General features: G+C 43.0%; 6 pseudogenes; 4 read left to right on the forward strand and 2 right to left on the reverse strand.

The window, feature by feature from the left end:
• Positions 1-3,016: 3,016 nt before the first annotated feature.
• On the forward strand, positions 3,017-3,145 carry LOC140582573 (U2 spliceosomal RNA; annotated as a pseudogene).
• A 421-nt stretch (positions 3,146-3,566) lies between these two features.
• Positions 3,567-3,697, forward strand: LOC140582593 (U5 spliceosomal RNA; annotated as a pseudogene).
• Positions 3,698-19,958: 16,261 nt separating this feature from the next.
• LOC140582620 (U2 spliceosomal RNA) lies at positions 19,959-20,138 on the forward strand (annotated as a pseudogene).
• A 15,667-nt stretch (positions 20,139-35,805) lies between these two features.
• Positions 35,806-36,038, reverse strand: LOC140582537 (U2 spliceosomal RNA; annotated as a pseudogene).
• A 13,758-nt stretch (positions 36,039-49,796) lies between these two features.
• On the forward strand, positions 49,797-50,029 carry LOC140582538 (U2 spliceosomal RNA; annotated as a pseudogene).
• Positions 50,030-65,073: 15,044 nt separating this feature from the next.
• On the reverse strand, positions 65,074-65,250 carry LOC140582631 (U2 spliceosomal RNA; annotated as a pseudogene).
• Positions 65,251-72,089: the final 6,839 nt, after the last annotated feature.

The following is a 72,089-nucleotide window of genomic DNA, read 5'->3' on the forward strand; positions in this document are numbered from 1 at the left end:
GGTCAACGACGTTGTGTGGCGCGAGCGGCACGTGGTTGTCAACGGCCAGAGTCCACACCCTTTTACTAAGGGAGATGTCCGACGTTTGAGCTCCGGCAAACAAAACCAAAACCGTATTTATTTTGATAATTTCTGCTTAGACTTTATTAAACTAATACATGTATGTTTCGTGGTAACTTATGTACTTATTGATGTAACTGAGTTTCGATAATTTAGAAGTTAATTGCGAATTTTTACCTGGTTAGCCAGTTCTTGCTAGTTGGCCCTAGCATTGCGTTGTGTTTTCGTTGGTGTGACTCTGGGTTTTTTGTCTGTTAATCTATTAATTACTACAGGGAAATTTACATCGTGTTTTATAGTGAGTGAGAAATACCTCTGTGTTAATATTTCGGGAAACTATTTTTCGGATTGTGTGATTTCCATACATGTATATTATATAGGCGTCACTTGGTTTACCATAACTTGGTGTTAACTGCAGATCTGATTAGTGATTCTGAAATTGCCCTGGTGTGCAGCACGTGTCACACTGTCTTCTGATTACTGGTTGCATTAACAACATGTCACATTATATGTAAGTCACAATATTTTGTCTGTCAGGTATAGAAATAATAATAATTTTTGGATAAATTCAGTTAAACTAATCGATAGTTAGCTGTGATAAGCTGCCCTACACACAAACGCTCTGACCCCAGAGGTAAGCTGACATGTACCCAAACACAATGATCACAGAGTTAAGCTGTCATCTACTCAAATGCCCTAATTCCAGAGGTAAAGCTCCAATCCAACCAACTGCATCCAACCAAGCGCCTTGACCCCAGAGTTAAGATGACATAAACCCAAACACCCTGATAATAGAGGTAAGCTTTCATCCACTCAGACGCCTTGATCCCAGAGGTAAGCTGCCGTCCACCAAGCGCCCTGGCCCTAGAGGTAAGCTCCCAAACACGCAACCGGCCCAACCACAGAGGTAAGATGCTGTTCATCCAAGCACCCTGATCAGACAGGCAAGCCGCTGTCCGCCCAAATACCCTGATCCCAGATGTAGGCTGCCATCCACTTAAACACATTGTTCCCAGTAATCAGCCATTCACCCAACCATGCTGATCCCAGAGGCAAGCTGCAGTCTACCCAAACACGCAGGCCCCTGAGGTAAGCTCACATCCACCAAAATGCCCTAACCCCAGTGGCAAGCTGCTGTCCATCCAAAAATGCAGGCCCCTCATGTAAGCTCACATCCACCCAAATGTTCCAACCCCAGAGGCAAGCTGCTTTCAACTCAATCCCCTGACCCCAGAGGTAAGCTCGCTTCCACCCAAACACCCTGATCACAGAAGTAAGCTGACATTCACCCAAACCCCCAGGCCCCAGAAGGAAGCTGCCATCTACTTAAACGACCTACCCCCAGAGGTAAGTTGACATCCATCCAACTGCCTTGATCCTAGGCGAAAGCTGCCCCGGTACGTCTAGGTGGTGACACTCCATCCTACAGGGTTGACATGATGCATTTTCCTGAAGCACACAGAGGACACGTCGGGTTTTAGGTAAGTGTGTTTTGTTTTTCTGTGCGTGTGTTTTATTTGGTATGGATTTTATTTATTGACATGTAAAGATTTTACTGAGCACTGTTTTGGTTGATCACTGTTAGCACTTATTCATCAATGTTAACTTTATTAATATTTATTAACATTTTGATCTGTTGTGCTGTTTATTGTGCGATTAACCTATTTTATTCCCAAGGTTACTGATTTTATGTGTTTTGGGAAGGTGTATGATGCCGTTTTAGCCCAACTCTTGTGCAGAGCTTGGAAGTCTGCGGATGTGTTCCTTTTTAACCCTCTGGAGTCTAGGGGTAGGAAACACACTTTCACTAACTGGGGCATGCTCACACATTTCATTCAATATCAAAAACTTAATTCCTGGCAAATAAATTATTTCTTATATATTTGGTTTGGCAACAAACTCATCTTAATCTTAGTGTACTTTGTAAATATGTTAGATTTATGTGAAGTTTGTAATTTGATATTCAAAGTATAGACATTGCAAAATGCAGTTTGGAACACTTGCAGAAACATTATAAAACTACATTGTAAGCAATGCTGGCAGTTTGTTTTGATCCCAGATATCTGATCACCAAAGTCTTGGCTACATGAAGATGACTAACTGGTGTAGTTGCAATATTTATTTGGATAAATAAACAAGAAAAACCTAACTCATGTAACTATTTCTGGCTCCTTTCATTGAATATGTAGCAACTTTCATGTGAATGAATGAGCCATTGTCACCTGGCCACTTCCCTCCCCCTTTTATGGCGCTGATGGGGACGTATCTGGATCGCGTTTCACCGTTGCGTTGTTCATCAAATTACCATGCGAATGCAATCAGAATACGCGCTAATGCAGCTATTTAGAATGTGAATAGCGATCTTCGGGTGAGAGCGGTACTACACACCCCCAATGCAGATAAAACAAAGTAAGGTGACATGGTTTACTTTTTTGCCAATTTAACCTAATTTTAAAAAGTTTAATACTTCCAACAATGGACATTTTGAAAAGAATGCAGATTACAGATTTATTCAGCATTTTTTTCATGTTTCTATAATAAGATTTCAGCGAGTTATGAACTGAAATACACAAGAAAGATCGTGGCATTGCCAACGATGCTGTCGACTCCAGAGGGTTAGAGGTCTTAACTTTTTAATAGCATGCATATAAGGTGACATTTTAATTGTTTTATTGACCATATAATTGTAATTAGGTTTAAATGGTGTATAATTGTATTTGCTGGTCTTATTGCCCTTTTCCTGTTTTATTGGTAATAGTTCTGCAGGTAGTTCTGTTTGTTTAATATTATCTTTGAAAGTCTTATTGTACTGTGTTGGCATGATTTGCATAGTGTGGGAATGTTTCAGCTTTATAGATTGTGATTATGTGTTAATGTAAGTAGTACAAGCATAATATTTATTATTCATGTATTTGAGCTGATTTACATTGTGTTTTGGTATGAAAAGGTTATTTTGATACGTCCCCCATGGAGGGGACCACATATTAAACAGATTTTTGGAACAGGGAGCCGGAAGTGGGGCTTGCCCCGTCTGCTCCAGGCATTGACCCGGTATTGCAGTGCTTCCAGGAACGCTGCACCTCTACTGCCCCCTGTTGTTGAAAGGCAGAACTGACTGACTGACTGACTGAGTGGGTGACTAATAGACTGAGTGCCTCTGGATGGCCAGCTAATTAGCCGCATGTGCTGTGAGGGAAGGGCCCTATCCGTGCGTGGCCCTCGTTTCCTGCCGGTTTTCTTTTTTTTTTATTTTTATTTTTTAAAGTAAGGTGACACGCTGTTTGTGCGGTGGGCAGCTGTGCTGAGGTAAGGCATGACATCATCTTTGCCTTTTGGAATTTTCCCTCATGTTTATTTAAATGATTGCTGTTTCTTGAGAGGACAGGAGGACAGGGAGGAGTCGGGGCCCCGACACTGGCGGCTGCGACACCCCTGGGCATTCTACTCTGAGCGGGGGGGGCACGGAGACCCAGCTAACGGCGACCCGGTAAGCGGCAGCCCCATATCGACTCGGGTCTCTCTTCATCCCGTATAAATCTTTCGCTTTTTACTAAAGATTTCCGTGGGGTATAGTCATAGTTGTTTGGGTTAATTCTGACTAGCACAAAAGTTTACAAGCCCTATTTTGGCAAGAGCTAATCATAAGAGCTAATCATAAGAGCTAATCCTAATCATTTTCATCCTTGCCATTTAAATCACTCATGAATAGATGTGTTTGTGAGAAATTGGTTTGTTTTAAGCATTTTAAATTTAAATAAATACTGCAATACTCATTGCAGAAATACATCTTTTCCAATATTGTGCAGCCTAATAATGAAGTACTTACTACTACGAGATATCTAACAACATACGATGCAACATTCAACAGGGGGTAGTGAAGTGATATGTGGCAGAGCAAAGTGCCAATTCGATGTGGGGCCGTGATTAGTATGTGGAGAATGCTGCAGCAGTATTACAAAATCAGCAAATCTTTTAAAAATAATAGTGATATAAATATATTATTTATTCATAAGTATATAGAATCAGTACACAAAGTATAAGTATATAAATATAAGCATATAAAGCATGTAAGTACATAAAGTATAAGTATATAAAGTTTAAGTATATAAAGTATATAAGTATAAAAATCAAGTATAAAAATGATATGAGTATAAAAAGTTTAAGGGCTCAGAGGACCGCTTCTCCTACTCATCAGAGTGGTTCTGGTGCCTGAACTTCTTTTTCAGAGCCTCTGATAAGATGGAGGTAATGTCGTCTGAGGCCATGGGCGTCCCCTGCGTCAGTCCCCTCCTTGGCACTGGCGTCCCACCTGGCGACCTCAGCACCAGGCGCAGTTTAACACGGGGCAGCTCCGCCAGGACATCCACCATGTTGGGGCCTTTGGTGGTTCCTGCGCCACTTCCCTGACGATGACTCTGCTTGGGGCCCTGGATACTAGCAGGTGGAGGAGGAGGAGGGGGCGGGAAACAGCTTGGAGCTGAAGTGGGGACTACAAAAGGAGTCCCAGTGGTCTGCGAACTGCTCCGTGATATATGTGGGTCAGTGAAGGCACCAGCAAGCATGGAGATCTCAGACCTTAAACGGCCCACCTCGTCTTCGAGGGCAGCAATCTTTTTCCAAACTGCCGCCCACTCGGACCCTGCCTCTGCTGCAACAGCAGCATGCTGGAGATCCCCGTGTCCACTGGGGAGGTGGATGCCACTCCCGACCTTTGCAGGGGCGTTGCCATTTATAGCAACCCCCGTTGCAACAGTCGAGGATGGTGCAGTGGGCTTGCGCACACGAAAGCTGGAACGCTTAAAGCATCCCAGACAGGTGTGTAGAAAACCACGCAAGTGACTGAAAGGAGCCATTGCAGACATTATTTAAAGCAATGGAACACAAACAGTAAATGAAGATCACCCAAATCAAGACCGAGAGAAATAAAAATTACAGCTTCTGCTTCCAGATGTACGTAGCAACAACCAATGAGCACGCAGAACCATTCGAGGTCAACTTAGCCGACCGTTTCACGTTCTAAAATTTACAGGATACAGTGGTACCTCAGAACTCGAATTTAAATTTTTTATTTTTTTTTCTCTCCCAAAATGGCGGCGCGTGCACACGCTGCGGCTTAAATTTAAATAAATACTGCAATACTCATTGCAGAAATAGATCTTTTCCAATATTGTGCAGCCTAATAATGAAGTACTTACTACTACGAGATATCTAACAACATACGATGCAACATTCAACAGGGGGTAGTGAAGTGATTCGTGGCTGATCAAAGTGACAATTCGATGTGGGGCAGTGATTAGCATGTGGAGAATGCTGCAGCAGTATTACAAAATCAGCAACTCTTTTAAAAATAATAGTGATATAAATATATTATTTATTAATAATTATATAGAATCAGTAAACAAAGTATAAGTATATAAAGTTTAAGTATATAAAGTTTATAAGTATAAAAATCTTAAGTATAAAAATGATATAAGTATAAAAATGTTATAAGTATAAAAATGTTATAAGTATAAAAATGTTATAAGTATAAAAAATTTAAGTAAAAAAAGTTTAAGTAAAAAAGGTTTAAAGGCCTCAGAGGACTGCTGCTCCTACTCATCAGAGTGGTTCTGATGCTTGAACTTTTTCTTCAGAGCCTCTGCTAAAATGGCAGCAAAGTCCTCTGAGGGCATGGGCGTCCCCTGCGTCAGTCCCCTCCTGGTCACTGGCGTCCCACCTGGCAACCTCAGCACTGGGCGCAGTTTAATGTGCGGCAGCTCCGCCAGAACATCCACCATGTTGGGGCCATTGGTGGGTCGTGTGCCACTTCCCTGAGGATGACTCCTCTTCTGCTTCGGGCCCTGGATATTAGCAGGCGGAGGAGGAGGAGGAGGGGGCGGGAAACAGCTTGGAGCTGAAGTGGGGACTACAAAAGGAGTCCCAGTGGTCTCCGAACTGCTCCGGGATATATGTGGATCAGTCAGGGCACCAGCAAGCACGGAGATCTCAGACCTTAAACGGCCCACCTCGTCTTCGAGGGCAGCAATCTTTTTCCAAACTGCCGCCCACTCGGACCCTGCCTCTGCTGCAACAGCAGCATGCTGGAGATCCCCGTGTCCACTGGGGAGGTGGATGCCACTCCCGACCTTTGCAGGGGCGTTGCCATTTATAGCAACCCCCGTTGCAACAGTCGAGGATGGTGCAGTGGGCTTGCGCACACGAAAGCTGGAACGCTTAAAGCATCCCAGACAGGTGTGTAGAAAACCACGCAAGTGACTGAAAGGAGCCATTGCAGACATTATTTAAAGCAATGGAACACAAACAGTAAATGAAGATCACCCAAATCAAGACCGAGAGAAATAAAAATTACAGCTTCTGCTTCCAGATATACGTAGCAACAACCAATGAGCACGCAGAACCATTCGAGGTCAACTTAGCCGACCGTTTCACGTTCTAAAGTTTACAGGATACAGTGGTACCTCAGAACTCGAATTAAAATTTTTAATTTTTTTTTCTCTCCCAAAATGGCGGCGCGTGCACACGCTGCGGCTTAAATTTAAATAAATACTGCAATACTCATTGCAGAAATAGATCTTTTCCAATATTGTGCAGCCTAATAATGAAGTACTTACTACTACGAGATATCTAACAACATACGATGCAACATTCAACAGGGGGTAGTGAAGTGATTCGTGGCTGATCAAAGTGCCAATTCGATGTGGGGCAGTGATTAGCATGTGGAGAATGCTGCAGCAGTATTACAAAATCAGCAACTCTTTTAAAAATAATAGTGATATAAATATATTATTTATTAATAAGTATATAGAATCAGTACACAAAGTATAAGTATATAAAGTTTAAGTATATAAAGTATATAAGTATAAAAATCTTAAGTATAAAAATGATATAAGTATAAAAATGTTATAAGTATAAAAATGTTATAAGTATAAAAAATTTAAGTAAAAAAAGTTTAAGTTAAAAAGGGTTAAAGGCCTCAGAGGACTGCTGCTCCTACTCATCAGAGTGGTTCTGATGCTTGAACTTTTTCTTCAGAGCCTCTGCTAAAATGGCAGCAAAGTCCTCTGAGGGCATGGGCGTCCCCTGCGTCAGTCCCCTCCTGGTCACTGGCGTCCCACCTGGCGACCTCAGCACTGGGCGCAGTTTAATGTGCGGCAGCTCCGCCAGAACATCCACCATGTTGGGGCCATTGGTGGGTCCTGTGCCACTTCCCTGAGGATGACTCCTCTTCTGCTTCGGGCCCTGGATATTAGCAGGCGGAGGAGGAGGAGGAGGGGGCGGGAAACAGCTTGGAGCTGAAGTGGGGACTACAAAAGGAGTCCCAGTGGTCTGCGAACTGCTCCGGGATATATGTGGATCAGTCAGGGCACCAGCAAGCACGGAGATCTCAGACCTTAAACGGCCCACCTCGTCTTCGAGGGCAGCAATCTTTTTCCAAACTGCCGCCCACTCGGACCCTGCCTCTGCTGCAACAGCAGCATGCTGGAGATCCCCGTGTCCACTGGGGAGGTGGATGCCACTCCCGACCTTTGCAGGGGCGTTGCCATTTATAGCAACCCCCGTTGCAACAGTCGAGGATGGTGCAGTGGGCTTGCGCACACGAAAGCTGGAACGCTTAAAGCATCCCAGACAGGTGTGTAGAAAACCACGCAAGTGACTGAAAGGAGCCATTGCAGACATTATTTAAAGCAATGGAACACAAACAGTAAATGAAGATCACCCAAATCAAGACCGAGAGAAATAAAAATTACAGCTTCTGCTTCCAGATATACGTAGCAACAACCAATGAGCACGCAGAACCATTCGAGGTCAACTTAGCCGACCGTTTCACGTTCTAAAGTTTACAGGATACAGTGGTACCTCAGAACTCGAATTTAAATTTTTAATTTTTTTTTCTCTCCCAAAATGGCGGCGCGTGCACACGCTGCGGCTTAAATTTAAATAAATACTGCAATACTCATTGCAGAAATAGATCTTTTCCAATATTGTGCAGCCTAATAATGAAGTACTTACTACTACGAGATATCTAACAACATACGATGCAACATTCAACAGGGGGTAGTGAAGTGATTCGTGGCTGATCAAAGTGCCAATTCGATGTGGGGCAGTGATTAGCATGTGGAGAATGCTGCAGCAGTATTACAAAATCAGCAACTCTTTTAAAAATAATAGTGATATAAATATATTATTTATTAATAAGTATATAGAATCAGTACACAAAGTATAAGTATATAAAGTTTAAGTATATAAAGTATATAAGTATAAAAATCTTAAGTATAAAAATGTTATAAGTATAAAAATGTTATAAGTATAAAAAGTTTAAGTAAAAAAGGTTTAAAGGCCTCAGAGGACTGCTGCTCCTACTCATCAGAGTGGTTCTGATGCTTGAACTTTTTCTTCAGAGCCTCTGCTAAAATGGCAGCAAAGTCCTCTGAGGGCATGGGCGTCCCCTGCGTCAGTCCCCTCCTGGTCACTGGCGTCCCACCTGGCGACCTCAGCACTGGGCGCAGTTTAATGTGCGGCAGCTCCGCCAGAACATCCACCATGTTGGGGCCATTGGTGGGTCCTGTGCCACTTCCCTGAGGATGACTCCTCTTCTGCTTCGGGCCCTGGATATTAGCAGGCGGAGGAGGAGGAGGAGGGGGCGGGAAACAGCTTGGAGCTGAAGTGGGGACTACAAAAGGAGTCCCAGTGGTCTGCGAACTGCTCCGGGATATATGTGGATCAGTCAGGGCACCAGCAAGCACGGAGATCTCAGACCTTAAACGGCCCACCTCGTCTTCGAGGGCAGCAATCTTTTTCCAAACTGCCGCCCACTCGGACCCTGCCTCTGCTGCAACAGCAGCATGCTGGAGATCCCCGTGTCCACTGGGGAGGTGGATGCCACTCCCGACCTTTGCAGGGGCGTTGCCATTTATAGCAACCCCCGTTGCAACAGTCGAGGATGGTGCAGTGGGCTTGCGCACACGAAAGCTGGAACGCTTAAAGCATCCCAGACAGGTGTGTAGAAAACCACGCAAGTGACTGAAAGGAGCCATTGCAGACATTATTTAAAGCAATGGAACACAAACAGTAAATGAAGATCACCCAAATCAAGACCGAGAGAAATAAAAATTACAGCTTCTGCTTCCAGATATACGTAGCAACAACCAATGAGCACGCAGAACCATTCGAGGTCAACTTAGCCGACCGTTTCACGTTCTAAAGTTTACAGGATACAGTGGTACCTCAGAACTCGAATTTAAATTTTTAATTTTTTTTTCTCTCCCAAAATGGCGGCGCGTGCACACGCTGCGGCTTAAATTTAAATAAATACTGCAATACTCATTGCAGAAATAGATCTTTTCCAATATTGTGCAGCCTAATAATGAAGTACTTACTACTACGAGATATCTAACAACATACGATGCAACATTCAACAGGGGGTAGTGAAGTGATTCGTGGCTGATCAAAGTGCCAATTCGATGTGGGGCAGTGATTAGCATGTGGAGAATGCTGCAGCAGTATTACAAAATCAGCAACTCTTTTAAAAATAATAGTGATATAAATATATTATTTATTAATAAGTATATAGAATCAGTACACAAAGTATAAGTATATAAAGTTTAAGTATATAAAGTATATAAGTATAAAAATCTTAAGTATAAAAATGATATAAGTATAAAAATGTTATAAGTATAAAAATGTTATAAGTATAAAAATGTTATAAGTATAAAAAATTTAAGTAAAAAAAGTTTAAGTAAAAAAGGTTTAAAGGCCTCAGAGGACTGCTGCTCCTACTCATCAGAGTGGTTCTGATGCTTGAACTTTTTCTTCAGAGCCTCTGCTAAAATGGCAGCAAAGTCCTCTGAGGGCATGGGCGTCCCCTGCGTCAGTCCCCTCCTGGTCACTGGCGTCCCACCTGGCGACCTCAGCACTGGGCGCAGTTTAATGTGCGGCAGCTCCGCCAGAACATCCACCATGTTGGGGCCATTGGTGGGTCCTGTGCCACTTCCCTGAGGATGACTCCTCTTCTGCTTCGGGCCCTGGATATTAGCAGGCGGAGGAGGAGGAGGAGGGGGCGGGAAACAGCTTGGAGCTGAAGTGGGGACTACAAAAGGAGTCCCAGTGGTCTGCGAACTGCTCCGGGATATATGTGGATCAGTCAGGGCACCAGCAAGCACGGAGATCTCAGACCTTAAACGGCCCACCTCGTCTTCGAGGGCAGCAATCTTTTTCCAAACTGCCGCCCACTCGGACCCTGCCTCTGCTGCAACAGCAGCATGCTGGAGATCCCCGTGTCCACTGGGGAGGTGGATGCCACTCCCGACCTTTGCAGGGGCGTTGCCATTTATAGCAACCCCCGTTGCAACAGTCGAGGATGGTGCAGTGGGCTTGCGCACACGAAAGCTGGAACGCTTAAAGCATCCCAGACAGGTGTGTAGAAAACCACGCAAGTGACTGAAAGGAGCCATTGCAGACATTATTTAAAGCAATGGAACACAAACAGTAAATGAAGATCACCCAAATCAAGACCGAGAGAAATAAAAATTACAGCTTCTGCTTCCAGATATACGTAGCAACAATCAATGAGCACGCAGAACCATTCGAGGTCAACTTAGCCGACCGTTTCACGTTCTAAAGTTTACAGGATACAGTGGTACCTCAGAACTCGAATTTAAATTTTTTATTTTTTTTTCTCTCCCAAAATGGCGGCACGTGCACACGCTGCGGCTTAAATTTAAATAAATACTGCAATACTCATTGCAGAAATAGATCTTTTCCAATATTGTGCAGCCTAATAATGAAGTACTTACTACTACGAGATATCTAACAACATACGATGCAACATTCAACAGGGGGTAGTGAAGTGATTCGTGGCTGATCAAAGTGCCAATTCGATGTGGGGCAGTGATTAGTATGTGGAGAATGCTGCAGCAGTATTACAAAATCAGCAACTCTTTTAAAAATAATAGTGATATAAATATATTATTTATTAATAAGTATATAGAATCAGTAAACAAAGTATAAGTATATAAAGTTTAAGTATATAAAGTATATAAGTATAAAAATCTTAAGTATAAAAATGATATAAGTATAAAAATGTTATAAGTATAAAAATGTTATAAGTATAAAAATGTTATAAGTATAAAAAATTTAAGTAAAAAAAGTTTAAGTAAAAAAGGTTTAAAGGCCTCAGAGGACTGCTGCTCCTACTCATCAGAGTGGTTCTGATGCTTGAACTTTTTCTTCAGAGCCTCTGCTAAAATGGCAGCAAAGTCCTCTGAGGGCATGGGCGTCCCCTGCGTCAGTCCCCTCCTGGTCACTGGCGTCCCACCTGGCAACCTCAGCACTGGGCGCAGTTTAATGTGCGGCAGCTCCGCCAGAACATCCACCATGTTGGGGCCATTGGTGGGTCCTGTGCCACTTCCCTGAGGATGACTCCTCTTCTGCTTCGGGCCCTGGATATTAGCAGGCGGAGGAGGAGGAGGAGGGGGCGGGAAACAGGTTGGAGCTGAAGTGGGGACTACAAAAGGAGTCCCAGTGGTCTCCGAACTGCTCCGGGATATATGTGGATCAGTCAGGGCACCAGCAAGCACGGAGATCTCAGACCTTAAACGGCCCACCTCGTCTTCGAGGGCAGCAATCTTTTTCCAAACTGCCGCCCACTCGGACCCTGCCTCTGCTGCAACAGCAGCATGCTGGAGATCCCCGTGTCCACTGGGGAGGTGGATGCCACTCCCGACCTTTGCAGGGGCGTTGCCATTTATAGCAACCCCCGTTGCAACAGTCGAGGATGGTGCAGTGGGCTTGCGCACACGAAAGCTGGAACGCTTAAAGCATCCCAGACAGGTGTGTAGAAAACCACGCAAGTGACTGAAAGGAGCCATTGCAGACATTATTTAAAGCAATGGAACACAAACAGTAAATGAAGATCACCCAAATCAAGACCGAGAGAAATAAAAATTACAGCTTCTGCTTCCAGATATACGTAGCAACAACCAATGAGCACGCAGAACCATTCGAGGTCAACTTAGCCGACCGTTTCACGTTCTAAAGTTTACAGGATACAGTGGTACCTCAGAACTCGAATTTAAATTTTTAATTTTTTTTTCTCTCCCAAAATGGCGGCGCGTGCACACGCTGCGGCTTAAATTTAAATAAATACTGCAATACTCATTGCAGAAATAGATCTTTTCCAATATTGTGCAGCCTAATAATGAAGTACTTACTACTACGAGATATCTATCAACATACAGTACGATGCAACATTCAACAGGGGGTAGTGAAGTGATTCGTGGCTGATCAAAGTGCCAATTCGATGTGGGGCAGTGATTAGCATGTGGAGAATGCTGCAGCAGTATTACAAAATCAGCAACTCTTTTAAAAATAATAGTGATATAAATATATTATTTATTAATAAGTATATAGAATCAGTACACAAAGTATAAGTATATAAAGTTTAAGTATATAAAGTATATAAGTATAAAAATCTTAAGTATAAAAATGATATAAGTATAAAAATGTTATAAGTATAAAATTGTTATAAGTATAAAAAGTTTAAGTAAAAAAGGTTTAAAGGCCTCAGAGGACTGCTGCTCCTACTCATCAGAGTGGTTCTGATGCTTGAACTTTTTCTTCAGAGCCTCTGCTAAAATGGCAGCAAAGTCCTCTGAGGGCATGGGCGTCCCCTGCGTCAGTCCCCTCCTGGTCACTGGCGTCCCACCTGGCGACCTCAGCACTGGGCGCAGTTTAATGTGCGGCAGCTCCGCCAGAACATCCACCATGTTGGGGCCATTGGTGGGTCCTGTGCCACTTCCCTGAGGATGACTCCTCTTCTGCTTCGGGCCCTGGATATTAGCAGGCGGAGGAGGAGGAGGAGGGGGCGGGAAACAGCTTGGAGCTGAAGTGGGGACTACAAAAGGAGTCCCAGTGGTCTCCGAACTGCTCCGGGATATATGTGGATCAGTCAGGGCACCAGCAAGCACGGAGATCTCAGACCTTAAACGGCCCACCTCGTCTTCGAGGGCAGCAATCTTTTTCCAAACTGCCGCCCACTCGGACCCTGCCTCTGCTGCAACAGCGGCTTCTCTCTCTCCCGACTAAACAGTGTTTTCGTGTTTTTCGTCCTGGAAGTTGCAGTGTTTTTGTACGTCTTTGTCGCGTTTATCTGTTCTTAAGCCCGTATATAGGCGAACATTTTTGCTCAACATCGGCAGAAACAAACTTTTTAAGTTAGACTCTGTGGATGCCGAAGAGCTGAATGATCTGGGTCTGCTCCGCAGGCCTACTCAATCACCGACCCCCACTCCTGCACCTCGCCCAAAATGGAGGTGCCTCAAGCGGCGTGAGAGGAAGCAGAAGAGGGGTAAGAGCGGAGGTATCCGAGCTAGGCTGGTGGCTTGCCCACACAAACCCGCTATCCCCTCCATCGGTCTGGCCAACGTACGCTCATTGGATAAGAAACTGGCCGACATCCGACTACTATGTTCATCTCAGAGGAATGTAAAGGACTGTTGTGTTTTTGTGTTCTTGGAAACATGGCTCAACGCCTGGTGCTGCGATGCTGTTGCGGTCTGCAACTACTGTTCACCAGTGTTGGAGTTTATGGTTATTAAGTGCCGGCCGTTCTATCTACCGAGGGAATATACAGCTATACTGTTGTTTGCTGGGTATATCCCTCCCACCTCCAATGGCAGCAACAGGAGGGAGGCACTGAATGAACTGTACCAGCATGTATCAGTGAGCAGCAGACAGCCCACCCAGATGCTTTTATCATCTTGGCTGGGGATTTCAATCATGCAGACTTAAAGAGTGTGTTTCCCAAAATACAGCAACACATAGACTTTCCTACACGGGGAAATAACACACTGGACCTTGTTTACACCACCCAAAGAGGAGCTTACAAGGCTTTCCCCCTCCCCCAGCTCGGTGCCTCAAACCACATTACTGTCATGCTAATGCCTGCTTACAGACCGCTCATTAAAGTCACCAAACCGGTTCGGAAGCAGATACAAGTGTGGCCGGAAGGGTCTTCAGTGGCTTTACAGGACTGCTTTAACACCACAGACTGGAGTATGTTTAAGCAGGCTGCCACATACGACAACACCACTGACCTCCAGGAGTACTCACAGACTGTTACAGCCTACATTAACAAATGCACTGAGGATGTAACAGTTACCAAAACCATCACTGTCCGTGCCAACCAAAAGCCATGGATGACAGGGGAGGTCTACAGGCTGCTGAAAGCTCGGAACGTTGCCTTCAGAGCTGGAGATGAGGCAAACCTGAAGACAGCTAGGGCCAACCTGTCCCGTGGCATCAGAGAGGCTAAGAGACAGTACTCCAGAGGAATATCCCATCGCTTCAAAGACAGCAGAGACACATGGAGCCTATGGCCATCACAGATTACAAGCCCCCACCACAGACCTGTGATAGCACCATCTCCCTGCTGAATAGCACCAGTGCACAGAAGACCCCTCCCTCTCCTGGTGACCAGGTGATGACTGTCCCCAGACAGTGTGAGGAGATCCCTCAGCAGGGTCAACGTACGCAAAGCTCCGGGTCCTGACAACATTCCTGGTCGCGTACTGAGAGACTGTGCAGTGGAACTCACTGATGTCTTTACAGACATCTTTAACATCTCACTCAACCAGGCTATCGTCCCCATTTGTTTCAAAACCACCACCATTATTCCAGTCCCAAAAAAGTCATCTCCCTCCTGCTTTAACGACTACCGCCCTGTTGCACTTACTCCCATCTTAATGAAGTGCTTTGAACGACTAGTCGTGCAGCACATTAAGTCTGTCCTGCCCCCCTCCTTGGACCCCTTCCAGTTTGCGTATCGGCCCAACCACTCGACGATGACGCCATCCTCACTGCACTCCATTCAGCACTCACATATCTGGATAAAAAAGACTCATATGTCCGAATGCTGTTCATAGACTTCAGTTCAGCATTTAACACTATAATCCCCCAACAGCTCACTCAAAAACTGGTCCAGCTGGGGCTCAACACCTCACTGTGAAACCGGTTGCTGGATTTCCTTACCGGAAGACCACAAGCAGTACGGGTCGGCAGTAACATCCAGCACCATCATTCTTAACATGGGGGCCCCTCAGGGATGTGTGTTGAGCCCCCTCCTCTTTACTCTGCTGACCTACGACTGCACACCGTCACACAGCTCCACGGAAGAGCCAAGGCCCCACGTTCCCACGACAGCCGCGTCCCCACCCCAGCAGGAGGAGGAGGGAGGTCCCAGGCGCAGCCCCCGCAGCCAAAAGGGCACGAGAACCAGAGGCAACCCCGCGAGGGTGACGGCCGCTCCTGCACGGGCCAGGACCCCAAGCGGCCGGGAGACGGCCGGCCCCCGGCAGAGAGCCCCACCCGCGCCAGAGAGGCCCGAGCCCCCCCCAGGCCACCACCCGGGGAGGAGGGCCAGCAACCATGCCAAGGAGGCAGCCACGCCCAGGAAGGAGCAGCTAGCCCCGGACCCAGGCCCACACAGACACACCTCTCAGCCATACACATAGACCATACACCCACTCACACAACATACACAGACACATACACAGAGACAAAAAGACATAAGCCCATCCACTCCGGACCAACCTCCACCATGCGGGGGAACGGACGCCACCCCCAGCGCCAACCGCAACCCCAGGGCGCCGCCAGCCGGACGACTACCCGAGTGCCCCCCCACCATCGCGGGCAGGGAGCAGGGGTGTAGGAAGACCCGCCCACTCTCCTCCCCCACGCACCTGTGTGAGAGGTGGAGTGTTGGATGCATGTGTTGGTGCATGTGAGTGTATGTGATGTAAGGGATGAGTATGACTGTTGAGAAACTTAAGATGGATTTAAAATTGACGGGGGAAGCGAGGAGGAGCGCTGCTTACAAACAGCTCTCCTCCCCATCACCCCCCCAAGACCCTCAATGTATATGGTGTGAGTAAAATTGAGGGGCGGGCAGCAGTGAAGAGGTGAGTGAGGCCACCTCAGCGGCCCCACCTACCAACCTCTGAGTAGTGCCCCCACCCCCCAAGGCCCTGTGTGTATACTGATATGTGATGACTAAAGTGCAATTAAAACAAGGGGAGGCAGAGGGCCGCGCCGCACAGCGAGTAAGGCCATGTGAATGGCCCCATCAGTGCGTGCGCGGCACATTCCCACCCCGAGATCCTACATGTGTGCGTGGCATGTTGTGTGAGTGAAGGAGGAGAGGGGCTGGGATTCATAATAGCAGGGGGGAGATTACTACCCCCCGGCAGAAGAGAGCCAGCTGGCTCAGTAGGCACCCCAGCCCCCCACCGCTACATGGGAAGGAGCGGACCCGAGGCCCCCGGCGACAACATCCCGGAGCAGTGCCGACGCCAAGAGCTAGCCCCCCCCACCCCGAAGGGCAGCCCGTACTCAGTCACCCACTCATTCGACGACAAATAGTGGCAGACCAGCCCGGGCTCGAGACATGCCACCCCCCACACAGCACAGGCTGGACCTCCTGACACGGACTGACCCACCCCCCCCGGCAGTGCCCCGGAGGGAGCACAGGCCACCCCCGCGCAGGAAGGCACCCACCGAGGAAACGGCCAGGCCCCGGGCACCAGACCCCCCACCCAAGCCCGCACCGAAGAGGCCAACCACCCATCCCAGGGCCAGCCCCCGTCACCACCGGTACCCCAGACCCCACGCCCCATGACTGCCAGGCAGCACCCGCCCAAGCCCCCCCCCACACCACCAGCCAGGGCAGACACCCAGACATCACAGGATGGCAGCCACAGCCCCCCCAGCTCCAAGAAGCCACTAGCCGCCCATATCTAATACACTTGCATCACCTAAAATGCACAATGTAGGTGAGGTTGGGATATAGCAATTAAACCAAATTCACAGATCTTCACATATCCTTTGCCAGAACTTCTGCACCGGTGTGCAGGACCATATGGCATGCATGTAGTTCTCCACAAAGTTACCTGAGCAGTGGGTGCATAGGTTTGAGTGTATAAGGCCCATTTGGAACATCCTTTGTCCTGTATAATGAGCTCTATGCAGAGTTTTGTATGGTATAAGCTGTAAGTTGGGGTTTTTAGTCATTTTGAAGGTGTTTAAACATATTTCTTTCCAAATGTTTTGATCTGGATCGATGGATAGATCTTGCTCCCATTTTGAGGTTGGGAGGGAAATTGAGTCATCCATTTTTGACAATAACTTATACATTTTTTGCAATAATTTGGGGCTAGAAAGATTTAAAAATTCTAGCACCCATGGAGGTATTTCTAAGTTAAACTGATTAAGATTGAACCTTGCCTGAATTGCTGGTACTCAAGAAATTTACTGTTGCTAATTCCGTATTTTGAGACTAGTTCGTCGAATGAAATCAATTTCCCGTTTTGCATAACATGTTCAAGATTTCTAATCCCTTTATCATGCCATAAGGGAAAGCTCAATTTTATCTTTTTTCGGCAAATATCTGGATTGTTCCAAATGGGTGTTAATTTGCAGGGGATAAGTGGAGACCTAGTTATTTAAAAAAAATTCCCACCAGGCTGTTAATGAGGTGTTAATACTAAGGCTCTTAAAACACTTATAAAAGGCAGATCAGACAATTTTACTTCTCCGCAGATTGCTTGTTCTAAGTCCAGCCATGGACTATCTACCGGGCTTGATTTGATCCAATTTGTTATATACTGCAGTCTGTTGGCTAAGAAGTAGTGATAGAAACTTGGTACAGTAGTTCTAGACCACCATTACCTTTGGCTTTTTGCAGAGTATTCTAGCTAATTCGTGATGGTTTGTTCTTCAATAAAAATGACAAGATGCTTGAGTCTAGTGATTTAAACCAAGCCATAGAGGGTTTATTATTGATCATTGAGAACAAGTAATTGATTTTAGGTAGGACCGTCATTTTAATGGTGGCAACTCTTCCAATGAGTGATAAAGGTAGAGATTTCCACTGCACAAGATCCTCTTCCACTTTTTTTTAACAAAGGAATATGATTCATCTGTACTAGATCTGAGAGTCTGGTGGAAAAATTTATGCCTAAGTATCTAAGGTTACCTGACTGTAAAGGAGTAGTAGTTGTGTTTTGGAAACTACAATTCAAAGGCAAAACTGTTGATTTGCTCCAGTTGACGGAGTAGTCTGATATAGATGAGAACTTATCTATAAGTGATATTGTCTTCAGAAGAGAGGTTGGAGAATTCCTAAGAAAATGTAATACGTCATCTGCATAAAGGCTTATCTTATGGTCTGTTTTTTCTGTTTGAATTCCTTTAATATCTACATTTTGTCTAATTAGTTTGTTGTTTTTAATTGTATTTGATCATTTTAATATTTCATGGCCAATTTTAATATTGTCACTTTGAATGTCAGGGGTTTGAGGAACGTTTTAAAACGCACGTTGGTTTTTAATCAGCTGGCATCTTTCCCTTCAGCATTTGTTTTCTGCAGGAAGTCCACCTCCGGGACCAGCGGGACGAGGCTCTCTTTTCACGACAATGGAAGAGGGGTAGATCCTACTGGAGTGTAGGTGGTGTCCACTCCTCAGGCGTCGGGATTCTTTTTGGCGACCGCGCCTTTGAGGAAGTAAGTTAATTTACCGTCCTTCAAGGCAGGGTTTTGGGAGTGGACGCCACATGGAGGGGACAGCGCCTCCGGGCCATATGCATCTACGCTCCAGTGGAGGCCTCGTCCCGTATAACTCTCTCTGAAGAGTTGTCCCCGTTCTGTGTCACAGATCGACACTTGATTTTAGGAGGGGACTTTAACATCGCGTTGGAGGGTAGAGAGGATGTCAGCTCAGGGCATTTTCGCCATTTTATTCATTCCTTTAAACTTGTGGATGGTTTTAAAACATGCAACCCCAGCATGCCGGGCTTCACCTGGCATAATAGTCGCGGAGCCAGCAGTCGCATCGACTACATTTTAGCTTCACCCCCCGTTGTTTTTGAAAAGGTGTCCCTCTCCCCACAGTGGCCCACTGACCACTTGGCAGTGGAGGCCACTGCCTCCATAGACACTCCTGTATATGGGGGCGGCTATTGGAAAATGAACCTGCAGATCCTGGAGGAGAGCGATTTTAGACACCTTTTCTTAGATCACTTCTCCGAGTGGCAGAAGGACAAGCCTACCTTCCCCTCTGTGGCCGAATGGTGGGAGAGTGTGAAGGACAGGATCCGAACCTTCTCCATGCAGTATAGCAAGCAGCGCAGGATGGAGAAGAAATTCTCCATTCTGCAGCTGGAGAGAAGGTTGCGGGATGAATATGCCACTTACAACAATGGGGGCATGTATTAGGATGAATTCACGGACGATTACGTCACCCACGTGGCATGGAATTAATCCTTTTACTATAATATTCTGGGAAGTTGTAATTGTGGATTAATTCTGATCGTATGTGGACTGATCGTCCTGAAATTCAGATCAATCGTCCATGATTCACCCCGAATGTTACTAGACTGCACGAACATGTTATTTACCGATCCCCTGTAAAACCTAATTTTGCCATAAATAACTTGGGCTCATAAAAAGAAACCAGGATGCTCATCTTGCATCAAAAGCATGCATTTGAGATGACATTTTAATTGTATAAATGGCCATATGTGTTTACTTAGATTTTAATGGTGTGTAAATATATTGGTTGCTTTTATTGCTTTTTTTTTGCTTATTTTATGGTGAATGGTTCTGCAGATAGTTTGTTTAATACTATTTTAAAATATTTTCAGTAATGTCTTATTGTATTGTCATTCACTTGTATGATGTGGGAAAATTTCAGCCTGTTATATTATGACTATTTCTGAATATCATTGTTTTAGTAGGAAAATGTTTTTAATTCCCTTGTTGACAGTGCCAATTTTTTAAGTGCAGTTTCTATTATATGTTTTAATGTGTTTGTGTCGATGTACATAATTGTGCAGAACTGTTTAATAAAGTATTTGGATCTGAAAAAAAAAAATCTGTTTTATCAGTTTAATATCTGATACGTCCCCTATGGAGGGGACCACATATTACACGGATTTTTGGAACAGGGAGCCGGAAGTGGGGCTTGCCCCATCCGCTCCACTATTCGACCCGGTATTGCAGTGCTTCCGGGAACGGTGCACCTCTACTGCCCCCTATTGTTGAAAGGCAGAACTGACTGACTGACTGACTGACTGACTGACTGACTATATAAAGTACATGATCTTACCACACTGACATTTCTGATTTTGCTAACAATCATGTACAGTAAATTTAAAAGCTTTTTGTTTTGTCATAAATTATTTATGCTATTTTACAATGCAGATAAAGTATTCCTGTCGATACAAGGAGGATATATTTTTTTTCTCGATGGATATCGTTTTGAACCTAAAGGTTGTTTTTTTGGAAGAGCAGTATATAGTTACTGGCTACATTTTTTGCTGTGCATGTGATTTTGATGAGAATATTACATTTTTATATCTCTGCGTAGATTTTTTCAGCAATAATTGAGTCTATCCTTGTGTATTTAAGGTTTTGGTAATTCATGATTACCAAATAAGATTTGGTGTCATTGTACAAATATAAGAAGATTCAGTGTGCAGTTACCAGGTTACAAATAAACAAACAAATAAATAAAATGGCATCAGAAGAGAAGTACGATGACAGTAAAATGTGTGAAAGTAGTGGAATGTGAAAAATGTGTGTGCATATAAGTCTCCACATGTATAAAGCAGCTGTATAGCATAACGAAAAGGAGCAATGGATAACTGACATAAAGTGCTTACTGTCCATAACGACAATGAGTCATGTACGGCGTAAGATAAACACAACATGCGTTAACTTTGGATATGCATAATGCGCACACAAGAATCATATGTCTTTGGCATCGAGAGAACTATCAGATAACTTCAACAAGTTACCAAATGGATGCAAAATCAAAGATAGGCTATTAATTTCTGCCTGGCACTAACCTTGTATTCCTCTGTCACATGACCGGTGGGAAGTAGGACCCAAATGCAAGCTGTAGGGCAGAACCCCCTTTGCGGGGAGTTTTTCTGGCAGGCAGGCTTGGGCACAGAGACGCAAACAGACAAGGACAGAACTGGAGAACATTGGCCTGGGCACTTTACCAAACTAAGGAATGGGAAAACACAAGGCAGCTGGTAGTTACTGACAGAAGGACAGGAACATGAGGTGAGACTAATAAAGACCAAGCGTGGCTCATTAGGGCCACGTCAGGGAGGAGAACTGGAGAGTAAGGTTGACAGGACGGGCAGGCCATGACAGTAACACCCCCCCATCCCCCAATCCTGTGCCCTCCTGGTGCAAAGGCATCATTAAGGGGACACACAGACCAGGGTAAAACCAAGGACAGCAGGGGAGACAAACCGCCAGGACACAACTCATGACAGGCCAGGTAACCCGGCAGGGATGCAGACTAGGGACCAAAAGACAAACAGCGGGTGTCAGTGGGCAAGTGGCAACAAAGGAAACAGAAGAAGGAGACAAAGGGAGGGATTGGACTCCAAAAGGACCAAAGGTGACACAGGACAGACAGGGCAGGACACAACCAGACAAGCAATGTGCAACAAGAATAGGGCCAGGAGAGGGAGCCAGGGGGAACCTAAAGTGGGAAGCAAGAGTGACTGGAGTGGGGGCTGGAAGAGTGAAATCGGGCTAAGAGGTGAAACCAGGGAGAGCCACGGGGAAGCAAGACTACAGATCAAGCTCCGAGGTGCCGCAGAAGGGTCGCGGCCAGGGGGACCTTCGGAGTCCTGTCTGGGCCTGTAGAAGGACGAGCTCCTCTTGTCTGCGGCAGCCGAGGGAAGAACAGCATCGGTAGACGGCGAGGGGTCGGCAGAGCCGGAGGGCATCGAGGAGCAGGCAGGACAGGAACCGGACCACACCTTGGACCCTGCAGAACAAAAGCACAGGCCAGTACCAGTGCCGGAGGAAACCGCAGGTGGTTCCTTTCGGGAACCAATGGATGGGGTCCCCCGAAAGACCCCCTTGGACCGAGCCGGGATCAGGCGGTAAGTCTGGGAAGCATACCCCAGATTTTTCCTCCTGGAGCCGAGCCCCCGACCAGTTTTCCTTTGACCCTGCCGTTGTCGCGGCGATAACCTCCTCGGCTGGGGAAACTCTGGTCACGGGGCTGACACCACGGACTGGGACATAGGGCAAGAACTGGAGGGTCCCACTCCATGTCCTCCGGGGGAATGTCCTCCGGGCCTGTGCCTTAATCCATACTAAATGTAATTAAACAGAATGAAGCTTAAAAGAATAAAATGGTAAAGAGAGGAAAATTTAATGTGTACGTTTCAAAAAACGGGCTCTTGCTTTTATCCAGATGTTTGCAGGCATTGTGACTCTGTGATGAATGCTGACGTATGAGATCCTGAGAATGGGCTACGCCTCCAAGGGTGAGTGGCAGGTGGCATTTCCCAGGAATTACAGGCTGGAGATGTCTGAGGAGCTCTCCTGGAGTGAAGACAAAAGAGAAGAAGGGAACAAGCAGAGGGTGTGGGGAGAAAAAGACTGCAGATCCAGTTACAGGTGAATTGTACAAATGCCCTTGAAGTCTTGGTCCATGAGGGATCCTATTTTTAATTTAAAAAAAAAAAAAAAAAAGACAATAAATTATTTAAAAATAGAGCTTATCATTTACATCTGTCTAGGAGTTAAAACACATAAAATCAATTAACTTACCTGGTGATTTTGGAACTTCTGACCCCAAATCAAAATAATATAGATTATAACTAAATGCATCATTTTATTTGGGAAAAAGGGATAAATTAAATAAAAGGTTAACTTTGGAATCTAAAACAAAAACAGCAATTTCACATCAGGAATAAATATCATTTCAAGGGTCTTCAGTACATTTTTCCTGTGTCTGCTCCATTTACACGTAGATAGTGATATAAACATGTACCTTTAAAATATATTATGTTCAGTTTATAAGCTTAATTATTTCATTTGTAACAAACAAGCACAATACACAAGTGCCCTAAAGCCCAACACATGGTTCAGAAGCTTCCTACCCCACCTTACACCAGCCACATGGACGCCATCTGTCCAACTGGGCATCCTCAGTGTCTTGTGCCTCCTGAAACATCACGTCAGTTTCTTCTTCTTCCTCACATCCTTCTTCCTGAATGGTTTCCAGCAATGATCTGCCTCCTTGTGACAAAGTATATCCCAAAACATTCCCTCTCTTTTCTCTCCTTCTCCCTTAACCTCCTCCACATTCACTCCCACCTCACATCCATTCTCCTCACCTCCATTTACCATATGCATTACATCCATAGCAGCCTCTGCCCCCTCCATCTCACCATCAGAGGCATTCCCCTCAAATTTACCCCTTTCTGATATCTCCTTATTTTCCCAAGTAGCCCTTTCTAGGGCTACTGACAGTTTGGCTGCCATTAAAAAGGCCCATTAGTGATATGAAACTGTGTGACGCTACCTTTACGTCAAGATATCTCAGCAACGACTTAAAAACCAAAGACCAAATTTTCTGGATATGTTCATGATATTATTAGCTAGCTTTATTAAAAAATTGATCAATTTTGAAATATAGGTTTTTTTCTTATTGAATTTTAAGGCACATGATCGAGCTGGACAATAGCTTCAAAACAATATGAGGACCATTTCTGTGCAGCTTATATTAAGGTAAATATAGCCAGTCAAAGTCATAGTTCCCCCAGAAAAAGTTAAAACTTTGTTCGCTTAAATCTCCCACAATATTGATCCAAGACTCGCCCAATTTCAGTTTCATGAGTTACTCATGTGACCAAATCAGCATGCCAAGTTTCATTAAAATCCATGACAATGAGGTTCGAAAGTGTGACGATTTGACATGGAATGACCCAATACACCATATGCACAATAAACAGCAAATGACACCAAATTATAACTAACATCAAATAGGAAACAACAGCGCTCCACAACAAGCGAAAACCCAGATGAATGCTACCAAGAACTGTGTTAACACTGATGAAACTAAGAGTATTTTATTTTTATTCTATGCAACATTGTTTTTTAAAAATGTAATAGTCAGCTTGAAACATTTACCTGATTCCGAAAGCAATGCCCCAAATTACTTAAACATTTTACCATACATTACCGTAAGGGTTCCCAGCCCCCGTCCACACTCAGTATTCTGGGGGAGGGGGGGGGGGGCTGCCTACCGTCCCGTTTATTACGGGTTCACGCCGTATTAAAAAGAAAACTGTCCGTATTGATTAGTCCCGGATTTCCGTTCGCATCGCCAGTCTCCCACCACTCAACATATTTTATCGTGGAAACCCCGGCAAATTACACCGCCGTTTTAGCGGTCAGGGACATTTTTGGAAATATAAATATAAGATTTGAAACCCTAACTAAACTAACCTGTTTGAGAAGGATTTACTAACCAAATAACTGTCTGTCAACACTTCAGTATAAGAACATCCCCAATAAAAATAAAAACCACAAGTTTTAATGACATTAAAACGTGCAATAATTTTAATGTATTATTGACATGTACTACACTGTAAAAAAGATATTTTTTTTTACAGTTTTTGCCAATGAATTTGACAGTGTTTTCCCTGTTTTTTTAAATTACAGAAATGTTTTATTACAATTACAAAAAAAAACTGTTTATTGACTCATGTGACGTAATTTAACAGAGAAACTTTGTATAAATGGAATACAGTATATATCTGTTTTTTAACAGAAAGTGTTTGAAAAATCTCAACACTGCAATTTTTTATTTTTTTTTTGGGAACAGATTCATATTCTGTTTCCTTTGCTTCCAGTAAAAAAAACTGCAGACCTGGTCAAATTCATTAATAATTTGATTTGGAGTAATTTTTCCATTACATCTGATATATGGAAATAAAAGCTATTAAAAGTATTTATACTTTATTCACTTTTTTAAAACACACTGCTATTTATTTGAACTGTATGCAACTTGTCTTTAATTCTGTTTTCTTGTTGGGTTTTTTTACACATGTGAAAATGTCAAATAAAAATATTTTTTTTTTAACGTTTGCAGGCATACTTTCAACATTTCAGGGATTTTTGAAAAAAATGCAACATGAAAAACCAATGGCGCACTTGCTGCACGTGGAGATGGTGGCCCTAGTTCGAGAGCTCCTCAGCAAATTTATGAAGCCGGAAGCCATCCCACTGAGCGCAAAGGATATCATCAAGGTTGATGTCCGGAGTAAAGATTTGCAACTATAAGACAAAAGGTTGTCTGTTGGAAGATACTGCTACTCGGCACTAAACAAGGCCCGTGTGGAGAGGCTGATATGGGTGAGAAACATTTACAACTCTCTCAGAGAAGGGTTCATGAAGTCATCAGAGTTCCTTCTCAAAAACCTTCCTCTGGACAACAAGATAATCACCTCACTTTCTGCACTCACTCCCTCTCTGATTCAAGATGACTCCATCTGTGGGGCTTTTATCACATCAGGAGAGGCCTTGCCTAATGTGGTCGCACCAGAAGAGATTGGTCAGGTGGAGGAAGAGATACGGGCGTACCAAATAGAGGTGGACCTGGTAACGTGTGCCCAGAACTACATTGAAGAAGAAGGCCGAGTTGATGTAGATTGGTGGAGCAGAGTTGTATCCATGAAAAATCCAGAGAGAGGTGTGAGATTTCCCATTCTGGGTCAGCTGGTCAAAGCACTACTTAGCATTTTCACAGGCCCCCTGGTTGAGGGATCATTTAATCTCATGGATGATATTCTTGAAGCAGACAGATGCTCCATGAATGTGGAAACTTATGAGAGCCTTGCAATTGTAAAATCCACGATTAAAGCAAGGGAGTGGACAGCATCGACAATGACAATAGACCAGCCATTAAGGTGGTCTTGCCTGTCATCGTATCAAACATATCAAAAACATCTGCAGAAAAAGAAAGAGGCAGAACAGGCACAAAAGAAGAAAAGGGTGAATGAGGCAGCAAGGATTCGGCCATCACAGATGGCAAACAAACTCATACGGCAGGCCAGGAATATCGCTGGATCAGCCAAAGCCTCCTCTAGACGAGCCAAACACTCATCCTCCTCCACTGGACCATCCAGACCTTTTTCAACCTCCTCTGGACCAGCCAGACCCTCACCAACCTCCACTGGACCATCCAGACCCTCACCAACCTCCACTGGACCATCCAGACCTTTTTCAACCTCCTCTGGACCAGCCAGACCCTCGGCCTCCTCCTCTGGACCATTCAGACCATTTTCAACTTCCTATGGACCAGCCAAACTCTTTCTCTCTCCCTCTGGACCAGCCAAAGCCTCATCTTCATCCTCTGGACCAGCCAAAGCCTCATCTTCATCCTCAGGACCAGCCAAAGCATCATCTTCATCCTCTGGACCAGCCAAAACCTCATCCTTATCTTCTGGACCAGACTCTTCTGGACTAGCCAAACTCTTTCTCCCTCCCTCTGGACCAGCCAAAGCCTCATCCTCATCATCTGGACCAGCCATAGCCTCATCCTCCTCCACTGTACCAGCTCCATCTTCTGGTCCAAATATCTTAAAAAGAAAGAGTTTGCAAGACTTTGCTTACAACCCAGAAAAAAAGAAAAAATAAGTGATAATGGCCTTGATGTCACTTCTAATCTTCAGTTTAGCAGTTCAGTTCTTTAGCACTTTGAGCACTTGTTATTTATGCACTTTAAGCACTTGCTATTGTTTAGCAGTTTTTTTTGTACTTTATTTTTGTTATTATTGTCAATATTTGAAGTAAGTCCTTCAAATAAAAAAGTCCCCCCCCCAAAAAAAAGTTCAGGCTCAGTTTTTTTTTTTACTTTAACCCCTGTTAACCACTATACATGACATAACACACAGCACATTTATAATCACACAAGCGATTACTGAGAACTGTTTATAAGCTATCATCAGTCCAAGGAGTGACGCCGATGTTTCCGTTCTGCCTTATTTGCTGTAACTGTAGTTCCGCTTTTTGCCAGTAGGCTGCGCACAGACAGCGTTTCTGTGGGCAGCACATTGTATGTTGTTAGATTAGTATTTCATAACTGGACTGCAGGACATTGCGTAAAATCATTTTCTGCAGTAAGTATTGGAGTGTTTATAAAGGATCTTTTTAAAAAAATAAATAAATCAGTTTCTCACAAACACCTCCATTCATGACTGACTGAAATATCAAGGATGAAAGTGATTAGGATCAGCTCAGAGAGCGCATGCCGAGCTGTTGCTAAAGTAGCAGCAGTCAACTTTAAACCAATGTTAAACAAATACTAGTTAATACTGAAAACAATCAGTCATTAAAATTAAACAGCTTGCTAAGTTGTGTTTCCTTTAACAATATAAATGTTATAGAAAAATGGAAACCCCACGCTCTCCGCGAATATTAATCACCAAGATTTATAAAAACCGCAACTGAACTGAAAAATAACGTTGCTTATGAATGTTGGCAAGTAAAAAAGTATTTGTACTTTGTGATCAAGTGCCATTCTTGGCACATCACACAACGACGAAATGTGTCCTCTGCATTTTAACCCATATGTGACATATTAGCTATATTATTTAGCTTCATTCTTAAAATAATAATACTAATACCAATAATAATAATAATAACAAAACCAAATGTAGCCAGGTCTATAAAGCTACCATAAGGCTTTGAAGCTATTATAGAGCGTAATTTGTAAAGAGGGAGACATGAACCTTACAATAAGTGTGTGTATACCAAAGTGGGCAGCTGTCTCTTTAAGACGTTCCTGAGTGCCGAATGGTAGGGTGGGAGTTTTTTTTTCCGGCGGGTTTTTCTAGACGGAGGAAGGCGGGTAAAGAGAGCGGAAAGAGGAGTGAACGGCAACTTAGGGAAATAAACGTATATATACATATATATATTTGTGTAGATGTCAACGTTTAGAGCACTGTTTATTTTTTTCGGCCTAAGCATACAATTGCAGCAATTAGTGGATAGAAAGATTTTGGTGCAAGTGCTCTCTTTTGGTTATCCTGGTAGGTCAATTTACCTGTTTGCAAATATAGATATAGGGATCATTAGTGTGAAGGAAAAACAGTCAGGATATGAATGTGAACCTTTGCTGATTGTGTGGTTGATTATTTTCTTTACTAATGTATCATTTTTTGTAGTTGTATGTAAAATGCTAAAGCTACCTATAAGGCTACTTGCTAATTGATCGGAATACGTTGACTGTGATATGGTGTTATACAGTTTAGCCACCCTGTTAGTACCATTGCAGGTTGAAATGTTTATAATGTGCATATATAAGTATATACATGTATATGTGTATATTAATGTTATTCAGGAAATCTGTATAGTATGGCCTAATGTGAATCTGAGATTGCGCTGTATGTTAATGGATGATGGAAAAAAATATAATTTTGTGTGATGTTTAAGTAAGACATCTAACTCTCTGTACTTTGTGTGCAGACTGTTTTTTTTTGGATTTGATTCCGTTCCGAATTCAGTATTTTTTGACCAAGGAAGATCGCTTGTTTCACAGAGTCGCCCCCTCTGCGTTGAACTGCGCAATGTAACAAGTTTTTTGCAACTGGAGATTTTTTTCTTTCCCAGCGCTTTGTGAAGACATCCTCAAGTGTTGCAACGGGGATTGCTATAAATGGCAACGCCCCTGCAAAGGTCGGGAGTGGCATCCACCTCCCCAGTGGACACGGGGATCTCCAGCATGCTGCTGTTGCAGCAGAGGCAGGGTCCGAGTGGGCGGCAGTTTGGAAAAAGATTGCAGCTCTCGAACACAAGGTGGGCCGTTTCCGGTCCGAGATCTCCGTGCTTGCTGGTGCCCTGACTGACCCACATATATCCCGGAGCAGTTCGGAGACCACTGGGACTCCTTTTGTAGTCCCCACTTCAGCTCCAAGCTGTTTCCTGCCCCCTCCTCCTCCTCCGCCTGCTAATATCCAGGGCCCGAAGCAGAAGAGGAGTCATCCTCAGGGAAGTGGCACAGGACCCACCAATGGCCCCAACATGGTGGATGTTCTGGCGGAGCTGCCGCACATTAAACTGCGCCCAGTGCTGAGGTCGCCAGGTGGGACGCCAGTGACCAGGAGGGGACTGACGCAGGGGACGCCCATGCCCTCAGAGGACTTTGCTGCCATTTTAGCAGAGGCTCTGAAGAAAAAGTTCAAGCATCAGAACCACTCTGATGAGTAGGAGCAGCAGTCCTCTGAGGCCTTTAAACCTTTTTTACTTAAACTTTTTTTACTTAAATTTTTTATACTTATAACATTTTTATACTTATAACATTTTTATACTTATATCATTTTTATACTTATATCATTTTTATACTTAAGATTTTTATACTTATATACTTTATATACTTATACTTTGTGTACTGAGTCTATATACTTATTAATAAATAATATATTTATATCACTATTATTTTTAAAAGAGTTGCTGATTTTGTAATACTGCTGCAGCATTCTCCACATGCTAATCACTGCCCCACATCGAATTGGCACTTTGATCAGCCACGAATCACTTCACTACCCCCTGTTGAATGTTGCATCGTATGTTGATAGATATCTCGTAGTAGTAAGTACTTCATTATTAGGCTGCACAATATTGGAAAAGATCTATTTCTGCAATGAGTATTGCAGTATTTATTTAAATTGAAAATGCTTAAAACAGATCAATTTCTCACAAACACATCTATTCATGAGTGATTTGGCCCATATTGGAGATAAAGTCATGGATGAAGCAAAATTTCCTGCAGCTGAACAGCTCTAAAACTGAAGCTATGTTAGTAGGCACCCCACACCAGGTTAGGGCCTCTAACATCACCAGTATTACCTGGTGTAGATATCCCATTGTCAACATCTGTTATAAACCTTGGGGTTAAAATGGACACTCATTTGTCGTATGAGGCTCATGTCAAACATCTGTGTAAAACATCTTATTTCCACCTCAGGAATATAGCAAAACTGTATCATTACATCTTTTGAAAACTCCTAAGACTAAACTTCAGTGCATGGGAGATCGAGCCTTTTGCGCAGCTGCACCTAGACTGTGGAATGCTCTTCCTGAGTATCTGAGGACGCGACAGACTGTTGATGCTTTTAAATCTGGTCTTAAAACTTATCTTTTTAACAGAGCTATTCGGGTCGAATTAATTTTGTAGCACTTTGAGATTTGCTTTCAAATATAAAGTGCATTATAAATTAAATGTATTATTATTATTATTATTATTATTTAAACGGCAAGGATGAAAATGATTAGGATTAGCTCTTGCCAAAATAGGGCTTGTAAACTTTTGTGGTACTCAGAATTAACCCAAACAACTATGACTCTATAATCCTCTATAATCACTCTCACTCTGTCACACTTGAATCAAACTCCAGACCTCGCATGTAATGAGCAAAATTTTCTTCTTTATTCAGCAATCCAGCATAGTGTTCCAGCCACACTCGGGGACAATGCGCAATGCACCCCGCACTCAGAAATCAGCAGGTTAATATACTATAAGACGAATTCCCCTATATGGACTTCTAAGTCCTGATTGGTTACCAAACATCTGTAAACCAGGTGTCTTAAAATGGATGAGAGAGGGATATAGGGCTCTCGAAGGAACAAACAGGCACGATTAGGTTCACTCAAATACACTTTAATAAGTAATACAAAATGATCTCACATTAACACCAATACTGAGCTATCATATTGAAGGCAATGCAAAATAACTCGTACTACAACGGATATCAAATAATATATATCTTATAGCTAATAGTATTAGGTGCAAAGGTATGAATATATATAGAAAAGAAGCAATAATACATAAAAGAAGCAAGGAAACATAAGTTACGAAATATTATCACAAGTGGCGATAATTTACTCGCAACAATCAATGGAAAGCATAAGCAGTTGCAAAGCTATTTACACTCGGACGTGCTATCATCACCCACCTTCATGGACTGGGGAGCCCTTTCAGTCCTGGCAGGAGACCAACACGTGAGTTCCGAGAAAGTGCCGGGCGATGCGCGCTCTATCCCACGGCTGAACTCCGGTCAGTACTGGGATCTCCCCCTTCCTTTATACTAAATTTAGAGTTGCGTGTGGGCAGGGGGTAAGCTGGCCAGGCTCACCCCTTCCCCCCAGGCAATATATGGTGCTCCAATTCCCCCTTTTGTCCGAGTGATTCTGCTTACGATAATACAATACAATGGGCGTCCTGGCGCCAGGTGACTTTGCGCAACGCCTCCCTGTTCCCCCCTACAGGCAATATAGGGTGCTGTATACCAACCCCCCACCCTATCTCCCGAAACCAAGATAAGCATCCTGGCTTCTTTTATGAGCCCAAGTTATTTATGGTAAAGTTAGGTTTTACAGGGGATCGTTAAATAACGTGTTCGTGCAGTCTAGTGACATTTGGGGTGAATCATGGACGATTGATCTGAATTTCAGGACGATCAGTCCACACGCGATCGGAATTAATCCACAATTACAACTTTCCAGAATATTATAGTAAAGTTAATTCCATGTCACGTGGGTGACGTAATCGTCCGCAAATTCATCCTAATACACCAGGTTTCAAACATACAACAAACATAATACGCCACCTCTATTGGTCTACTTCAAGGATGTTCAACTTCCAATCCTCGTTAGGCCTAGGCCTCCTATGAGTCCCACACATAAGCCTGTCTATCCAGCCTAGGAAGGAGGGCAAAAACCCTAAACATTAGGGAAATTCCACTCCCAACCCAGCAAAAAGATGCAACCCCCCCTTCGGTGTCCATGGCTGGCATGGCTCACAACGCTATCAGTAAGGGAAACCCCAACCCTATATTACCTAAATAAAGACTTCAGCGTAAACATATACAACCCTTATGGGTACATAACTTGCTTGTGTGTTCAAATGCTACCATACAACAAACTGCGTCTAGCATAGTATAGCAGCTACATTTCAAGGCTTCCTGCAGGCCCCCTTTCTCCCCCCGGCGATGTTCCCTTCAGCCCAGTTCTCCAAGGTCTGTGGCCTGCAAAGCTGGTTCCGTGCAGGTGGCTGTGAGGCAAGGACACACGGCACCATCCCCAAAACAACAAAACCTGAGACACAAGAACAATCCCACAATGCCTCCCAACCCTGGCCTACCATCACTTTAAATTTCCCTTCCACACTTTGAACTAATGTTAAACATACACTACATAATCCTGAAAAGGAGTGGTCACTAAAATTAAACAGCTCGCAGATCTTCACAATGCAAGAAATGCAAAGATGGAGAAAGCGAAGAACAGTTCACAGCCGGCTGGGCACATTGTCATCATCAAATATTTTAGGCATGTTTATTTATATAGCACAATTCGGGCACAAGGCAATTCAAAGTGCTTTACAAAGACAAGGATACAATCAAATTAAAATGTCAAAATCACATTTCAAAGATAAGTAAAAGAAATAATAATGAAAATAAATAATTTTATTAATCAATTACAATGAACACATAATAATAAGAAAAAGCCAAAATAAATAAATAGCTAACTGAAAAGACGTCACATTTTAATGACAGAAAATGACTGGTGCTGCACTAGGAAACTCTGACCATGCAACAATTCATCTAATTCCAGCATACAGACAAAATCTGAAAACTGCTAAACCTGTCGTTACTAGAGTGAAACACTGGAGATGTGGAGCTGTAGAGCAATTAAAATCATGCTTTGACTCGACAGACTGGAATGTTTTCAAAACTGCTATTAACAGCGTGGATGAATACACGGACACCGTAACATGGCACATAAGCTTCTGCGAGGACTCTCGCATTCCCAAAAAGTCTGTTGTCAGCTATAATAATGACGAACCATGGTTTACAACTGAACTCAGGCAGCTTCATAAAACAAAAGATGAAGCTTACAGGAGTGGTGACAAAAACCTGTTCAAATTCTACTGCGGGTTTGAAAAGCCACATTCGCGCATCATACAGCCCTCACCTTTTCAATGGCCTTCTTCACACCTGGGTACCTTCACACCTCGCCTACACTATACCCAGCTCACCCCCCCCCCCCCCCCACGTCCAGCCACCTCCCCAGGAGAATCAACGACAGAGATGTAAACAAGATCTTCAGTAGCCAGAATACAAGGAAAGCTCCTGGTTCAGACTCTGTCTCCCCAGCCACTCTGAAGCACTGTGCAGATCAATAGTCACCTGTCTTCACAGATATTTTCAACCAGTCACTGAACCAGTCAGTGACTACAGACTGGTGGCTCTCACATCGGTGGTAATGAAGGCTTTTGAGAGACTTGTGCTGTCATACCTTAAAACCATCACAGACCTATCGCTTGACCCCAGGCTACAGTCTGCCTACAGAACCAACAGACCTGTGGACGATGCAGTTAACACTGGACTCCATTTCTTGCTCCGACACTTGGAGTGCCCTGAGACATATGTTAGGATTCTGTTTGTGGACTTTAGCTTTGCATTTAATACTATTCTATCGGAGCTAATGCGGAATGAACTCTCACAACTGTCCGTGCCTGATCCAAAATAACATGTTATAACCACGATGGCCCAGTTTTACGCTACAATCATTGAATCCATCCTCACCTCCTCCATCACAGCCTGGTTTGGATCAGCCACTGAACGAGACAAGGCCAGACTGCAACAGATCATTCACTCAGCAGAGCGAATAATCGGCAGTAACCTGCCTACCCTCCAGACACTGTACATCACCAGAACCAGGAAACGGGCATACAAAATCTTTGAAGACCCATCTCACCCTGCTCACCACATCTTTCAAGCCTTACCCTCCAGGAGAAGACTCATGGCAATCAGAACCAAGACCACAAGACATGCCAAGAGCTTCTCCCCTCAGGTAGTCTCTCTCATTAACCAAACCAGTCTCTGAATGGACGTTCAATTAATCGTCAGCTGCAGTGAAATATCCACCAGCATAACCAGTGAACAACTGATAAACTTCCTCTACGATTATATTCTGCACTCTTGCACATTATGCACACATACTGCAAACTCTGTATACATATTGCACTCTTGCACATATAGTTGACTTGACTGCTACTTAATAACGGCACCATTTAAGAGCCCTTTAAATTATTATACCATTTATATAGTTTATATTCATACTACAGTGATTACTATGTACACACACATATATAAATATCATAATACCATCATTACTGCCATTAATAAACTTAATTATCATATAATTATCATATTACCCAATTGCCAGTCTATTGTTTATTACCTTTCTGCATATGTCTTTGCTAAATGTGGGTAACTCTCGCCAGTGTGGGGAAGCAATAAAAAAGGCCAACAGAATGTTGGGTTATATCTCTAGGTGTGTGGAGTTTAAGTCAAGGGAGGTGATGATACACTTATATAATTCCTTGGTAAGACCCCACCTAGAATACTGTGTGCAGGTTTGGTCACCATACCTCAAGAAGGACATTGCTGCCTTAGAAAAGGTGCAACGAAGAGCTACGAGAATGATTCCTGGTCTTAGAGGAATGTCTTATGAGGAGAGGTTAGCGGAACTGAATCTGTTTAGCCTTGAGCAAAGGAGACTAAGGGGGGATATGATTCAGGTCTATAAGATTCTAACGGGTCTGGATGCTCTTCAGCCAAATGACTATTTCAATATTATTCTAAATACTAGAACTCGTGGCCATAAGTGGAAATTAGTGGGAGAACATTTTAAAACAAATTTGAGGAAGCACTTCTTTACACAGCGTGTAGTTAGAGTATGGAATAGTCTTCCTGCTAGTGTAGCGGAAGCTAAAACCCTGGGTTCCTTTAAATCAGAGCTAGATAAGATTTTAACAACTCTGAGCTATTAGTTAAGTTCTCCCCAAACGAGCTTGATGGGCCGAATGGCCTCCTCTCGTTTGTAAATTTCTTATGTTCTTATGTTCTTTGTAATGTCATGTAAAAGCACCACCAAGGCAAATTCCTTGTATGGAAACATATCTGGATTCTGATTCTACATCCTTCATCAGTACTAGAAAACTTCCATCCAGCGTTGCATTTCACTTTGACACTGTCGCTTTTGAAACACTTTTCTGTGATCTAGCTCTTGTTTTGGTCGCCGACTATCATCCAACAAAAGGTTCATTTCAGCTCTCCTAATCTGACATAAACCACACTCACAAACACTTTCGGGTTACTGTGTCACCGGGAAGGGATGGACTCCGGTCGGGATGGGTTTCCAGCATTTCCTATCCTGGCTGTTCTCTTTAGGGACAAACACAGGAATGGAGTCTAGTGATCACACCGGAACCTGACTTACCTGAACGGAGATGTATGGAGCAGACTCTCATATGCGCAGCGATGCTCTGGAATGCAAGGTCTTTACGCCCCACCGCTAGAAGCTACGCCATCCGACGCCATTTCGTCAACTCTTCCACTTTTGCTCTTGTCTTTTCCAATCCAGAAAAGAGAAGAAACGTATACCGGTCCTGAAGATCGAAGAGAGACCCGAGTCGATATGGGGCCGCCGCTTAGCGGGTCGCCGTTAGCCGGGCCTCCGTGACGCCCCCGCTCAGAGTAGAATGCCCAGGGGCGTCGCAGCCACCGGCGTCCTCCCTGTCCTCCTGTCCTCTCAAAAAACAGCAATCATTTAAACAAACATGAGGGAAAATTCAAAAGGCAAAGATGAAGTCATGCCTTACCTCAGCACAGCTGCCCACCGCACAAACGACAGCGTGTCACCTTACTTTAAAAAAAAAGAAAAAAGGCGGGAAATGGGGGCCGCGCACGGACAGGGCCCCTCCCTCACACCACATGCGGCTAATTAGTTGGCCATCCAGAGGCACTCAGTCTATTAGTCACCCATTCAGTCAGTCAGTTCTGCCTTTCAACAACAGGGGGCAGTAGAGGTGCACCGTTCCCGGAAGCACTGCAATACCGGGTCGATGCCTGGAGGAGATGGGGCAAGCCCCACTTCCGGCTCCCTGTTCCAAAAATCCGTTTAATATGTGGTCCCCTCCATGGGGGACGTATCAAAATGACCTTTTCATACCAAAACAAAATGTAAATCAGCTCAAATACATGAATAATAAATATTATGCTTGTACTACTTACATTAACACATAATCACAATCTATAAGGCTGAAACATTCCCACACTATGCAAATCATGCCAACACAGTACAATAAGACTTTCAAAGATAATATTAAACAAATAGAACTACCCACAGAGTGTTCCAAAGTGCATTTTGCAATGTCTATACTTTGAATGTCAAATTACAAACTTCACATAAATCTGACATATTTACAAAGTACACAAAGATTAAGATGAGTTTGTTGCCAAACCAAATATATAAGAAATAATTTATTTGCCAGGAATTAAGTTTATGATATTGAATGAAATGTGTGAGCATGCCCCAGTTAGTGAAAGTGTGTCCCCTACCCCAAGACTCCAGAGGGTTAAAAAGGAACACATCCGCAGACTTCCAAGCTCTGCACTAGGGCTGAACGATATTCTGTTTTGACATCGACATCACGATGTGCGCGTGAGCGATAGTCACATCGCCGGAACATACGATGTGAAGGGTAGAAGCCCATTGTGTATTAAGAGAACGGTAGCACAGTAAACACGAGTTTGTTGTATGGCTTGTTGCTGGGGTGACATGCACGTTTCGCGTGCCTGCACAGTGATTGGTTCACTGTGTTGCTGCTCACCGCTCACAGCCAACATTCACTGCTAAAAATGTGCGAAAAAGAAAGTCGAAATCAGCTATTTGGGACTATTTCGGCTACAAAAAGGAGGATGTTGACCAAAAAGAGGTACTTTGCATGGAGTGTCATAAAGTTGTGGCCACAAAACATGGAAACACCACCAATTTGTCTGATCACTTAAAACGGCACCACAAAGCTCTTTACGACGAATACAAAGCCAAATCTGGATGTCAACCAAAACAAACAAATATTTGTGATGCCTTTGCCAGTGTGACACCTTACCAGAAAGGCTCTCAACGACAGAAAGAAATAACAGACGCAATAACGTTTCATATCGCTAAAGATATGTTGCCATTAAATACCGTCGCCAAAGAGGGATTTAAGAAAATGATCCGAACGCTTGACAGGCGGTATGTTATACCATCCCGCACATATTTTTCCCAAGTTGCAATAAAAGAGCTGTATGAAAAATGCAAATATAAGATTTAAGCAGAACTGTCGCACGTGGAATACTATGCAACTACAACAGACTTGTGGTCCAGCAGGACAACGGAGCCCTACATGAGTCTGACGGTCCATTTCATCACAGAGGACTTCGAGCTAAAAAGTCGCTGTTTGCAGACGGCATTTTTCCCGGAAAGTCATACAGCCGAGAATGTCGCAGAGGCCCTGAGAGAAGCGGTGTCCGCTTGGGGCTTAGATGAGACACGTCAAGTCTGTATAACAACAGATAATGCAGCGAACATGGTGAAAGCTGCCGATCTGAACAAGTGGACCAGGCTACAGTGCTTCGGCCACAGACTGCATCTTGCAGTTGGTGAGTAATGACCATGATCTTTATCCAAAATAAAAATAAATTTTTACTGAGCTGTTTTAATTAATAACCTGTCCTGAAACTGACAAAACTTGTAAAATGAATTTGTTGCATGTGTGTACGTAGAGCTTTAAAACGTAAGAAAAAATACAGACACTAAACATTTAATTTTAAACAAAAAATAGTTTTATGAGCACATTTGAGGAGCTCTTTTCCAAAACGCGATAACTCCATTTCAATAGTTTTCAGGGAAATTAATTGTTTTACCTAGACCCACACATTTTGTGAATATTCAATTTATCCTGTTAAAATGTTTTTTGCTTAGTCTGAACATGTTGAATAATGATTATTAAATCAAACAACTATATTGTTGTTGATAAATTCAAAGTAATTTTTTTTTTCTTTTCAAAACGCTATAAATCCATCCATTTTTCCCAAAAATTGATGGTTGTCTTTTTTTAAAAGTCTTTTGTCTTTTATTTTTCATGTTCGCAGTTATTAATAAACAATTAAAATGTCTCATTGCAATATTTTACATATTCCTAATCATTACTTTTGCTGGTTCTTTGTGACAGCTTTTAGGTGCCGTTTACATGAACGCGTCCTGCATCAGCACCGAAAACTTAGAGAGAGAGAGAGAGAGAGAGAGAATAAGATTTTTTTACTTATTTTGAGGAATTATAGCCTAATGAACAAACATCTGTTAAGAGCGCAGCCACGTTGGATTGCGAGAACGTTCACTAGGTTAAAATTAAGTTCGGCGCTTATTGGGGTTTGGAAAGAAACTGTATCTTGCAGTACATTTTAAACAAGGAAATTATTATTGGCGTTTATCGCGTTTTGGAAAAGAGCTCTTCATTTATTGTTTGAAATAAAGCAGTGTGCTTCAATAATTAAAGTTCGCAATGTTTTGTTTGTTTTCTCCGCTTAGAAAATGCAGTGAAAAAGGATGGCCGCAATGATCGTGCTATAGGAGTCTGCAAGAAGCTGGTGAGCCACTTCTCTCACAGCTGGAAGGCCAGCGATGCCCTGGCAAAAGTCCAGAAGGAACTCAATCTACCATCACATTGTCTCATCTCAGAATGCCAAACAAGATGGGGTTCCAGACAGATGATGATCAGCAGGATATTAGAGCAGCAGCAGGCTTTAACTCAGGTCCTGTCTGCAGACAAGAAGCTGCGGCATCTAATTCCAACCTGGCAAGATACAGATGTGCTGGAGTCTGTAAGCAAGTCACTGGGCCCAATGCTGGATTTCACTGATGCACTTTCAGGCGATGAATACGTCAGTGTCTCCTTTGTAAAGCCAGTTCTTCAGCTCTTCAACACTTCACTACTGGAAATGCGAGAGGAAGACACAGACCTGACCAAGAACATAAAGATGAAGATGCTGGACTACCTCAATGAGAAAAACGAAGATGATGATACTCAGAAGCTGCTAGATATGGCATCTTTTTTGGACCCCCGGTTCAAGATGGACTTCATCAGTGCAGACAAGAAGACCCAATTTAAGGCCAGAGTGGTATCACAGATGATGGAATGCCAGGAGAAATCAAGCTGCAGCACTGACGTGGAGCCCAACGTTACCAGTGCACCCCAGGCAAAGAAAGCAAAGAAGTCATTGGGAAGCTTCTTTAAACAGAGAGAAACTGAAACAAAGGGTGATTCCTCTCTGACCCTAAAGGATGCTTTGGAAGCAGAGTTAAACACTTACCTGCTAACACCTCCAATAGACAAAGAGGAGGATCCACTTGCATGGTGGAAAGTACACAAACTAAGCTTTCCTCATCTCGCCAGACTTGCCCGCAAATACCTGTGTATTCCTGCGACAAGCTCGCCGTCAGAGAGACTTTTCAGTACTAGTGGCAACATCGTCACTTGCCAACGAACCTGTTTCAAGCCTGCAAAGGTTGATAGACTTGTATTCTTAGCTGGAAACCTTGAGTAAGCAAAGCATACAGCATACATAAGCATGCATGATCTTGATCATGCTAAATAATACTCAGTTTAGAGGTTTTATTTCATTTTGTTTAGCCATGATTATGATGATGACCAACACGGTTTTACTTTGGCACTTTTGCTAAGAAAAGTTGACTTAAAAACAAAAGATTGTGAACCAAAATGCTTATAAGTTGTTTTATAAGAAAATATATATTTAAGTTATGTTATGAACCAATCAGGGGGGTTGGTGTTGCAAAGCTGCTGTTTAAATGTGTTCAGCTTTTCTGTTTACAGGAATATGTTCTCTAATCTGTTTAGAAGATTTAATACAAAATATATAAAAATTTTATTTCATTTAGTTTATTTCATATATTTAGCCATGATTATAATGACCAACACCAACACTGTTTTACTTTGGCACTTTGGCTAAGAAAAGTCGACTTAAAAGATTGTGAACCAAAATGCTTATAAGTTGTTTTATAAAAAATATATTTATTTTAAGTTATATTGTTGTAAATCAATCAGGGGGGTTGGTGTAAAGCTGCTGTTTTATTTAAAAATGTGTTCTGCTTTTGTGTTTACAGAAATGTTCTAATTTTGGAATAAAATATTAAGTAACCTTTTTGTCACTTGTAATGAAGCTTGCTTATTAGTGAAATTATTAATATGTAATTATTGGTAATTATTGACTTTAGCCTGGATTGATGGCTCTCAATATCGCAATATATATCGTTTGGAAAAAAATATCGCAATGTAATTTTTTTCCAATATCGTGCAGCCCTACTCTGCACAAGGGTCGGGCTAAAACGGCATCATACACCTTCCCAAGACACATAAAATCAGTAAGCTTGGGAATGAAATAGGTTAATCGCACAATAAACAGCACAACAGATCAAATAAAATGCTAATAAATGTTAATAATGTTAATATTGATGAATAAGTGCTACAGTGATCAACCAAAACAGTGCTCAGTAAAATCTTTACGTGCCATTAAATAAAATCCATACCAAATAAAACACACACACAGAAAAACAAAGCACACTTACCTAAAACCCGATGTGTCCTCTGTGTGCTTCAGGAAAGTGCATCACGTCAACCCTGTAGGATGGAGTGTCACCACCTAGACGTACCGGGGCAGCTTTCGCCTAGGATCAAGGCAGTTGGATGGATGTCAACTTACCTCTGGGGGTAGGTCGTTTAGGTAGATGGCTGCTTCCTTCTGGGGGCTGGGGGTTTGGGTGAATGTCAGCTTACTTCTGTGATCAGGGTCTTTGGGTGAAAGTGAGCTTACCTCTGGGGTCAGGGGGTTGAGTTGAAAGCAGCTTGCCTCTGGGGTTGGAACATTTGGGTGGATGTGAGCTTACATGAGGGGCCTGCATTTTTGGGTGGACAGCAGTTTGCCTCTGAGATCGTCTGCCGCCGCCCCCCAACTTTCACAGCCAGGACCCCCTCCCTTCCCTAAGGTAGAATAATTCAGACATCCCAACCTGCAAAAACTCAGTTCAGGGAGGTGCCCCCAACCGCCCGACAAGGAGTGAGATGTACAGTAACTTCAACAAACTTGATTTCACAGTTTAATTTCTTCATTAATTTCCTCTAGTCAGCGCACTAAATTACGAAGGTCAATATTATGTATTATTTTGACAATAATATAAGTAGATTATTTTACCATTTATGCAAATTCCTTAATTATATCCCATTGCTTCTTTACAAAAGTCTTCAAGGAGTCTTTCATGACAGCATTGGCAACTAACCAAGTGTCTAACTAGTGTTGACCTGAATAATACAGCACATGAAATGACACTTGTTAAACTCACCTCAACATGCATTTTACAGTCGTTTAAACCGTTATGAGCAATGCTCGTATTACGGTGGCCCCTAGAGACAAAACACACACAAAAGAAAAAGCAGAAACAAAATGAAAATGCGCAGCAAATTAAAAAAACACACAAAAGAAAAAGCAGAAACAAAATGAAAATGCGCAGCAAATTAAAAAAACACACGCAAAAGAAAAAGCAGAAACAAAATGAAAATGCGCAGCAAGTTAAAAAAACACACGCAAAAGAAAAAGCAGAAACAAAATGAAAATGCGCTGCAAATGAAAAAACACACACAAAAGAAAAAGCAGAAACAAAATGAAAATGCGCAGCAAATTAAAAAAACACACGCAAAAGAAAAAGCAGAAACAAAATGAAAATGCGCAGCAAATTAAAAAAACACACAAAAGAAAAAGCAGAAACAAAATGAAAATGCGCAGCAAATTAAAAAAACACACGCAAAAGAAAAAGCAGAAACAAAATGAAAATGCGCAGCAAGTTAAAAAAAACACACGCAAAAGAAAAAGCAGAAACAAAATGAAAATGCGCTGCAAATGAAAAAACACACACAAAAGAAAAAGCAGAAACAAAATGAAAATGCGCAGCAAATTAAAAAAACACACGCAAAAGAAAAAGCAGAAACAAAATGAAAATGCGCAGCAAGTTAAAAAAACACACGCAAAAGAAAAAGCAGAAACAAAATGAAAATGCGCTGCAAATGAAAAAACACACACAAAAGAAAAAGCAGAAACAAAATGAAAATGCGCAGCAAGTTAAAAAAACACACGCAAAAGAAAAAGCAGAAACAAAATGAAAATGCGCAGCAAGTTAAAAAAACACACGCAAAAGAAAAAGCAGAAACAAAATGAAAATGCGCAGCAAGTAGACAATCCCAAACTGGAAGTGCTCCACCACCCTAGGGGGCGCGGTGAGCTCATGTGGCACAGTCGCTACACAGTAGTGATGGGAAGTTCGACTGAATTAACTGATTTGATTCTTTCGAGCTGTCCGTTGTAATGAATCGATTCTAAAATCGATTCTGTGATTCACTTTTTTTTCCGTCTTTTTTGCGCCTGACCGTATGAGTCAACGAATCATGGGATCGGATAATAAATCAAACGGTGTATCAAGGTTACGTTATTTGACTGAAAGATGGGGCTGGTGTTCAACAAAAATGTTCAGCTTGACTATTCACAATAAAAAAAACAATATATAAAAAGCAGAAAGGGTGTCGATGTTGAATAAACACGCGTGTATATATAGTTCTTATTTTCTTGACTTTAGCCAAATTCATGTGCATGAGTATCAAGGACTACATCACAGTTAACAACTGCAATATTACCAATACAATCACACACACATACAATGAGCATGAGTAAACTTGCATACGTTGTTGTGTAAACGTCAAAGTTAATAAATATCTTTGGCTTTTGATGAAAGACATATGGTTTTATTATGCAGAAATGCAATAATTTACTGTTGTGAACGCCGCAATGGCTCTTGGGATCGGTTCGCAAACCATCCGTTTGACTTGCCGACGGAGTGTCCGAGAGTCCGTTCGATGAACAAATCGAACTTACGGTTTTCGGACACTCGGTCGGTGACTAAAACGAATGGTTTGCGAACCGATCCCAAGAGCCCTCGCCGCCTCGCGGCATTTGCTGCGGAAATGCAGTTACGCTGTTGAAAGGAATAAAATTAACGCAGCTGTTCACAGGGCTGTCAACTTTGGTCAGCCGGTTGGCCAGAGATTTTCCATTTCAGACAAGTCCGCACACGCATTTACACCTTTGTGACAGTTTTATTCCCTTGTAAATGGTCTGTAGGGTTTGCAAACTACCCCAACGCTTTTGCTGCAGCTAATTTTAGGTTTATAATGTAATAATATAAATTTGCAGTAAGATTTCTTGCACGAGCGTGAGAATCCGAAAGCGTGAGTGTCACGCCAGATGCGTGAGAGTTGGCAGCCCTGTGTTCATTTATCACAACAGTAAATTATTGCATTTCTGCATAATAAAACCATATGTCTTTCATCAAAAACCAAATATATTTATTAACTTTGACGTTTACACAACAACGTATGCAAGTTTTCTCATGCTCATTGTATGTGTATGTGTGATTGTATTGGTAATATTTCAATTGTTGTTAACTGTGATGTAGTCCTTGATACTCATGCACATGAATTTGGCTAAAGTCAAGAAAATAAGAACTATATATACACGCGTGTTTATTCAACATCGACACCCTTTCTGCTTTTTATATATTGTTTTTTTTATTGTGAATAGTCAAGCTGAACATTTTTGTTGAACACCAGCCCCATCTTTCAGTCAAATAACGTAACCTTGATACACCGTTTGATTTATTATCCGATCCCATGATTCGTTGACTCATACGGTCAGGCGCAAAAAAGACGGAAAAAAAAGTGAATCACAGAATCGATTTTAGAATCGATTCATTACAACGGACAGCTCGAAAGAATCAAATCAGTTAATTCAGTCGAACTTCCCATCACTACTGTGTAGCGACTGTGCCACATGAGCTCACCGCGCCCCCTAGGGTGGTGGAGCACTTCCGGTTTGGGATTGTCTACTTGCTGCGCATTTTCATTTTGTTTCTGCTTTTTCTTTTGCGTGTGTTTTTTTAACTTGCTGCGCATTTTCATTTTGTTTCTGCTTTTTCTTTTGCGTGTGTTTTTTTAACTTGCTGCGCATTTTCATTTTGTTTCTGCTTTTTCTTTTGTGTGTGTTTTTTCATTTGCAGCGCATTTTCATTTTGTTTCTGCTTTTTCTTTTGCGTGTGTTTTTTTAACTTGCTGCGCATTTTCATTTTGTTTCTGCTTTTTCTTTTGTGTGTGTTTTTTCATTTGCAGCGCATTTTCATTTTGTTTCTGCTTTTTCTTTTGCGTGTGTTTTTTTAACTTGCTGCGCATTTTCATTTTGTTTCTGCTTTTTCTTTTGCGTGTGTTTTTTTAATTTGCTGCGCATTTTCATTTTGTTTCTGCTTTTTCTTTTGTGTGTGTTTTTTCATTTGCAGCGCATTTTCATTTTGTTTCTGCTTTTTCTTTTGCGTGTGTTTTTTTAACTTGCTGCGCATTTTCATTTTGTTTCTGCTTTTTCTTTTGCGTGTGTTTTTTTAACTTGCTGCGCATTTTCATTTTGTTTCTGCTTTTTCTTTTGTGTGTGTTTTTTCATTTGCAGCGCATTTTCATTTTGTTTCTGCTTTTTCTTTTGCGTGTGTTTTTTTAACTTGCTGCGCATTTTCATTTTGTTTCTGCTTTTTCTTTTGCGTGTGTTTTTTTAATTTGCTGCGCATTTTCATTTTGTTTCTGCTTTTTCTTTTGTGTGTTTTTTTAATTTGCTGCGCATTTTCATTTTGTTTCTGCTTTTTCTTTTGTGTGTGTTTTGTCTCTAGGGGCCACCGTAATTTCAGCATTGCTCATGACGGTTTAAACGACTGTAAAATGCATGTTGAGGTGAGTTTAACAAGTGTCATTTCATGTGCTGTATTATTCAGGTCAACACTAGTTAGACACTTGGTTAGTTGCCAATGCTGTCATGAAAGACTCCTTGAAGACTTTTGTAAAGAAGCAATGGGATATAATTAAGGAATTTGCATAAATGGTAAAATAATCTACTTATATTATTGTCAAAATAATACATAATATTGACCTTCGTAATTTAGTGCGCTGACTAGAGGAAATTAATGAAGAAATTAAACTGTGAAATCAAGTTTGTTGAAGTTACTGTACATCTCACTCCTTGTCGGGCGGTTGGGGGCACCTCCCTGAACTGAGTTTTTGCAGGTTGGGATGTCTGAATTATTCTACCTTAGGGAAGGGAGGGGGTCCTGGCTGTGAAAGTTGGGGGGCGGCGGCAGACGATCTCAGAGGCAAACTGCTGTCCACCCAAAAATGCAGGCCCCTCATGTAAGCTCACATCCACCCAAATGTTCCAACCCCAGAGGCAAGCTGCTTTCAACTCAACCCCCTGACCCCAGAGGTAAGCTCACTTTCACCCAAAGACCCTGATCACAGAAGTAAGCTGACATTCACCCAAACCCCCAGCCCCCAGAAGGAAGCAGCCATCTACCTAAACGACCTACCCCCAGAGGTAAGTTGACATCCATCCAACTGCCTTGATCCTAGGCGAAAGCTGCCCCGGTACGTCTAGGTGGTGACACTCCATCCTACAGGGTTGACGTGATGCACTTTCCTGAAGCACACAGAGGACACATCGGGTTTTAGGTAAGTGTGCTTTGTTTTTCTGTGTGTGTGTTTTATTTGGTATGGATTTTATTTAATGGCACGTAAAGATTTTACTGAGCACTGTTTTGGTTGATCACTGTAGCACTTATTCATCAATATTAACATTATTAACATTTATTAGCATTTTATTTGATCTGTTGTGCTGTTTATTGTGCGATTAACCTATTTCATTCCCAAGCTTACTGATTTTATGTGTCTTGGGAAGGTGTATGATGCCGTTTTAGCCCGACCCTTGTGCAGAGTAGGGCTGCACGATATTGGAAAAAAATTACATTGCGATATTTTTTTCCAAACGATATATATTGCGATATTGAGAGCCATCAATCCAGGCTAAAGTCAATAATTACCAATAATTACATATTAATAATTTCACTAATAAGCAAGCTTCATTACAAGTGACAAAAAGGTTACTTAATATTTTATTCCAAAATTCGAACATTTCTGTAAACACAAAAGCAGAACACATTTTTAAATAAAACAGCAGCTTTACACCAACCCCCCTGATTGATTTACAACAATATAACTTAAAATAAATATATTTTTTATAAAACAACTTATAAGCATTTTGGTTCACAATCTTTTAAGTCGACTTTTCTTAGCCAAAGTGCCAAAGTAAAACAGTGTTGGTGTTGGTCATTATAATCATGGCTAAATATATGAAATAAACTAAATGAAATAAAATTTTTATATATTTTGTATTAAATCTTCTAAACAGATTAGAGAACATATTCCTGTAAACAGAAAAGCTGAACACATTTAAACAGCAGCTTTGCAACACCAACCCCCCTGATTGGTTCATAACATAACTTAAATATATATTTTCTTATAAAACAACTTATAAGCATTTTGGTTCACAATCTTTTGTTTTTAAGTCAACTTTTCTTAGCAAAAGTGCCAAAGTAAAACCGTGTTGGTCATCATCATAATCATGGCTAAACAAAATGAAATAAAACCTCTAAACTGAGTATTATTTAGCATGATCAAGATCATGCATGCTTATGTATGCTGTATGCTTTGCTTACTCAAGGTTTCCAGCTAAGAATACAAGTCTATCAACCTTTGCAGGCTTGAAACAGGTTCGTTGGCAAGTGACGATGTTGCCACTAGTACTGAAAAGTCTCTCTGACGGCGAGCTTGTCGCAGGAATACACAGGTATTTGCGGGCAAGTCTGGCGAGATGAGGAAAGCTTAGTTTGTGTACTTTCCACCATGCAAGTGGATCCTCCTCTTTGTCTATTGGAGGTGTTAGCAGGTAAGTGTTTAACTCTGCTTCCAAAGCATCCTTTAGGGTCAGAGAGGAATCACCCTTTGTTTCAGTTTCTCTCTGTTTAAAGAAGCTTCCCAATGACTTCTTTGCTTTCTTTGCCTGGGGTGCACTGGTAACGTTGGGCTCCACGTCAGTGCTGCAGCTTGATTTCTCCTGGCATTCCATCATCTGTGATACCACTCTGGCCTTAAATTGGGTCTTCTTGTCTGCACTGATGAAGTCCATCTTGAACCGGGGGTCCAAAAAAGATGCCATATCTAGCAGCTTCTGAGTATCATCATCTTCGTTTTTCTCATTGAGGTAGTCCAGCATCTTCATCTTTATGTTCTTGGTCAGGTCTGTGTCTTCCTCTCGCATTTCCAGTAGTGAAGTGTTGAAGAGCTGAAGAACTGGCTTTACAAAGGAGACACTGACGTATTCATCGCCTGAAAGTGCATCAGTGAAATCCAGCATTGGGCCCAGTGACTTGCTTACAGACTCCAGCACATCTGTATCTTGCCAGGTTGGAATTAGATGCCGCAGCTTCTTGTCTGCAGACAGGACCTGAGTTAAAGCCTGCTGCTGCTCTAATATCCTGCTGATCATCATCTGTCTGGAACCCCATCTTGTTTGGCATTCTGAGATGAGACAATGTGATGGTAGATTGAGTTCCTTCTGGACTTTTGCCAGGGCATCGCTGGCCTTCCAGCTGTGAGAGAAGTGGCTCACCAGCTTCTTGCAGACTCCTATAGCACGATCATTGCGGCCATCCTTTTTCACTGCATTTTCTAAGCGGAGAAAACAAACAAAACATTGCGAACTTTAATTATTGAAGCACACTGCTTTATTTCAAACAATAAATGAAGAGCTCTTTTCCAAAACGCGATAAACGCCAATAATAATTTCCTTGTTTAAAATGTACTGCAAGATACAGTTTCTTTCCAAACCCCAATAAGCGCCGAACTTAATTTTAACCTAGTGAACGTTCTCGCAATCCAACGTGGCTGCGCTCTTAACAGATGTTTGTTCATTAGGCTATAATTCCTCAAAATAAGTAAAAAAATCTTATTCTCTCTCTCTCTCTCTCTCTCTAAGTTTTCGGTGCTGATGCAGGACGCGTTCATGTAAACGGCACCTAAAAGCTGTCACAAAGAACCAGCAAAAGTAATGATTAGGAATATGTAAAATATTGCAATGAGACATTTTAATTGTTTATTAATAACTGCGAACATGAAAAATAAAAGACAAAAGACTTTTAAAAAAAGACAACCATCAATTTTTGGGAAAAATGGATGGATTTATAGCGTTTTGAAAAGAAAAAAAAAATTACTTTGAATTTATCAACAACAATATAGTTGTTTGATTTAATAATCATTATTCAACATGTTCAGACTAAGCAAAAAACATTTTAACAGGATAAATTGAATATTCACAAAATGTGTGGGTCTAGGTAAAACAATTAATTTCCCTGAAAACTATTGAAATGGAGTTATCGCGTTTTGGAAAAGAGCTCCTCAAATGTGCTCATAAAACAATTTTTTGTTTAAAATTAAATGTTTAGTGTCTGTATTTTTTCTTACGTTTTAAAGCTCTACGTACACACATGCAACAAATTCATTTTACAAGTTTTGTCAGTTTCAGGACAGGTTATTAATTAAAACAGCTCAGTAAAAATTTATTTTTATTTTGGATAAAGATCATGGTCATTACTCACCAACTGCAAGATGCAGTCTGTGGCCGAAGCACTGTAGCCTGGTCCACTTGTTCAGATCGGCAGCTTTCACCATGTTCGCTGCATTATCTGTTGTTATACAGACTTGACGTGTCTCATCTAAGCCCCAAGCGGACACCGCTTCTCTCAGGGCCTCTGCGACATTCTCGGCTGTATGACTTTCCGGGAAAAATGCCGTCTGCAAACAGCGACTTTTTAGCTCGAAGTCCTCTGTGATGAAATGGACCGTCAGACTCATGTAGGGCTCCGTTGTCCTGCTGGACCACAAGTCTGTTGTAGTTGCATAGTATTCCACGTGCGACAGTTCTGCTTAAATCTTATATTTGCATTTTTCATACAGCTCTTTTATTGCAACTTGGGAAAAATATGTGCGGGATGGTATAACATACCGCCTGTCAAGCGTTCGGATCATTTTCTTAAATCCCTCTTTGGCGACGGTATTTAATGGCAACATATCTTTAGCGATATGAAACGTTATTGCGTCTGTTATTTCTTTCTGTCGTTGAGAGCCTTTCTGGTAAGGTGTCACACTGGCAAAGGCATCACAAATATTTGTTTGTTTTGGTTGACATCCAGATTTGGCTTTGTATTCGTCGTAAAGAGCTTTGTGGTGCCGTTTTAAGTGATCAGACAAATTGGTGGTGTTTCCATGTTTTGTGGCCACAACTTTATGACACTCCATGCAAAGTACCTCTTTTTGGTCAACATCCTCCTTTTTGTAGCCGAAATAGTCCCAAATAGCTGATTTCGACTTTCTTTTTCGCACATTTTTAGCAGTGAATGTTGGCTGTGAGCGGTGAGCAGCAACACAGTGAACCAATCACTGTGCAGGCACGCGGAACGTGCATGTCACCCCAGCAACAAGCCATACAACAAACTCGTGTTTACTGTGCTACCGTTCTCTTAATACACAATGGGCTTCTACCCTTCACATCGTATGTTCCGGCGATGTGACTATCGCTCACGCGCACATCGTGATGTCGATGTCAAAACAGAATATCGTTCAGCCCTAGTGCAGAGCTTGGAAGTCTGCGGATGTGTTCCTTTTTAACCCTCTGGAGTCTTGGGGTAGGGGACACACTTTCACTAACTGGGGCATGCTCACACATTTCATTCAATATCATAAACTTAATTCCTGGCAAATAAATTATTTCTTATATATTTGGTTTGGCAACAAACTCATCTTAATCTTTGTGTACTTTGTAAATATGTCAGATTTATGTGAAGTTTGTAATTTGACATTCAAAGTATAGACATTGCAAAATGCACTTTGGAACACTCTGTGGGTAGTTCTATTTGTTTAATATTATCTTTGAAAGTCTTATTGTACTGTGTTGGCATGATTTGCATAGTGTGGGAATGTTTCAGCCTTATAGATTGTGATTATGTGTTAATGTAAGTAGTACAAGCATAATATTTATTATTCATGTATTTGAGCTGATTTACATTTTGTTTTGGTATGAAAAGGTCATTTTGATACGTCCCCCATGGAGGGGACCACATATTAAACGGATTTTTGGAACAGGGAGCCGGAAGTGGGGCTTGCCCCATCTCCTCCAGGCATCGACCCGGTATTGCAGTGCTTCCGGGAACGGTGCACCTCTACTGCCCACTGTTGCTGAAAGTCAGAACTGACTGACTGAATGGGTGACTAATAGACTGAGTGCCTCTGGATGGCCAGCTAATTAGCCGCATGTGCTGTGAGGGAGGGGCCCTGTCCGTGCGCGGCCCCCATTTCCCGCCGTTTTTCTTTTTTCTTTTTTTTTTTAAATAAGGTGACACGCTGTCGTTTGTGCGGTGGGCAGCTGTGCTGAGGTAAGGCATGACGTCATCTTTGCCTTTTGAATTTTCCCTCATGTTTGTTTAAATGATTGCTGTTTCTTGAGAGGACAGGAGGACAGGGAGGACGCCGGTGGCTGCGACGTCCCTGGGCATTCTACTCTGAGCGGGGGCGTCACAGAGGCCCGGCTAACGGCGACCCGCTAAGCGGCGGCCCCATATCGACTCGGGTCTCTCTTCGGTCTTCAGGACCGGTATACGTTTCTTCTCTTTTCTGGATTGGAAAAGACAAGCAAAAGTGGAAGAGTTGACGAAATGGCGTCGGATGGCGTAGCTTATAGCGGTGGGGCGTAAAGACCTTGCATTCCAGAGCATCCCCTCGCATATGAGAGTCTGCTCCGTACATCTCCGTTCAGGTAAGTCAGGTTCCGGTGTGATCACTAGACTCCATTCCTGTGTTTGTCCCTAAAGAGAACAGCCAGGATAGGAAATGCTGGAAACCCATCCCTACCGGAGTCCATCCCTTCCCGGTGACACAATAACCCGAAAGTGTTTGTGAGTGTGGTTTATGTCAGATTAGGAGAGCTGAAATGAACCTTTTGTTGGATGATAGCCGACGACCAAAACAAGAGCTAGATCACAGAAAAGTGTTTCAAAAGCGACAGCGTCAAAGTGAAATGCAACGCTGGATGGAAGTTTTCTAGTCCTGATGAAGGATGTAGAATCGGAATCCATATATGTTTCCATACAAGGAATTTGCCTTGGTGGTGCTTTTATATGACATTACAAAGAACATACATCATTTAGCAAAGACATATGCAAAAACGTAATAGACAATAGACTGGCAATTTGGTAATATGATAATTATATGATAATTAAGTTTATTAATGGCAGTAATGATGGTATTATGATATTTATATATGTGTGTACATAGTAATAATTGTAGTATGAATATAAACTACATAAATGGTATAATAATTTAAAGGGCTCTTAAATGGTGCCGTTATTAAGTAGCAGCCAAGTCAACTATATGTGCAAGAGTGCAATATGTATACAGAGTTTGCAGTATGTGTGCATAATGTGCAAGAGTGCAGAATATGATCATAGAGGAAGTTTATCAGTTGTTCACTGGTTATGCTGGTGGATATTTCACTGCAGCTGACGATTAATTGAACGTCCATTCAGAGACTGGTTTGGTTAATGAGAGAGACTACCTGAGGGGAGAAGCTCTTGGCATGTCTTGTGGTCTTGGTTCTGATTGCCATGAGTCTTCTCCTGGAGGGTAAGGCTTGAAAGATGTGGTGAGCAGGGTGAGATGGGTCCTCAAAGATTTTGTATGCCCGTTTCCTGGTTCTGGTGATGTACAGTGTCTGGAGGGTAGGCAGGTTACTGCCGATTATTCGCTCTGCTGAGTGAATGATCTGTTGCAGTCTGGCCTTGTCTCGTTCAGTGGCTGATCCAAACCAGGCTGTGATGGAGGAGGTGAGGATGGATTCAATGATTGTAGCGTAAAACTGGGCCATCGTGGTTATAACATGTTATTTTGGATCAGGCACGGACAGTTGTGAGAGTTCATTCCGCATTAGCTCCGATAGAATAGTATTAAATGCAAAGCTAAAGTCCACAAACAGAATCCTAACATATGTCTCAGGGCACTCCAAGTGTCGGAGCAAGAAATGGAGTCCAGTGTTAACTGCATCGTCCACAGGTCTGTTGGTTCTGTAGGCAGACTGTAGCCTGGGGTCAAGCGATAGGTCTGTGATGGTTTTAAGGTATGACAGCACAAGTCTCTCAAAAGCCTTCATTACCACCGATGTGAGAGCCACCAGTCTGTAGTCACTGACTGGTTCAGTGACTGGTTGAAAATATCTGTGAAGACAGGTGACTATTGATCTGCACAGTGCTTCAGAGTGGCTGGGGAGACAGAGTCTGAACCAGGAGCTTTCCTTGTATTCTGGCTACTGAAGATCTTGTTTACATCTCTGTCGTTGATTCTCCTGGGGAGGTGGCTGGACGTGGGGGGGGGGGGGGTGAGCTGGGTATAGTGTAGGCGAGGTGTGAAGGTACCCAGGTGTGAAGAAGGCCATTGAAAAGGTGAGGGCTGTATGATGCGCGAATGTGGCTTTTCAAACCCGCAGTAGAATTTGAACAGGTTTTTGTCACCACTCCTGTAAGCTTCATCTTTTGTTTTATGAAGCTGCCTGAGTTCAGTTGTAAACCATGGTTCGTCATTATTATAGCTGACAACAGACTTTTTGGGAATGCGAGAGTCCTCGCAGAAGCTTATGTGCCATGTTACGGTGTCCGTGTATTCATCCACGCTGTTAATAGCAGTTTTGAAAACATTCCAGTCTGTCGAGTCAAAGCATGATTTTAATTGCTCTACAGCTCCACATCTCCAGTGTTTCACTCTAGTAACGACAGGTTTAGCAGTTTTCAGATTTTGTCTGTATGCTGGAATTAGATGAATTGTTGCATGGTCAGAGTTTCCTAGTGCAGCACCAGTCATTTTCTGTCATTAAAATGTGACGTCTTTTCAGTTAGCTATTTATTTATTTTGGCTTTTTCTTATTATTATGTGTTCATTGTAATTGATTAATAAAATTATTTATTTTCATTATTATTTCTTTTACTTATCTTTGAAATGTGATTTTGACATTTTAATTTGATTGTATCCTTGTCTTTGTAAAGCACTTTGAATTGCCTTGTGCCCGAATTGTGCTATATAAATAAACATGCCTAAAATCTTTGATGATGACAATGTGCCCAGCCGGCTGTGAACTGTTCTTCGCTTTCTCCATCTTTGCATTTCTTGCATTGTGAAGATCTGCGAGCTGTTTAATTTTAGTGACCACTCCTTTTCAGGATTATGTAGTGTATGTTTAACATTAGTTCAAAGTGTGGAAGGGAAATTTAAAGTGATGGTAGGCCAGGGTTGGGAGGCATTGTGGGATTGTTCTTGTGTCTCAGGTTTTGTTGTTTTGGGGATGGTGCCGTGTGTCCTTGCCTCACAGCCACCTGCACGGAACCAGCTTTGCAGGCCACAGACCTTGGAGAACTGGGCTGAAGGGAACATCGCCGGGGGGAGAAAGGGGGCCTGCAGGAAGCCTTGAAATGTAGCTGCTATACTATGCTAGACGCAGTTTGTTGTATGGTAGCATTTGAACACACAAGCAAGTTATGTACCCATAAGGGTTGTATATGTTTACGCTGAAGTCTTTATTTAGGTAATATAGGGTTGGGGTTTCCCTTACTGATAGCGTTGTGAGCCATGCCAGCCATGGACACCGAAGGGGGGGTTGCATCTTTTTGCTGGGTTGGGAGTGGAATTTCCCTAATGTTTAGGGTTTTTGCCCTCCTTCCTAGGCTGGATAGACAGGCTTATGTGTGGGACTCATAGGAGGCCTAGGCCTAACGAGGATTGGAAGTTGAACATCCTTGAAGTAGACCAATAGAGGTGGCGTATTATGTTTGTTGTATGTTTGAAACCTGGTGTATTAGGATGAATTTGCGGACGATTACGTCACCCACGTGACATGGAATTAACTTTACTATAATATTCTGGAAAGTTGTAATTGTGGATTAATTCCGATCGCGTGTGGACTGATCGTCCTGAAATTCAGATCAATCGTCCATGATTCACCCCAAATGTCACTAGACTGCACGAACACGTTATTTAACGATCCCCTGTAAAACCTAACTTTACCATAAATAACTTGGGCTCATAAAAGAAGCCAGGATGCTTATCTTGGTTTCGGGAGATAGGGTGGGGGGTTGGTATACAGCACCCTATATTGCCTGTAGGGGGGAACAGGGAGGCGTTGCGCAAAGTCACCTGGCGCCAGGACGCCCATTGTATTGTATTATCGTAAGCAGAATCACTCGGACAAAAGGGGGAATTGGAGCACCATATATTGCCTGGGGGGAAGGGGTGAGCCTGGCCAGCTTACCCCCTGCCCACACGCAACTCTAAATTTAGTATAAAGGAAGGGGGAGATCCCAGTACTGACCGGAGTTCAGCCGTGGGATAGAGCGCGCATCGCCCGGCACTTTCTCGGAACTCACGTGTTGGTCTCCTGCCAGGACTGAAAGGGCTCCCCAGTCCATGAAGGTGGGTGATGATAGCACGTCCGAGTGTAAATAGCTTTGCAACTGCTTATGCTTTCCATTGATTGTTGCGAGTAAATTATCGCCACTTGTGATAATATTTCGTAACTTATGTTTCCTTGCTTCTTTTATGTATTATTGCTTCTTTTCTATATATATTCATACCTTTGCACCTAATACTATTAGCTATAAGATATATATTATTTGATATCCGTTGTAGTACGAGTTATTTTGCATTGCCTTCAATATGATAGCTCAGTATTGGTGTTAATGTGAGATCATTTTGTATTACTTATTAAAGTGTATTTGAGTGAACCTAATCGTGCCTGTTTGTTCCTTCGAGAGCCCTATATCCCTCTCTCATCCATTTTAAGACACCTGGTTTACAGATGTTTGGTAACCAATCAGGACTTAGAAGTCCATATAGGGGAATTCGTCTTATAGTATATTAACCTGCTGATTTCTGAGTGCGGGGTGCATTGCGCATTGTCCCCGAGTGTGGCTGGAACACTATGCTGGATTGCTGAATAAAGAAGAAAATTTTGCTCATTACATGCGAGGTCTGGAGTTTGATTCAAGTGTGACAGAGTGAGAGTGATTATAGAGGATTATAGAGTCATAGTTGTTTGGGTTAATTCTGAGTACCACAAAAGTTTACAAGCCCTATTTTGGCAAGAGCTAATCCTAATCATTTTCATCCTTGCCGTTTAAATAATAATAATAATAATAATACATTTAATTTATAATGCACTTTATATTTGAAAGCAAATCTCAAAGTGCTACAAAATTAATTCGACCCGAATAGCTCTGTTAAAAAGATAAGTTTTAATACCAGATTTAAAAGCATCAACAGTCTGTGGCGTCCTCAGATACTCAGGAAGAGCATTCCACAGTCTAGGTGCAGCTGCGCAAAAGGCTCGATCTCCCATGCACTGAAGTTTAGTCTTAGGAGTTTTCAAAAGATGTAATGATACAGTTTTGCTATATTCCTGAGGTGGAAATAAGATGTTTTACACAGATGTTTGACATGAGCCTCATACGACAAATGAGTGTCCATTTTAACCCCAAGGTTTATAACAGATGTTGACAATGGGATATCTTCACCAGGTAATACTGGTGATGTTAGAGGCCCTAACCTGGTGTGGGGTGCCTACTAACATAGCTTCAGTTTTAGAGCTGTTCAGCTGCAGGAAATTTTGCTTCATCCATGACTTTATCTCCAATATGGGCCAAATCACTCATGAATAGATGTGTTTGTGAGAAATTGATCTGTTTTAAGCATTTTCAATTTAAATAAATACTGCAATACTCATTGCAGAAATAGATCTTTTCCAATATTGTGCAGCCTAATAATGAAGTACTTACTACTACGAGATATCTATCAACATACGATGCAACATTCAACAGGGGGTAGTGAAGTGATTCGTGGCTGATCAAAGTGCCAATTCGATGTGGGGCAGTGATTAGCATGTGGAGAATGCTGCAGCAGTATTACAAAATCAGCAACTCTTTTAAAAATAATAGTGATATAAATATATTATTTATTAATAAGTATATAGACTCAGTACACAAAGTATAAGTATATAAAGTTTAAGTATATAAAGTATATAAGTATAAAAATCTTAAGTATAAAAATGATATAAGTATAAAAATGTTATAAGTATAAAAATGTTATAAGTATAAAAATGTTATAAGTATAAAAAATTTAAGTAAAAAAAGTTTAAGTAAAAAAGGTTTAAAGGCCTCAGAGGACTGCTGCTCCTACTCATCAGAGTGGTTCTGATGCTTGAACTTTTTCTTCAGAGCCTCTGCTAAAATGGCAGCAAAGTCCTCTGAGGGCATGGGCGTCCCCTGCGTCAGTCCCCTCCTGGTCACTGGCGTCCCACCTGGCGACCTCAGCACTGGGCGCAGTTTAATGTGCGGCAGCTCCGCCAGAACATCCACCATGTTGGGGCCATTGGTGGGTCCTGTGCCACTTCCCTGAGGATGACTCCTCTTCTGCTTCGGGCCCTGGATATTAGCAGGCGGAGGAGGAGGAGGGGGCAGGAAACAGCTTGGAGCTGAAGTGGGGACTACAAAAGGAGTCCCAGTGGTCTCCGAACTGCTCCGGGATATATGTGGGTCAGTCAGGGCACCAGCAAGCACGGAGATCTCAGACCGGAAACGGCCCACCTTGTGTTCGAGAGCTGCAATCTTTTTCCAAACTGCCGCCCACTCGGACCCTGCCTCTGCTGCAACAGCAGCATGCTGGAGATCCCCGTGTCCACTGGGGAGGTGGATGCCACTCCCGACCTTTGCAGGGGCGTTGCCATTTATAGCAATCCCCGTTGCAACACTTGAGGATGTCTTCACAAAGCGCTGGGAAAGAAAAAAATCTCCAGTTGCAAAAAACTTGTTACATTGCGCAGTTCAACGCAGAGGGGGCGACTCTGTGAAACAAGCGATCTTCCTTGGTCAAAAAATACTGAATTCGGAACGGAATCAAATCCAAAAAAAAACAGTCTGCACACAAAGTACAGAGAGTTAGATGTCTTACTTAAACATCACACAAAATTATATTTTTTTCCATCATCCATTAACATACAGCGCAATCTCAGATTCACATTAGGCCATACTATACAGATTTCCTGAATAACATTAATATACACATATACATGTATATACTTATATATGCACATTATAAACATTTCAACCTGCAATGGTACTAACAGGGTGGCTAAACTGTATAACACCATATCACAGTCAACGTATTCCGATCAATTAGCAAGTAGCCTTATAGGTAGCTTTAGCATTTTACATACAACTACAAAAAATGATACATTAGTAAAGAAAATAATCAACCACACAATCAGCAAAGGTTCACATTCATATCCTGACTGTTTTTCCTTCACACTAATGATCCCTATATCTATATTTTCAAACAGGTAAATTGACCTACTAGGATATCCAAAAGAGAGCACTTGCACCAAAATCTTTCTATCCACTAATTGCTGCAATTGTATGCTTAGGCCGAAAAAAATAAACAGTGCTCTAAACGTTGACATCTACACAAATATATATATGTATATATACGTTTATTTCCCTAAGTTGCCGTTCACTCCTCTTTCCGCTCTCTTTACCCGCCTTCCTCCGTCTAGAAAAACCCGCCGGAAAAAAAAACTCCCACCCTACCTTTCGGCACTCAGGAACGTCTTAAAGAGACAGCTGCCCACTTTGGTATACACACACTTATTGTAAGGTTCATGTCTCCCTCTTTACAAATTACGCTCTATAATAGCTTCAAAGCCTTATGGTAGCTTTATAGACCTGGCTACATTTGGTTTTGTTATTATTATTATTATTGGTATTAGTATTATTATTTTAAGAATGAAGCTAAATAATATAGCTAATATGTCACATATGGGTTAAAATGCAGAGGACACATTTCGTCGTTGTGTGATGTGCCAAGAATGGCACTTGATCACAAAGTACAAATACTTTTTTACTTGCCAACATTCATAAGCAACGTTATTTTTCAGTTCAGTTGCGGTTTTTATAAATCTTGGTGATTAATATTCGCGGAGAGCGTGGGGTTTCCATTTTTCTATAACATTTATATTGTTAAAGGAAACACAACTTAGCAAGCTGTTTAATTTTAATGACTGATTGTTTTCAGTATTAACTAGTATTTGTTTAACATTGGTTTAAAGTTGACTGCTGCTACTTTAGCAACAGCTCGGCATGCGCTCTCTGAGCTGATCCTAATCACTTTCATCCTTGATATTTCAGTCAGTCATGAATGGAGGTGTTTGTGAGAAACTGATTTATTTATTTTTTTAAAAAGATCCTTTATAAACACTCCAATACTTACTGCAGAAAATGATTTTACGCAATGCCCTGCAGTCCAGTTATGAAATACTAATCTAACAACATACAATGTGCTGCCCACAGAAACGCTGTCTGTGCGCAGCCTACTGGCAAAAAGCGGAACTACAGTTACAGCAAATAAGGCAGAACGGAAACATCGGCGTCACTCCTTGGACTGATGATAGCTTATAAACAGTTCTCAGTAATCGCTTGTGTGATTATAAATGTGCTGTGTGTTATGTCATGTATAGTGGTTAACAGGGGTTAAAGTAAAAAAAAAACTGAGCCTGAACTTTTTTTTGGGGGGGGACTTTTTTATTTGAAGGACTTACTTCAAATATTGACAATAATAACAAAAATAAAGTACAAAAAAAACTGCTAAACAATAGCAAGTGCTTAAAGTGCATAAATAACAAGTGCTCAAAGTGCTAAAGAACTGAACTGCTAAACTGAAGATTAGAAGTGACATCAAGGCCATTATCACTTATTTTTTCTTTTTTTCTGGGTTGTAAGCAAAGTCTTGCAAACTCTTTCTTTTTAAGATATTTGGACCAGAAGATGGAGCTGGTACAGTGGAGGAGGATGAGGCTATGGCTGGTCCAGATGATGAGGATGAGGCTTTGGCTGGTCCAGAGGGAGGGAGAAAGAGTTTGGCTAGTCCAGAAGAGTCTGGTCCAGAAGATAAGGATGAGGTTTTGGCTGGTCCAGAGGATGAAGATGATGCTTTGGCTGGTCCTGAGGATGAAGATGAGGCTTTGGCTGGTCCAGAGGATGAAGATGAGGCTTTGGCTGGTCCAGAGGGAGAGAGAAAGAGTTTGGCTGGTCCATAGGAAGTTGAAAATGGTCTGAATGGTCCAGAGGAGGAGGCCGAGGGTCTGGCTGGTCCAGAGGAGGTTGAAAAAGGTCTGGATGGTCCAGTGGAGGTTGGTGAGGGTCTGGATGGTCCAGTGGAGGTTGGTGAGGGTCTGGCTGGTCCAGAGGAGGTTGAAAAAGGTCTGGATGGTCCAGTGGAGGAGGATGAGTGTTTGGCTCGTCTAGAGGAGGCTTTGGCTGATCCAGCGATATTCCTGGCCTGCCGTATGAGTTTGTTTGCCATCTGTGATGGCCGAATCCTTGCTGCCTCATTCACCCTTTTCTTCTTTTGTGCCTGTTCTGCCTCTTTCTTTTTCTGCAGATGTTTTTGATATGTTTGATACGATGACAGGCAAGACCACCTTAATGGCTGGTCTATTGTCATTGTCGATGCTGTCCACTCCCTTGCTTTAATCGTGGATTTTACAATTGCAAGGCTCTCATAAGTTTCCACATTCATGGAGCATCTGTCTGCTTCAAGAATATCATCCATGAGATTAAATGATCCCTCAACCAGGGGGCCTGTGAAAATGCTAAGTAGTGCTTTGACCAGCTGACCCAGAATGGGAAATCTCACACCTCTCTCTGGATTTTTCATGGATACAACTCTGCTCCACCAATCTACATCAACTCGGCCTTCTTCTTCAATGTAGTTCTGGGCACACGTTACCAGGTCCACCTCTATTTGGTACGCCCGTATCTCTTCCTCCACCTGACCAATCTCTTCTGGTGCGACCACATTAGGCAAGGCCTCTCCTGATGTGATAAAAGCCCCACAGATGGAGTCATCTTGAATCAGAGAGGGAGTGAGTGCAGAAAGTGAGGTGATTATCTTGTTGTCCAGAGGAAGGTTTTTGAGAAGGAACTCTGATGACTTCATGAACCCTTCTCTGAGAGAGTTGAAAATGTTTCTCACCCATATCAGCCTCTCCACACGGGCCTTGTTTAGTGCCGAGTAGCAGTATCTTCCAACAGACAACCTTTTGTCTTATAGTTGCAAATCTTTACTCCGGACATCAACCTTGATGATATCCTTTGCGCTCAGTGGGATGGCTTCCGGCTTCATAAATTTGCTGAGGAGCTCTCGAACTAGGGCCACCATCTCCACGTGCAGCAAGTGCGCCATTGGTTTTTCATGTTGCATTTTTTTCAAAAATCCCTGAAATGTTGAAAGTATGCCTGCAAACGTTAAAAAAAAAAAATTTTTATTTGACATTTTCACATGTGTAAAAAAACCCAACAAGAAAACAGAATTAAAGACAAGTTGCATACAGTTCAAATAAATAGCAGTGTGTTTTAAAAAAGTGAATAAAGTATAAATACTTTTAATAGCTTTTATTTCCATATATCAGATGTAATGGAAAAATTACTCCAAATCAAATTATTAATGAATTTGACCAGGTCTGCAGTTTTTTTTACTGGAAGCAAAGGAAACAGAATATGAATCTGTTCCCAAAAAAAAAATAAAAAATTGCAGTGTTGAGATTTTTCAAACACTTTCTGTTAAAAAACAGATATATACTGTATTCCATTTATACAAAGTTTCTCTGTTAAATTACGTCACATGAGTCAATAAACAGTTTTTTTTTGTAATTGTAATAAAACATTTCTGTAATTTAAAAAAACAGGGAAAACACTGTCAAATTCATTGGCAAAAACTGTAAAAAAAAATATCTTTTTTACAGTGTAGTACATGTCAATAATACATTAAAATTATTGCACGTTTTAATGTCATTAAAACTTGTGGTTTTTATTTTTATTGGGGATGTTCTTATACTGAAGTGTTGACAGACAGTTATTTGGTTAGTAAATCCTTCTCAAACAGGTTAGTTTAGTTAGGGTTTCAAATCTTATATTTATATTTCCAAAAATGTCCCTGACCGCTAAAACGGCGGTGTAATTTGCCGGGGTTTCCACGATAAAATATGTTGAGTGGTGGGAGACTGGCGATGCGAACGGAAATCCGGGACTAATCAATACGGACAGTTTTCTTTTTAATACGGCGTGAACCCGTAATAAACGGGACGGTAGGCAGCCCCCCCCCCCCTCCCCCAGAATACTGAGTGTGGACGGGGGCTGGGAACCCTTACGGTAATGTATGGTAAAATGTTTAAGTAATTTGGGGCATTGCTTTCGGAATCAGGTAAATGTTTCAAGCTGACTATTACATTTTTAAAAAACAATGTTGCATAGAATAAAAATAAAATACTCTTAGTTTCATCAGTGTTAACACAGTTCTTGGTAGCATTCATCTGGGTTTTCGCTTGTTGTGGAGCGCTGTTGTTTCCTATTTGATGTTAGTTATAATTTGGTGTCATTTGCTGTTTATTGTGCATATGGTGTATTGGGTCATTCCATGTCAAATCGTCACACTTTCGAACCTCATTGTCATGGATTTTAATGAAACTTGGCATGCTGATTTGGTCACATGAGTAACTCATGAAACTGAAATTGGGCGAGTCTTGGATCAATATTGTGGGAGATTTAAGCGAACAAAGTTTTAACTTTTTCTGGGGGAACTATGACTTTGACTGGCTATATTTACCTTAATATAAGCTGCACAGAAATGGTCCTCATATTGTTTTGAAGCTATTGTCCAGCTCGATCATGTGCCTTAAAATTCAATAAGAAAAAAACCTATATTTCAAAATTGATCAATTTTTTAATAAAGCTAGCTAATAATATCATGAACATATCCAGAAAATTTGGTCTTTGGTTTTTAAGTCGTTGCTGAGATATCTTGACGTAAAGGTAGCGTCACACAGTTTCATATCACTAATGGGCCTTTTTAATGGCAGCCAAACTGTCAGTAGCCCTAGAAAGGGCTACTTGGGAAAATAAGGAGATATCAGAAAGGGGTAAATTTGAGGGGAATGCCTCTGATGGTGAGATGGAGGGGGCAGAGGCTGCTATGAATGTAATGCATATGGTAAATGGAGGTGAGGAGAATGGATGTGAGGTGGGAGTGAATGTGGAGGAGGTTAAGGGAGAAGGAGAGAAAAGAGAGGGAATGTTTTGGGATATACTTTGTCACAAGGAGGCAGATCATTGCTGGAAACCATTCAGGAAGAAGGATGTGAGGAAGAAGAAGAAACTGACGTGATGTTTCAGGAGGCACAAGACACTGAGGATGCCCAGTTGGACAGATGGCGTCCATGTGGCTGGTGTAAGGTGGGGTAGGAAGCTTCTGAACCATGTGTTGGGCTTTAGGGCACTTGTGTATTGTGCTTGTTTGTTACAAATGAAATAATTAAGCTTATAAACTGAACATAATATATTTTAAAGGTACATGTTTATATCACTATCTACGTGTAAATGGAGCAGACACAGGAAAAATGTACTGAAGACCCTTGAAATGATATTTATTCCTGATGTGAAATTGCTGTTTTTGTTTTAGATTCCAAAGTTAACCTTTTATTTAATTTATCCCTTTTTCCCAAATAAAATGATGCATTTAGTTATAATCTATATTATTTTGATTTGGGGTCAGAAGTTCCAAAATCACCAGGTAAGTTAATTGATTTTATGTGTTTTAACTCCTAGACAGATGTAAATGATAAGCTCTATTTTTAAATAATTTATTGTCTTTTTTTTTTTTTTTTTTAAATTAAAAATAGGATCCCTCATGGACCAAGACTTCAAGGGCATTTGTACAATTCACCTGTAACTGGATCTGCAGTCTTTTTCTCCCCACACCCTCTGCTTGTTCCCTTCTTCTCTTTTGTCTTCACTCCAGGAGAGCTCCTCAGACATCTCCAGCCTGTAATTCCTGGGAAATGCCACCTGCCACTCACCCTTGGAGGCGTAGCCCATTCTCAGGATCTCATACGTCAGCATTCATCACAGAGTCACAATGCCTGCAAACATCTGGATAAAAGCAAGAGCCCGTTTTTTGAAACGTACACATTAAATTTTCCTCTCTTTACCATTTTATTCTTTTAAGCTTCATTCTGTTTAATTACATTTAGTATGGATTAAGGCACAGGCCCGGAGGACATTCCCCCGGAGGACATGGAGTGGGACCCTCCAGTTCTTGCCCTATGTCCCAGTCCGTGGTGTCAGCCCCGTGACCAGAGTTTCCCCAGCCGAGGAGGTTATCGCCGCGACAACGGCAGGGTCAAAGGAAAACTGGTCGGGGGCTCGGCTCCAGGAGGAAAAATCTGGGGTATGCTTCCCAGACTTACCGCCTGATCCCGGCTCGGTCCAAGGGGGTCTTTCGGGGGACCCCATCCATTGGTTCCCGAAAGGAACCACCTGCGGTTTCCTCCGGCACTGGTACTGGCCTGTGCTTTTGTTCTGCAGGGTCCAAGGTGTGGTCCGGTTCCTGTCCTGCCTGCTCCTCGATGCCCTCCGGCTCTGCCGACCCCTCGCCGTCTACCGATGCTGTTCTTCCCTCGGCTGCCGCAGACAAGAGGAGCTCGTCCTTCTACAGGCCCAGACAGGACTCCGAAGGTCCCCCTGGCCGCGACCCTTCTGCGGCACCTCGGAGCTTGATCTGTAGTCTTGCTTCCCCGTGGCTCTCCCTGGTTTCACCTCTTAGCCCGATTTCACTCTTCCAGCCCCCACTCCAGTCACTCTTGCTTCCCACTTTAGGTTCCCCCTGGCTCCCTCTCCTGGCCCTATTCTTGTTGCACATTGCTTGTCTGGTTGTGTCCTGCCCTGTCTGTCCTGTGTCACCTTTGGTCCTTTTGGAGTCCAATCCCTCCCTTTGTCTCCTTCTTCTGTTTCCTTTGTTGCCACTTGCCCACTGACACCCGCTGTTTGTCTTTTGGTCCCTAGTCTGCATCCCTGCCGGGTTACCTGGCCTGTCATGAGTTGTGTCCTGGCGGTTTGTCTCCCCTGCTGTCCTTGGTTTTACCCTGGTCTGTGTGTCCCCTTAATGATGCCTTTGCACCAGGAGGGCACAGGATTGGGGGATGGGGGGGTGTTACTGTCATGGCCTGCCCGTCCTGTCAACCTTACTCTCCAGTTCTCCTCCCTGACGTGGCCCTAATGAGCCACGCTTGGTCTTTATTAGTCTCACCTCATGTTCCTGTCCTTCTGTCAGTAACTACCAGCTGCCTTGTGTTTTCCCATTCCTTAGTTTGGTAAAGTGCCCAGGCCAATGTTCTCCAGTTCTGTCCTTGTCTGTTTGCGTCTCTGTGCCCAAGCCTGCCTGCCAGAAAAACTCCCCGCAAAGGGGGTTCTGCCCTACAGCTTGCATTTGGGTCCTACTTCCCACCGGTCATGTGACAGAGGAATACAAGGTTAGTGCCAGGCAGAAATTAATAGCCTATCTTTGATTTTGCATCCATTTGGTAACTTGTTGAAGTTATCTGATAGTTCTCTCGATGCCAAAGACATATGATTCTTGTGTGCGCATTATGCATATCCAAAGTTAACGCATGTTGTGTTTATCTTACGCCGTACATGACTCATTGTCGTTATGGACAGTAAGCACTTTATGTCAGTTATCCATTGCTCCTTTTCGTTATGCTATACAGCTGCTTTATACATGTGGAGACTTATATGCACACACATTTTTCACATTCCACTACTTTCACACATTTTACTGTCATCGTACTTCTCTTCTGATGCCATTTTATTTATTTGTTTGTTTATTTGTAACCTGGTAACTGCACACTGAATCTTCTTATATTTGTACAATGACACCAAATCTTATTTGGTAATCATGAATTACCAAAACCTTAAATACACAAGGATAGACTCAATTATTGCTGAAAAAATCTACGCAGAGATATAAAAATGTAATATTCTCATCAAAATCACATGCACAGCAAAAAATGTAGCCAGTAACTATATACTGCTCTTCCAAAAAAACAACCTTTAGGTTCAAAACGACATCCATCGAGAAAAAAAATATATCCTCCTTGTATCGACAGGAATACTTTATCTGCATTGTAAAATAGCATAAATAATTTATGACAAAACAAAAAGCTTTTAAATTTACTGTACATGATTGTTAGCAAAATCAGAAATGTCAGTGTGGTAAGATCATGTACTTTATATAGTCAGTCAGTCAGTCAGTCAGTCAGTCAGTTCTGCCTTTCAACAATAGGGGGCAGTAGAGGTGCACCGTTCCCGGAAGCACTGCAATACCGGGTCGAATAGTGGAGCGGATGGGGCAAGCCCCACTTCCGGCTCCCTGTTCCAAAAATCCGTTTAATATGTGGTCCCCTCCATAGGGGACGTATCAGATATTAAACTGATAAAAAAATTTTTTTTTCAGATCCAAATACTTTATTAAACAGTTCTGCACAATTATGTACATCGACACAAACACATTAAAACATATAATAGAAACTGCACTTAAAAAATTGGCACTGTCAACAAGGGAATTAAAAACATTTTCCTACTAAAACAATGATATTCAGAAATAGTCATAATATAACAGGCTGAAATTTTCCCACATCATACAAGTGAATGCCAATACAATAAGACATTACTGAAAATATTTTAAAATAGTATTAAACAAACTATCTGCAGAACCATTCACCATAAAATAAGCAAAAAAAAAGCAATAAAAGCAACCAATATATTTACACACCATTAAAATCTAAGTAAACACATATGGCCATTTATACAATTAAAATGTCATCTCAAATGCATGCTTTTGATGCAAGATGAGCATCCTGGTTTCTTTTTATGAGCCCAAGTTATTTATGGCAAAATTAGGTTTTACAGGGGATTGGTAAATAACATGTTCGTGCAGTCTAGTAACATTCGGGGTGAATCATGGACGATTGATCTGAATTTCAGGACGATCAGTCCACATACGATCAGAATTAATCCACAATTACAACTTCCCAGAATATTATAGTAAAAGGATTAATTCCATGCCACGTGGGTGACGTAATCGTCCGTGAATTCATCCTAATACATGCCCCCATTGTTGTAAGTGGCATATTCATCCCGCAACCTTCTCTCCAGCTGCAGAATGGAGAATTTCTTCTCCATCCTGCGCTGCTTGCTATACTGCATGGAGAAGGTTCGGATCCTGTCCTTCACACTCTCCCACCATTCGGCCACAGAGGGGAAGGTAGGCTTGTCCTTCTGCCACTCGGAGAAGTGATCTAAGAAAAGGTGTCTAAAATCGCTCTCCTCCAGAATCTGCAGGTTAATTTTCCAATAGCCGCCCCCATATACAGGAGTGTCTATGGAGGCAGTGGCCTCCACTGCCAAGTGGTCAGTGGGCCACTGTGGGGAGATGGACACCTTTTCAAAAACAACGGGGGGTGAAGCTAAAATGTAGTCGATGCGACTGCTGGCTCCGCGACTATTATGCCAGGTGAAGCCCGGCATGCTGGGGTTGCATGTTTTAAAACCATCCACAAGTTTAAAGGAATGAATAAAATGGCGAAAATGCCCTGAGCTGACATCCTCTCTACCCTCCAACGCGATGTTAAAGTCCCCTCCTAAAATCAAGTGTCGATCTGTGACACAGAACGGGGACAACTCTTCAGAGAGAGTTATACGGGACGAGGCCTCCACTGGAGCGTAGATGCATATGGCCCGGAGGCGCTGTCCCCTCCATGTGGCGTCCACTCCCAAAACCCTGCCTTGAAGGACGGTAAATTAACTTACTTCCTCAAAGGCGCGGTCGCCAAAAAGAATCCCGACGCCTGAGGAGTGGACACCACCTACACTCCAGTAGGATCTACCCCTCTTCCATTGTCGTGAAAAGAGAGCCTCGTCCCGCTGGTCCCGGAGGTGGACTTCCTGCAGAAAACAAATGCTGAAGGGAAAGATGCCAGCTGATTAAAAACCAACGTGCGTTTTAAAACGTTCCTCAAACCCCTGACATTCAAAGTGACAATATTAAAATTGGCCATGAAATATTAAAATGATCAAATACAATTAAAAACAACAAACTAATTAGACAAAATGTAGATATTAAAGGAATTCAAACAGAAAAAACAGACCATAAGATAAGCCTTTATGCAGATGACGTATTACATTTTCTTAGGAATTCTCCAACCTCTCTTCTGAAGACAATATCACTTATAGATAAGTTCTCATCTATATCAGACTACTCCGTCAACTGGAGCAAATCAACAGTTTTGCCTTTGAATTGTAGTTTCCAAAACACAACTACTACTCCTTTACAGTCAGGTAACCTTAGATACTTAGGCATAAATTTTTCCACCAGACTCTCAGATCTAGTACAGATGAATCATATTCCTTTGTTAAAAAAAAGTGGAAGAGGATCTTGTGCAGTGGAAATCTCTACCTTTATCACTCATTGGAAGAGTTGCCACCATTAAAATGACGGTCCTACCTAAAATCAATTACTTGTTCTCAATGATCAATAATAAACCCTCTATGGCTTGGTTTAAATCACTAGACTCAAGCATCTTGTCATTTTTATTGAAGAACAAACCATCACGAATTAGCTAGAATACTCTGCAAAAAGCCAAAGGTAATGGTGGTCTAGAACTACTGTACCAAGTTTCTATCACTACTTCTTAGCCAACAGACTGCAGTATATAACAAATTGGATCAAATCAAGCCCGGTAGATAGTCCATGGCTGGACTTAGAACAAGCAATCTGCGGAGAAGTAAAATTGTCTGATCTGCCTTTTATAAGTGTTTTAAGAGCCTTAGTATTAACACCTCATTAACAGCCTGGTGGGAATTTTTTTTAAATAACTAGGTCTCCACTTATCCCCTGCAAATTAACACCCATTTGGAACAATCCAGATATTTGCCGAAAAAAGATAAAATTGAGCTTTCCCTTATGGCATGATAAAGGGATTAGAAATCTTGAACATGTTATGCAAAACGGGAAATTGATTTCATTCGACGAACTAGTCTCAAAATACGGAATTAGCAACAGTAAATTTCTTGAGTACCAGCAATTCAGGCAAGGTTCAATCTTAGTCAGTTTAACTTAGAAATACCTCCATGGGTGCTAGAATTTTTAAATCTTTCTAGCCCCAAATTATTGCAAAAAATGTATAAGTTATTGTCAAAAATGGATGACTCAATTTCCCTCCCAACCTCAAAATGGGAGCAAGATCTATCCATCGATCCAGATCAAAACATTTGGAAAGAAATATGTTTAAACACCTTCAAAATGACTAAAAACCCCAACTTACAGCTTATACCATACAAAACTCTGCATAGAGCTCATTATACAGGACAAAGGATGTTCCAAATGGGCCTTATACACTCAAACCTATGCACCCACTGCTCAGGTAACTTTGTGGAGAACTACATGCATGCCATATGGTCCTGCACACCGGTGCAGAAGTTCTGGCAAAGGATATGTGAAGATCTGTGAATTTGGTTTAATTGCTATATCCCAACCTCACCTACATTGTGCATTTTAGGTGACGCAAGTGTATTAGATATTGGCGGCTTGTGGCTTCTTGGAGCTGGGGGGGCTGTGGCTGCCATCCTGTGATGTCTGGGTGTCTGCCCTGGCTGGTGGTGTGGGGGGGGGCTTGGGCGGGTGCTGCCTGGCAGTCATGGGGCGTGGGGTCTGGGGTACCGGTGGTGACGGGGGCTGGCCCTGGGATGGGTGGTTGGCCTCTTCGGTGCGGGCTTGGGTGGGGGGTCTGGTGCCCGGGGCCTGGCCGTTTCCTCGGTGGGTGCCTTCCTGCGCGGGGGTGGCCTGTGCTCCCTCCGGGGCACTGCCGGGGGGGGGGTGGGTCAGTCCGTGTCAGGAGGTCCAGCCTGTGCTGTGTGGGGGGTGGCATGTCTCGAGCCCGGGCTGGTCTGCCACTATTTGTCGTCGAATGAGTGGGTGACTGAGTACGGGCTGCCCTTCGGGGTGGGGGGGGCTAGCTCTTGGCGTCGGCACTGCTCCGGGATGTTGTCGCCGGGGGCCTCGGGTCCGCTCCTTCCCATGTAGCGGTGGGGGGCTGGGGTGCCTACTGAGCCAGCTGGCTCTCTTCTGCCGGGGGGTAGTAATCTCCCCCCTGCTATTATGAATCCCAGCCCCTCTCCTCCTTCACTCACACAACATGCCACGCACACATGTAGGATCTCGGGGTGGGAATGTGCCGCGCACGCACTGATGGGGCCATTCACATGGCCTTACTCGCTGTGCGGCGCGGCCCTCTGCCTCCCCTTGTTTTAATTGCACTTTAGTCATCACATTTCAGTATACACACAGGGCCTTGGGGGGTGGGGGCACTACTCAGAGGTTGGTAGGTGGGGCCGCTGAGGTGGCCTCACTCACCTCTTCACTGCTGCCCGCCCCTCAATTTTACTCACACCATATACATTGAGGGTCTTGGGGGGGTGATGGGGAGGAGAGCTGTTTGTAAGCAGCGCTCCTCCTCGCTTCCCCCGTCAATTTTAAATCCATCTTAAGTTTCTCAACAGTCATACTCATCCCTTACATCACATACACTCACATGCACCAACACATGCATCCAACACTCCACCTCTCACACAGGTGCGTGGGGGAGGAGAGTGGGCGGGTCTTCCTACACCCCTGCTCCCTGCCCGCGATGGTGGGGGGGCACTCGGGTAGTCGTCCGGCTGGCGGCGCCCTGGGGTTGCGGTTGGCGCTGGGGGTGGCGTCCGTTCCCCCGCATGGTGGAGGTTGGTCCGGAGTGGATGGGCTTATGTCTTTTTGTCTCTGTGTATGTGTCTGTGTATGTTGTGTGAGTGGGTGTATGGTCTATGTGTATGGCTGAGAGGTGTGTCTGTGTGGGCCTGGGTCCGGGGCTAGCTGCTCCTTCCTGGGCGTGGCTGCCTCCTTGGCATGGTTGCTGGCCCTCCTCCCCGGGTGGTGGCCTGGGGGGGGCTCGGGCCTCTCTGGCGCGGGTGGGGCTCTCTGCCGGGGGCCGGCTGTCTCCCGGCCGCTTGGGGTCCTGGCCCGTGCAGGAGCGGCCGTCACCCTCGCGGGGTTGCCTCTGGTTCTCGTGCCCTTTTGGCTGCGGGGGCTGCGCCTGGGACCTCCCTCCTCCTCCTGCTGGGGTGGGGACGCGGCTGTCGTGGGAACGTGGGGCCTTGGCTCTTCCGTGGAGCTGTGTGACGGTGTGCAGTCGTAGGTCAGCAGAGTAAAGAGGAGGGGGCTCAACACACATCCCTGAGGGGCCCCCATGTTAAGAATGATGGTGCTGGATGTTACTGCCGACCCGTACTGCTTGTGGTCTTCCGGTAAGGAAATCCAGCAACCGGTTTCACAGTGAGGTGTTGAGCCCCAGCTGGACCAGTTTTTGAGTGAGCTGTTGGGGGATTATAGTGTTAAATGCTGAACTGAAGTCTATGAACAGCATTCGGACATATGAGTCTTTTTTATCCAGATATGTGAGTGCTGAATGGAGTGCAGTGAGGATGGCGTCATCGTCGAGTGGTTGGGCCGATACGCAAACTGGAAGGGGTCCAAGGAGGGGGGCAGGACAGACTTAATGTGCTGCACGACTAGTCGTTCAAAGCACTTCATTAAGATGGGAGTAAGTGCAACAGGGCGGTAGTCGTTAAAGCAGGAGGGAGATGACTTTTTTGGGACTGGAATAATGGTGGTGGTTTTGAAACAAATGGGGACGATAGCCTGGTTGAGTGAGATGTTAAAGATGTCTGTAAAGACATCAGTGAGTTCCACTGCACAGTCTCTCAGTACGCGACCAGGAATGTTGTCAGGACCCGGAGCTTTGCGTACGTTGACCCTGCTGAGGGATCTCCTCACACTGTCTGGGGACAGTCATCACCTGGTCACCAGGAGAGGGAGGGGTCTTCTGTGCACTGGTGCTATTCAGCAGGGAGATGGTGCTATCACAGGTCTGTGGTGGGGGCTTGTAATCTGTGATGGCCATAGGCTCCATGTGTCTCTGCTGTCTTTGAAGCGATGGGATATTCCTCTGGAGTACTGTCTCTTAGCCTCTCTGATGCCACGGGACAGGTTGGCCCTAGCTGTCTTCAGGTTTGCCTCATCTCCAGCTCTGAAGGCAACGTTCCGAGCTTTCAGCAGCCTGTAGACCTCCCCTGTCATCCATGGCTTTTGGTTGGCACGGACAGTGATGGTTTTGGTAACTGTTACATCCTCAGTGCATTTGTTAATGTAGGCTGTAACAGTCTGTGAGTACTCCTGGAGGTCAGTGGTGTTGTCGTATGTGGCAGCCTGCTTAAACATACTCCAGTCTGTGGTGTTAAAGCAGTCCTGTAAAGCCTCTGAAGACCCTTCCGGCCACACTTGTATCTGCTTCCGAACCGGTTTGGTGACTTTAATGAGCGGTCTGTAAGCAGGCATTAGCATGACAGTAATGTGGTTTGAGGCACCGAGCTGGGGGAGGGGGAAAGCCTTGTAAGCTCCTCTTTGGGTGGTGTAAACAAGGTCCAGTGTGTTATTTCCCCGTGTAGGAAAGTCTATGTGTTGCTGTATTTTGGGAAACACACTCTTTAAGTCTGCATGATTGAAATCCCCAGCCAAGATGATAAAAGCATCTGGGTGGGCTGTCTGCTGCTCACTGATACATGCTGGTACAGTTCATTCAGTGCCTCCCTCCTGTTGCTGCCATTGGAGGTGGGAGGGATATACCCAGCAAACAACAGTATAGCTGTATATTCCCTCGGTAGATAGAACGGCCGGCACTTAATAACCATAAACTCCAACACTGGTGAACAGTATTTGCAGACCGCAACAGCATCGCAGCACCAGGCGTTGAGCCATGTTTCCAAGAACACAAAAACACAACAGTCCTTTACATTCCTCTGAGATGAACATAGTAGTCGGATGTCGGCCAGTTTCTTATCCAATGAGCGTACGTTGGCCAGACCGATGGAGGGGATAGCGGGTTTGTGTGGGCAAGCCACCAGCCTAGCTCGGATACCTCCGCTCTTACCCCTCTTCTGCTTCCTCTCACGCCGCTTGAGGCACCTCCATTTTGGGCGAGGTGCAGGAGTGGGGGTCGGTGATTGAGTAGGCCTGCGGAGCAGACCCAGATCATTCAGCTCTTCGGCATCCACAGAGTCTAACTTAAAAAGTTTGTTTCTGCCGATGTTGAGCAAAAATGTTCGCCTATATACGGGCTTAAGAACAGATAAACGCGACAAAGACGTACAAAAACACTGCAACTTCCAGGACGAAAAACACGAAAACACTGTTTAGTCGGGAGAGAGAGAAGCC

The sequence above is a fragment of the Paramormyrops kingsleyae genome, chromosome 24, assembly GCF_048594095.1.
Source record: "Paramormyrops kingsleyae isolate MSU_618 chromosome 24, PKINGS_0.4, whole genome shotgun sequence".
NCBI lineage: Eukaryota > Metazoa > Chordata > Actinopteri > Osteoglossiformes > Mormyridae > Paramormyrops > Paramormyrops kingsleyae.